General features: G+C 36.7%; 1 protein-coding gene, 1 long non-coding RNA gene and 2 other non-coding genes across 6 annotated transcripts; 1 reads left to right on the forward strand and 3 right to left on the reverse strand.

The window, feature by feature from the left end:
• Window positions 1-8,909: 8,909 nt before the first annotated feature.
• LOC133294263 (syntaxin-51-like) lies at window positions 8,910-12,403 on the reverse strand. 2 transcript variants are annotated; one of them, XM_061492916.1, is made up of 6 exons: window positions 12,147-12,403; window positions 10,759-10,971; window positions 10,239-10,441; window positions 10,050-10,150; window positions 9,907-9,951; window positions 8,910-9,236 (listed from the first exon to the last, which is right to left on the reverse strand). In XM_061492916.1, coding segments are annotated over exons 1-6 (696 nt in total). In that variant the 5' UTR covers window positions 12,149-12,403; the 3' UTR covers window positions 8,910-9,104. The 2 variants fall into 2 exon arrangements, with proteins under 2 accessions (XP_061348900.1, XP_061348901.1); XM_061492917.1 differs by lacking the exon at window positions 12,147-12,403 and having other exon boundaries at window positions 10,759-10,973.
• A 19,659-nt stretch (window positions 12,404-32,062) lies between these two features.
• Window positions 32,063-32,169, forward strand: LOC133294268 (small nucleolar RNA R71). Its single transcript, XR_009749175.1, has one exon. It is a non-coding gene; the product is annotated as a small nucleolar RNA R71 (small nucleolar RNA).
• A 12,430-nt stretch (window positions 32,170-44,599) lies between these two features.
• LOC133294267 (uncharacterized) lies at window positions 44,600-47,270 on the reverse strand. 2 transcript variants are annotated; one of them, XR_009749174.1, is made up of 4 exons: window positions 47,181-47,270; window positions 46,965-47,089; window positions 45,427-45,560; window positions 44,600-44,851 (listed from the first exon to the last, which is right to left on the reverse strand). It is a non-coding gene; the product is annotated as an uncharacterized LOC133294267 (long non-coding RNA). The 2 variants fall into 2 exon arrangements; XR_009749173.1 differs by having other exon boundaries at window positions 46,965-47,231.
• A 13,132-nt stretch (window positions 47,271-60,402) lies between these two features.
• On the reverse strand, window positions 60,403-60,508 carry LOC133294269 (small nucleolar RNA R71). Its single transcript, XR_009749176.1, has one exon. It is a non-coding gene; the product is annotated as a small nucleolar RNA R71 (small nucleolar RNA).
• Between the last annotated feature and the right edge of the window lie 11,581 nt (window positions 60,509-72,089).

Here is a 72,089-nt window from a genome sequence, read left to right on the forward strand (position 1 = left end):
TTCGAATACATTAGTGAAGGTATTTGGATACTTTCTGGAGACATGGAGTATTCGTATACTCATCGAGGAGTATTCGAATATCTCTTGCAGATTGAGTCAAAAATCACTTAAAACAAGTTGGAAAGCCTTAAACACTTCGAAAAACTTTGGGCTATGAATAATAATGATTATTTCTGTTATAAACAGACTGTGAGGGTGTTGTTTGGTGACCTTGGGCTAGTGTGAACTCTTGATTGGATTGTTACATTGCGAGGTAAGCTTTCGTGTCCTCGATTTTGCCCATTGTTGGTTCCACCATACCTCGTGGAGGGATGGTTATATGCATGTTGTGTTTTTGTGAAAATACGATATGATAATTAATATGCTATTGAGCTGTTATATTGAGTGCAAGTGCCATATGATATGTATGTGATGTTCCACCTAGATGGTAAACCTGAGTATATGGCGTCATACAAGATAGTGATTCTGTGGGTGAGGTACAAACGGTGTTCCTTGTACTGTGGGTTGTAGACGTATGTAATCCTTATATTTTTATTCTCTGGCCAGTGGATTATTACACACATGACATGGATATATGTTGCATTGGACATATTTTGGAAATGATATTATTATACTGTTTTGAAACTTATATTGCACATGTAAGTGAGCTTGGGGTGGAGAGATCCTTGAGGACCCCTTGTCATACTGAGATTTCTTTTTAGAGATCTCACCCCGTGTTGGGGCACATTTTCAGGTACAGGTACCTCGGGGTTTGATACCTCTAACGGCAGGAGGCCGTAGTTGAGTTGATATGCATGCTGTTGTGCTTCCATGTTGGATATTGTTATACTTTATTTTTAGTATATGTTTATATGATTCGAGATTTTGTTTGGCTTGCTGCCTGATTTGGTGAGCATGGGGATTGTCCATGCCACATTGACTATGTTATATTGTTTTGGTTTGGAGATGTATAATGTATCAGGATATTGTCAGGTCTACGTGTTGTAGTTCTGTAACTAGATACACATATATTATATGAGGTTATTCAGTTAGTTTTAAATTGCAATTTACATACAGGCAATGTTTTGAAAAGGAATTAAGTAATCAATTTGGTTAATATTAATGACGTCATAATTGAAAAGAAAAAGTTAGCTTCCACATTTATTTAGTTACGCTACTGTCATATGTATGTTTAATACACCGGGTGCACACGGGGTGTTACAGTCACACACACGTGACAAATGTTTTAAATTACATGGATACCCTCCTGGGTACAAACCCAGGGTTCCTAAGCCCAACCCCACTGCCAACCAGGCCCAAGCCCACTTTGCACACTCTCAGCCTCCCAAATTTTCACCTACCACATTCTCATCTAACCCTAATTCCCATTCCTCTGACGTGCCACTTTCCTTTACCCCATCCCAGTACAATCAATTGCTTGTGTTGCTACATCAGAATTCTGCATCACCTCCATTGGTTTCCACTTCTTCCATCGCCGATTCATCTCTACGATAACAAGTTTCAGTGGTAAGCCACCTCTTGTTCTTCCTCCTTCTTGCTAGATTTTAGACACAGGTGCTACGCACCATGTTTGTCTTTTGGTTAACTTTTTTTATCATCTTTCTCTTCTGAATCCTTGGTTTCTTTTCCCAATGGGTCCTCTGTGGTGGTCACCGTTGTTGGTTCGGTGTCCACTTGTGGTCTTTTCACCCTACAAAATGTCCTGTGTGTTCCATCATTTTTCTTCAATCTTTTATCTATCAGAGCGTTAACGCGTGATTCTCCTATTGTTGCTCATTTTTCTTACTCCCATTGTTCTCTTCAGGACTGTGCTTCGGCAAAGACGATTGAGATTGCTAGAAGACACGGAGACCTCTACATTCTCGACACCACAAATCTTTTCCCAACAATTAATGTCCCCCATCCGCTTTGTTTTTCATTTACTGTAAAAGACCCTTTTCTCTGGCATTCCAGATTAGGGCATCTCTCTATTTCAGTTTTAAATTCAATGAAATGTTTGCTGGGTTTTTCTGATGATTTGAGTACTGAGCATCATTGTTCTGTATGTCCCCTTTCCAAACAAAAATTCCTCCCTTTTATTTTAAACCCCAAATTATCTAAATCTCCTTTTGATCTTGTCCATTGTGATAACTGGGGCCTTTTTCATACAATTTATGTAGAGGGCTCTCTCTATTTTTTAACACTTGTAGATCATGCTACACGATTCACATGGACTTATTTTTTTAAATAAAAAATCTGATTTCTCTTCTGTTTTTCCTTACTTTTACAATTTTGTTCACACTCATTATTCCTTACCTATTAAGTCTATCCACTATGATAATGCACCTGAGTTCCACTTGCCTTCATTTTTCTCCTCTAAAGGCATTCAGCTTTTTCATTCCTGTGTTGATCGTCCTCAGCAGAATTCTGTTGTAGAACGCTAGCACCAACATATTCTTAATGTGGCACGTTCTCTCCAATTTCAATCCCATATTCCATTACCATACTGGCAGGATTGTATACTCACTGTTGTTTACCTCATTAACCGTACCCCTTCTCCCCTTCTTTCTTCCAAAACCCCCTTTGAACTCCTTTGCCATAAACCTCCAAGCGATGCTCACCTTCGCAACCAGCAGTACTTTGCTACAGCTCAACTCTCTCCAAAATTTGTCATAAATTTTTGCCTCGGGCTTTACCTACTGTGTTTATAGGATACCCACCTGGTTTCAAAGGATACAAACTTTTTGATTTGAAGTCTAACTGTACCTTCATCTCTCGAGATGTTGTATTTTTTGAACACATTTTTCCTTTCTCCATAAAGTCTTCCTCCTCTTCCCCACAGACAAAATTTTCTACTTTACCTACTTCACTTCCTACTCCTCATATTTCCCAGCCTGATACTTCTGATCCTTCCATCTCCTCTCGCACTTCACGGCCTCGTCATCCACTTTCCTATCTTGATGATTATATTTGTTCTTCTTCCACCCTTCACCCTCTATCTAATTACCTTTCATACCATCGTCTTTCCCCATCTTATGCAGCCTTTATTAGTTCTGTTTCATCACATTATGAACCCACCTCATTTTCTGCTGCATCACAAATACTGGAATGGCAAGCTGCAATGCAAGATGAACTTTCAGCTCTTGAGCTTAATAACACATGGTTAGTTGTTTCTCTTCCTCCAAGCAAGCAAGTTGTGGGTTGTAGATGGGTCTACAAGGTAAAATATAAATCAGACGGTTCCCTTGAGAGGTACAAGGCTCGCCTAGTTGCCAAAGGCTTTACTCAACAGGAGGGGATTGATTTTTCAGAGACCTTCTCTCCTGCCACGAAGCTTACCATTGTACGACTTCTTCTTTCCCTTGCTGCCAGCTTGACGTTAATAATGCTTTTCTTCACGGGGACCTTTTGGAGGAAGTCTATATGCAGTTGCCCCCTGGCTATTCTTCTACTCAACCTTCTCTTCCTCCTAATGTTGTTTGCTATAACACCTCGTATTTTTAAAATATATATTTAAATATTAAATGTGGATTAAAAGGTAGAATTAGTGAAAATCCTGAAATTATGGTTAAAATACAAAGGAAGGGTAAAATGGTAATTTTCCAAACACGTAACCCTAGGAAAGTAAAATTGAGTAGGAGGTCTCTAATGGGAAAACTAACCCTGGAAATGGATTCAGAACGAAAAATTAAGTGGTTAGGCAAGTTTCTGGAAATTTGGTGAATAGTGTTTTTACCGGATAAAAATACCGCAGTACAGTTGCACCGTAAATCATGCCGAATGAATTTTGAGCTCTAGGTTTGGATATAAGTTATAAATGGTACATAAGACTAGGAAATATGATTTCTAGTAAAAATTGATGAAAATTAGAGTGTTTGGGGAATCGTGCTCACAGCGCGCATAACAGCTTAAAACTGTGATTTCTCCGAACGACCGGAAAACTCCGGATTCATCTGATCAAGGACAAGTAAAGGACAATGGTTAATGTTAAAAATTAGAGTTTTTAAATATTTTATTAAATTATGGACGTTTAGCGAAATAGGAGGAAGATTTAAATTAATTTGAAATCGCGTGAGGTGGCGGTGGAGCCCACCTTACTTAAAGTGGACTTGCCACCTTGGACAACACAAAAGAAATAAGCTTTCTCTCTCCTTCCCCATCCAAGAACCCGCGCCCCCCACCATGGAAGACCAAGTTTTCTTCCAAAACCTCATTCTCTCATAACTCACTCAATAATCACTCAAATCCAACGAAGTTTGTCACCAAAGTTGAAGGAAATCATCATCCAAACATAACCATGGTAGTCTTTAGTCTTGAAACTCACTAAATGGGGAGAAAATAACCATATTCAGTCGCGACTTTGGTGGGAGATTTGGAGTTCTTGAGCTTTGTGTTCAAGCTTTTGATTTGGTATCATTTGGAGGAGTCTTAGGCCAAGCTTGTGGGTAAGTTTCAACACATTTGATTGGTTGAATTAATTGATTCAAATTCTTGAACCCTAGAGCTAAATTGTGTGATTGATGTAGTTAGAGAGCTCAAATTGAAAATGTGTATTAGACAAAAGTGGCTTAGAATGATTTTTTAGAGTGATAGAAACCATAAAAATTATTGAGGAAATTGGTTGATAACTTAGGCAATTTTGAGTTGGGATTTCATGACTTTGTGAAATTGTTATGTTTGATGATTGTGTAATTGAGTTGTGGAGTGTTTGTGTGACTTAATTATAGGATTGTAAGGTGTGTGGAAGTGTTGAATTGGATTGGAAACCCCTTGGTATGCTTGCCCCTAGAATTCAGCCATGATAGGGAATATTGGGTGTGATGATGCAAAATTTGTTTAATGGATGATGTGGGATTAAAAATGGTGTTTAAATGAGTTGTGTGTTGAGTTGATGCATTGGAATTTGAAGGAAAAATACTTGGAGTGTGTGAGTGTGTGCATTCAAACCTTTGAAGGAAATTGGGGAAGATCGGTGCTAGCATGGTTTTAAATTGAATTGAGGACTTGAATTAGTGTTTGGGTAAGCCTACGAAACCATGGGAGCTATGAAAAATATTTAAGAAAATTATTTCATAAATTACGCCTAAATGGGCGAACCTATGCATGTGGGGAGGTTGGAATTTGGTTCTTTGTTTTCTTGTTGGTTGCACCTTGTATTAATGATCCTTGCGAGATCATTGTAGGTTGCCTCCCACAGAAGTGAACTCAGAGCTTTAAGCTTGGTGGGTTGCTTTTGGTCCTTGACCAAAGGGATTTTGGTAAGTGGTCATGATTATATGCATGAATATTTAATGAGCATGTGTATGCTTTTGGTTGATTATAATTGTATTGGAAATGGACTATGTGTAGGCATTTCTTGAAGTACCAAACTTGGGAACATATTTAATTGGAGCTGTCAAGTGAAGGAGATTAATCAGGTAATCCCTTGGTACTGGGGTTTAATCCTCGTGTGTGCTCCACCATGCCTCTGGGAGGTAGTGGTTGGAGGTGTATGTTGGTAATATAATATAACATGATCATTCATATTTGTATGTTTAGTGTTTCATAGGATGTACCGTGTCTCTGGCCAGTAGACTGTTGCCTTCGGGCGTTACGGACTTCCACTGGATAGGTCTCCATGAGGGAGTTTCAGTTGACCTGGGGTCGTGGTGTGTCATCCGTAGAGGAGCTCACTAGGAAGTCTCCGGTGTTTATGGATAGAGGGTGCCTTGCTTGATGTTCTGGAAACATTTCCTTGGATGAGAACCCGTGGGCTATATGCCGAGGCCAATTGACCGGATGTTGCGTGGCTTTAGCATTGACCATTCCAGCTTCATCGTATTTTATTTCCTATGCTCCCCTACTCCACTAAATCCCTTGCTTTATCCCGTTTTGAATGTTGTGGTATGTTATTGGTATGCATCTAAGTGAACCATTGGGCGGAGTAATCTCCGGAACCTCTGTGTAGCAGCAGCGGCACTAGAGCTGCGGGTAAGAGGCCCGTAGGATGAGCTTATGAACATATTGTGTATTTTGTATTTTGGGGTCATTTGGCCTAGGCTAGACTTAAGGAATGAACGTTGTATGTGGGGTTAGGATTATGCATTTTTATCATCGATGTTCATGCCATATTTTGTCTAAGTTTAGTCTATGTTTTACCATGTTTTCATTTGGAGATTTATTTCTATTATGTCTCATTGGAAGAATGTAAATTGTAATTTGTAACATTGAGACCTTGTGTAATATTGATGCATGCAATATTATGAAAGGACAATAGGCCTATTCTAGGATTTGATTTATGTTTTATGTCAAAGAAATGCATGCAAAGGAATTAATGTGATTGAAATGGTTTAAGATTTAATAATGCAATTATTGAATTGTAAAGTAAGCTAAATGATATAAATTGTGAAGGGCTGTAAGAGCACCAAGGCATTGCTAGTCCTCGAGTGTTATCCATTTTTATGAGGTACCATTTGAGGATAGATAACACACTTGTAAAAGTGGGACATGTTGAAAAAACAAAGGAAACTCTGGTGAAATTTTTAGAAATTGACAGATTTTGAGCGAACTTTGGGAGAGCATATCTCCCTCCACAAAAGTCCAATTGGGACGTTCCATACACCATTGTAAATCTTGTGATGTCAAATACTTCGTGTCAAAATTTGAGAACCATAGGAGTAGCAAGCTGCCCTGTAGAAGCCGTGGAACACAGACTGCCCAAAATCTCCTGCACTTGGGGGGTGTCACTGTATGTTTTTCGAAAATTTATTCTCTCTTCGTTTCTTGGTCAAATTAGGTGTATGATATGTCAAATTTAATCTTGAGGTGTCTAGTTTGTTAAATAAAAATGTTAGAGAAATTGGTGGAATGTTTTGTCCGGAATCGTTCAAAGAGTGAGGGCTATTTGGAGCCCTGTTTGAGGTTGGCTGGCAGATTTGCTTGTCCAACTTCAAACGGTGATATCCGGAGCAAAAGAGAACTTTTTGGAGCTTGTGATAGCTTTTTGGAAAGATAATTAAGTGTAGATTAACATACTAAAAGATGAGAGGCGTGCAGCATGCGAATTTTCCACAGTATCCAGGATACCAAACCATGTTCGGATAGGTAGAAAATGTAAAAATGAGATTTAGACTAAGTAAGTTTATGGGAACCACTTAGTGACTCGAGAGAAGTATTATATGATATTTAGGCATTTTATATTATTATTCGTCAATTATTTTCAGTTACGGTCACAACCTTTATTTATTACGCTTTATTATTGTTTTAAATGCTCGCGTAATAAAAAGGAAAAAGTTTACTCGCATTTTTTTAAATGAATCGCTGTGATTGTAACTGCGCTTAATATCATAATCAATGTTAACAATACCGGTGCACAACGGGTTGTTACATTTGCCACCTCCATAAGTCATTGTATGGTCTTCGCCAGGCATCACGACAATGGTTTGCAAAGTTTTCTAACACATTGATCTCACTTGGTTTTGTTCAGTCACAGTCTGACCATTCTTTATTTGTGCGTTCTTCTGGATCACGTTTCATTGTTGTCTTAGTATATGTTGACGATATAATTGTTGCTTCTAACAATTCTCTTGAAGTACAACTTCTTATTGATGAGTTCACAGTAAATTCAAGCTCAAGAATCTTGGTCCTTTAAAATATTTCCTTGGACTTGAGGTAGCTCGTTCTGCCAAATGTATCTCTGTTTGCCAGCATCATTATGCCTTGGATATTCTTAAAGATTTTGGACTTTCTGGTTGTAAACCCCGTAGTATTCCTTTTGAAATTGGACTTAAGCTTTCTGCTTCCAAGGGAGATCTCCTCCCTGGTCCTTCTATGTACCGTCGCTTAATTGGCCGTTTAATATACTTGACATTACAAGACCAGATATCTACCACAGTGTTAATTTTCTCAGCCAATTCATGGCTGCTCCAAGGTTTCCTCATCTTGAAGCAGCCCATAAATTACTTGGTTATATTAAGCACACTGTTGGTCAAGGAATTTTTTATTCTTCCTCTTCTACTGTTCAGCTTAATGCTTTTTGTGACTCTGATTGGGCTTCTTGTGTTGATAGTCACGGGTCCATTTTCGGGTTCTGTGTGTTCATTGGGGATTCCATTATATCTTGGAAGTCCAAGAAACAGAACATTGTTTCCAGGTCAACCACTGAAGCTGAGTATAGGTCTATGGCTCTTGTGACATGCGAGTTACTGTGGTTGTTTTCTCTTTTAAAGGATCTCAAGGTTTTGCATTCTGGTCCTGCTCATCTTTTCTGTGACAATCAGTCTACTCTTCATCTGGCTGCTAACCCTGTTTTTCATGAGCACACTAAACATATAGAGATAGATTGCCATTTGTCCGTGAGCATATTCTCAACGGAAATTTGAAGACTTTTCGTGTTCCTTCATCAAAGCAACTATTAGATATTCTTACTAAGCCTCTGCTTCCTTCCAAGTTTTCAGTTCTGATATCCAAGATGGGAATTCTGAATTTATACTCTCCATCTTGAGGGGGCCTATTAGCATTTTATATTTTATATTTTTAGATTTTGTTATTTCTCCTTTTTGTTGTAACCGTTTCTAGAAGCTGGGTTGTATTTTTTGTGCTGATGATGCTGATCTGGCACTTTTCTGTTATGCCATCACTCATTGGCATTTTCCTTTATATAGTTTTTGTATTCTCTGCTTTTTGGCAAGTTAATGGAATATACAGTTTCACATTCTTCATGCTTTACTTTTCTGAGTTTCTTTTCTAATATATGTATCGATAAGTTGGAGTCAAGAGAGAAGTACGTCAGTTTATTTCGTAACAGTAAATTCATCAAGTTGAGTATGTAATTGATGAATGAGTATTGTGATGATGAAATACAATAGAGTTGTTATATGCATAATTAAGCGGTTCTGAATTATTGAATGGTATCGTAATTGTTCCCTGGATTGTGGGTTGAAATACCACGGTGATCGCACAGGTGCCATCATATATCAACAATTAAAATCTGACAATTACAAAGCAAAGCCTTTAAAGACCACAATAAACTCCATGCCATTGGCAAATATGATGAAAAATGAAAGAAACCCAGTTTTGGAATTTCAATGCACACATCCAGAAACAGAGACCAAAAGATAAACTTCATGAGCTGAGTATATTTTTCATTACAAATATTTGACCAACAGCCATATGACAACCACCAAAATCACTATACCAACCACTGATAAAAGCATGCACAAGCAGGAGCAACCACCCTTGGTTCGCTTGTTTAAAACTGCCAAGTTCTTCTGCACTCGCTGTTTTCACAACAGAAAAAGAAAAGGTTAAGTTGCAAGCAACGTCTACAACATTAACAATCTCAATTCAAGAGTTGAAATAAGGGAAAAAATTAACAACTTCATTGCCTCAAAAATTATGCTTCGGAAGGATTCGAAGCCAAATTGTTGGCATATTAATAAATGTTCTCTTGCAAGGTCAAGCACACACATTCAACAATTTATTTTCTTCTAGTTTTGCTTTATCTGTCAACCATAAAATTGAAACTATCCCATAGAATGTTTATCCTAGACAAAGGAAATGTATGATATGATAGCAGTAAATTTCCTTAAAGTTGTTATACAGAACATATATTATTTACTAATTAAAAAAAATGGTGTAACATCATGAACATAAATCCCCACAGGCCCATGTCAGATAAAACATAAAATAATGTAAGTACACTTTATCCCAAATAAATATATCTCTATTCCAAAATACAGTACCAAATCAAAGACTAGCTAAACCAAGAATTTATATATCTACTAGAGATGTTAAATTGGTGTACTTTCAACATCTTAATTTATGGATAATAAACCTATTAAAATTAAGGAATTTATCAACTGAAAAAATAAAAAATAAAATAACATTATGGGATTCAAAGAGGATATTGCATGACAACAGTCAAACACTAATTGAGCATATTGTTACCCTCAGCCGAGAATCTGTAACATCTACATGTTGGTCCAAGTCATCCTAGCAGAAAAAAAGAGAAAAGATTCAATTTTAAAAAGGAGAGAACAAAATGGAACATAAGAAATGAGAAGAGAAATTAACATAGGAGGGGAACATACAATGAGTCTAGTGTGTAGATCCAGCTCTTCATTCACTGCCAATGCAATATGTTTCGTACTTATTACGGTGTCCTCCAATTTCTCAAGGCCCTGGTCTTGCTCTGCTCAAATAGCACTCTCCCAAATCAAGATCCAAAGCATAGACTACAGTAATATTTTTCAATTTTCAAACAATTCCAATTAAGTTACCTTTCATAATTTGCCGTTGAAGACCGACAAGTCCATTGTTGTCCAGGCCAACAGTTCTGCTCATTGCATCTGGTTGTATTTCTGGCCCAAGCAAACTATCCCTATTTGCAAAATTTGACATGTTCAATGTTGAAGCCATTTGGTTAACTTTCGACCTCAAATTTGCAACCATGTCCTTTCGACGATTCATCTCCTTCTCAGTCCTGAGCATTATTGAAAAAGAAACTTCAGATAACCATAGTGCAACTTCATCATACCCTTGCACAGCTGAAAAGAAGACAATGACTCTTATATTGATAACATATATTTCCTTATCACTATTTCCAGATGTTTTATATTATGCTGCTAAGGAAATCCTGAGAAAGAGATAGTTAAGATCAGGAGAATTCTTCAAAACATTTATTTCAAGATAAAATAAAAGAATTAGATGAATACAGGACATAGTGTTCCAGCTCCTAGTTGCTCTGCTGTAATAGCATGACCTTTTCTTAATCAGCATAAACAAGAGCTTAACACTCACTTCGCAGGGAGTCTTGACGAAGTGGATTGCAAGCTATCAAGTCTGGTCCCTAATATTGTGATCTTTCTTCTTATAGCAGCTGTATGACGCTGGGTTTCTGGTCCAGATGCTGGCAATGAGCTCCGCTCAGAAATCATGCCACTGATATCATCAGTGAGTTTCACTGCTTCATTATATTCCTTTATCCATGAGTCTGAAGAAGATGCCATTGGCCTAAAAATATGAACAAAGAAAGACTAATCAGTGAGAGAGCCAAAGTATGGTGATTTTATAGAAGAATGATCAAATAGAAATTCTACTTATTACATTTCACATAAAATGATAACAAGAATAAAACAGGAAATAAAAGATTCCCTATAATCAATAATCTAGGAGGTCGAGAAATCTGCAAACAGTATCCAACATGATAGAACTTCTCTAGCCCTCGTGATTAACAAAAGATAAATTCTACAGGGTTAGAAAGACTCAAAAAACTAAGTTATTTTCATCAATGATAAAAGCATTACATTCTCCCACTTACGATAATTTAACATCCACAGCTTGCTACCTACTCAGCTGCCTGAGAACAAGCACTTACTGGCACATAATAATGCAATCAATGTTATGATGATAATAATACTAAAAAAATATGACACAGTGGTATTTTACATTATTAAAGCCATATGCTAGACTCTGACTCTGACTCTAACATACAGCATTGGCCACTGTGAAAGTAAATTTGCATAGTTTTAATATGCTCAACTTTATGAATTTACTCCATCCTCCCCTAATAAGAGTGAAACATCAGTTTACCAACAGAAAAAGAAAACTTAAAGAGTCTCATATTCAAATGCAGAAAACTTAATGCATCAACAATTATCAGCTTGACCTAATGTTCTCTTTGCTTTAGAGTCTTATACAGCATGCCAGAAACTATAAATTACAGCTTTGGGCCCAACTGAGTTCCATAACATATTTGAAAATTAAAAAGGTTTTCCCACTCAAACGAGAAAATCATATGGTCAGCTAATGTTTTGAAAAAAAATATCACAATCTATGCGTAGCAATATTGATCTATAAAGACTGAGAAGATCTATTTTTGATTTTAATTTTAATTTTAAAGAAACTTATTAAGAGAGAATAAAATTACACAGTCCTTTAAGCTTTTCATGATCACAGAGGGAAAACAATGTAAAATTACAAAATTCACACCCATCATGGGTTGCCCAGAAAATCAAACTCCTTTGACAAAAAAATCAGCCACAAAATTAACAATTCTCAGAAAACAATAACTACAACAACACAAAGTTCAAAATCAGGCGGAAAAAAAAAAGAAACACGTAATTCGGAGGAATTAAAGTTCACCCAGCAGCTCCAGAATTGCAATCCAGAAGAGAATTAAACCTTACATGCTAATTTGGAGAAACTAAAATTTTCTGAATTAGGGTTTCGGAATTGAGATGGTTGAGGGGGTTTCGATGAGGGCGATCTATACGATACGACGTCTGTGTGGAGCGTAGCGTAACGGCGGCAACACCAACCGGCACCGTTTGTTTGCGAAAGCTGAATGGCACGGAAAAGGTCGTTCAACGCAGCGTCGTTTTTGCTGTCCCTTGCGCTACGCGGGTTTCTGTTTATATCTCTGACTGTTGGAAGGTGTGAGACTTTGAACCGTGTTAATGGGCGAACTCGAGCGGGTTTTCGTCTTAAAAGATTAAATTTGTGTTTAGATTTATCACTTTGACTTATTTTTTATGAAATAATTATCGGTTCGTGCCTGATTTATTTATAAAACATAAAAATTTGATTTAGTCTAGTAGCCTGTTTAAAAAAAAAGACAATAAAAAATATATATAATCCAGATTCATAAATTCAATGTATATCAAAAAACATAATACATAACAAAATCATTCAAAAAATATGTTTAATCCATAAAATGGGGAGAAATGGGTTGAAGAGAAAGAGGGGGAGGGCTATTATGAAAAATATACAAATATATAAAATAAAAATAAAAGTTAATATATCAGGCCAGCCTAAGAGGCTCTAAGGTCTTTTGAATTGAAGCCTGAGACTTTTTTATTAAACGAGTTTTTATATAAGTTCAATCCTAGTTCTAACAATCAATTTTAGACATGTAAGTCTAGCCTTTACTAGCTGAGCCAAAAGCCCCTGGTTCGTTTAGTACCCCTACTTACAATCTATTTTCGTTTATAATCTCTTATAATCATATCTTAAATGTTGATTTCTGTCGATCAACCATTATTATTTTCACAAATCAAATTCATTAATTAATTATTAATTCACAATAAATAATAACTATTAATTGAAGGAAATTAATGCTTAAAATATAGTTGTAAGAGGTTGTAAATAAAATAGGTTGTCAGTATAATCTTCTACAAATTTTTTATTTTAGCAATTTCGACCATAACTTTTTTTTTTTTTTTTGCACGTGACATTCGTTGAAACACTTTCATCTATTAACCAATTGATATTTTGTTCAAATTCTTTTAGTTGTACAATATTAAGTGTATAACTAACTAGTAATTTAAATAAATTTTATACCTGTCGATACTCAAATGATCTAAAAACTTCTGAAATTGGTACTACATTTTTGGGCTGATCCATTATAAGTTTAAATCCAATAAGATAAATAATATATAAATAACAAAAGTAACGGTTAAAAATAAAAAATTTCACACTCCTTAACACACTTATCTTAATAGAATTATTTCACATTAATTGTGGGAATTGAAAAGAATCCTAAGACCATTTATTTTACTCCTATATTAAATAATAATAAATGTTAACAATTCAAATTCTAATATTTAGAAGAATATTAGGAAATTAATATAAATATTTACAAATAAAAAAAGGATAAAAGCAAAACTAAAAGAGATGCACAAGCAAAATGGAAGTTTGGACTAAAATATTTGTAAAACAAAAATAAAGGTAAAATTTGTAAAACATTACAATTTGGCTCAAACAAATATGAGGTCAAAGTCACGTAATATTTAAAAAAAATAAATAAATGAGTTATTGATTCTAGTTACAAAATAAGAGCAAAAAAATATGTTATTTTATCCATTTTAATTATTTTATATTCATTTTTTATACTATTATTGGTTCATCATTTGTTTAACTAATTCGATTTTAGTTGAATAGAATTACATGGACAAAAATTTCTTCACTACTTTATCGATTACTTAACTAATCCGATTAAGAGCATCAAGACCACGAAGGTGTGAAAACTTTTTCTATCAAACTTTTTATTAAACCATTGGTTAAGGTGGAATAATATCATACTAGATCCACGTGGTGGTATTATTTTTAAGAGTAAATATCATTTACGGTCCTCAACAACTTTTACGATGCCCGCTTTAGTCCCTAGCAAATAAAAAGGTTATTCGTGGTCCCTAAAAAATTCAAAATGGAATCAATTTAGTCCTTTTGGGGGACTAATATGGGTTTTTTTTGAATTTGTGACAGACAACGATTTCAACTAAATAGATCCATTTTGAATTTCTTAGGGACCACGAATAACCTTTTTATTTGCTAGGGGCTACCCCAATGCTTGACCCAAAGAAAGTATCCGAATACTATCACTACAGTATCTGAATATCACCAGTATCTGAATACTTACACTACAGTATCCGAATACCACCCGTATCCAAATACTTACACTAAGGTATCCGAATACTTTTCTTCCCATAAAAGTATCCCAATACTCCTTGATGAGTATTCGACTACCTGCTGATGAGTATTCGAATACTACTCGTGAAGTATTCGAATACTTATTAGACAGAATGCAGAAACTCGTGTAGTTTTCTGCATAATTCCCATTTTAAGGGTCCAAACATGTTTTGGAGTCCAATAACTCCACAAACAGAAGTTCATTACTATATTTTAATCACAGATTATCAACCTTTAACTTGAATGATCAAAGTTCCCTCTTTTAACGACACAAACAAGCTAAAACCATGAATTTTCAAAAGGGATGTTCCTGAGATACCTCAAGCTTTACAAACTCAGAAAAAGGGAGGTGGCTTGGAGCCTCCAACACAGCTCCACCACACTTACTTCACAAGGCCACAAATTAGACACACAAGTTTGGTCCTTTATACCAAAAGGTGGCTTCTTGGAGCCTCCAATGACATGAAAATGGCTCTCACCCTCACAACCAAAATGAACAACAACACCACACCACCAACAGAGGCTGACCCTCAGAAATGAAGCACCTAGCCCCCTCACAATGCTAATTACTCAGTGTTTATATGATCAAAGAGGAAGAATCAATGTAAAATGTGTGTTCTTGGTCCATTCCCATGCATAAAGGTCAAGACTTCAAGAGGAGAAGAAGGTTCAGAAACAAGGCAACAAGGAGCCTCTACGTAGAGAATGAAATCAGACCTAGGGCTTTGTGCCCATTAGTATTTATAGGTCCACTTAATTAATCTGTCGGTATTAGTTCTAATAGCTCCGCTAACCATTTTAATCTCAAACTTAATATTCTGAACCTAGCAATTTTTCTAGGATTTGTCATATTTTTATTATAATTTTTGCAACACTTTGCCGGTACGCGCTTTTACGTAACCGGTATCAGTCCTGACGCCAATTCTCATTATTTTGACTCCAAACTTGTTATACCAGTCCTACATATTATTCTAGGAATATTCACATACTTATTATAATTTTTCGGGATACTTCATTGGTACGCACTTATACTGCGAAGCAGAACCGATGTAACATCCCGCGAAATTAGGAAATTAATAACTTGCAATTAGGGGTGTGTAGCATGCTTGAAACTGGAATTAAATTTGTGTTTAGAGTGGAATTAATTTAATTAGGAAAATTATTCTAATGGGAATTATAAGTGAATACTTATGTATTTTAAGAATTCAAAACACTAGTTAAAAAGAGATAGAATTACAATTAATTATAATTTAGGTAGGAATCCTAATTCCTATCTAGTGGGAACATGAAATAATAATTAATATATATATATATATATATATATATATATAATTCATGTGCTAGGTGAACCATTAGGAAGTTAATTTTAAGTGCCACCTACAATGAAATCCTAGTTAATATTTGGTAAATTACATGAAACAATATGACCTAGTTGATTAGGGTCCAACTAGCCCAAGAGGGCGAGCCCAAGCCCTTGGAGAACTAAGTTCAGCCTAACTTTCATTAAACATCATCCCTAATTGCCCAAGTGTAATCTGCCTGCATGAAATCTTATTGGTCAAAGGCAAACCTCATCCATCTTATCCATTCCCTTGTGCGCATGGCCTTGAGGAAAACACAATTCCGTTTGTTGCACATCCCTGTTTCAGAACCAAATGCAGTCTCACTCCCTTCCTATGCATTGAATGGTTAAAACAAGACAGAATACGTATTACTTCCATTCCTTGAATAAACTCAGCCCCTAATTTCCCTTCACAAGTCGTGAATCACCAAGGGAAAACAACCAAAAAAGTTGCATGTTCCTTTCCTTCTTTGTCCCCTCAACACCGTGAGCTATGGGAGAAGAGAACCACCATTCAAGTTCCTTCCTTCTCTTCTTAATGGATTCGGCCAAGAGAACTGACCAAAGGGACTACAACATGAACTCATTTTTTTTCTTCTCCCTCTTTGTTCGGCAGTATACATCCTTCAAGGAGGTGAGATGTTTCTTTTTGTCGTTTTCTTGTTCCCTTCTCTTTGGACCGATTTCTGAATAAACTTCCCCTTTGTTGGAACATGACTCTGTTTTGATGGAGTCACACCACCCTTGCACGCAGCTGGTTTAGATTGGAGAGTGAGTGAGCTATTCCTTATTCTGTTCAGTTTTAATTCTTAGGCATGGGTAGAGGCGAAGGGATGCCCATGGATTTGATGGCTGTTTCTGAAATCAAATTGTGAGGATTGAGTTACATGCGAAAAGGTACAACCAAGCAATAAGTTATTTCTTTTCTTTCACTATAGGGGTGTCTTAAGGGAATAAGTTTCTTTGTTAATCATTTCTCATTGCTGTTTAGATGTAAGAACCTTGACTATTGATGTATGCATACTTACAGAATTTGACTTAGAGGCTTGGGAAATAACTGACCTTTATTTATAGTGCTACGCCTATATGAAAGGTTACATGTGTTTGATTTGTTGGAAGTAGCATGTTTTAATTATGTGTGAATAGTCTTGAAATTGGTATTTGTAAAACGGAATTAATATTTTATGCACTTGGAAAAATAATCCCTTACTGCTGTTAAACCGGTTCTTAGGTATAAAATTTGGTTAAGCTTTGCTTGTATTAAAAACTATATATATAGCTTGTTCATGACTTTGTTCACTAAATCGTAGGACTTATAGAAAGATGTAACTGTTGTCATTTCTTCTTCCTTGGGGCTGTTCAGCCATACAGCCATGCTTTTGGTGCATGTGAGTTGTGACAACTAATTTGTGAGCTTGTAGTGTGGTTCACATTGAAGTTGGAACTGCCTTTAAGTTAGAAAAATAAATATATAACAATGTATGTGCAAAAATAGAAGAGGGCAACATGTTAAAGGTTCTATTGATCATGCCTAGGTGATGTAGGTGATTTATGTTGAAGAAAAAGAAATAGAATTGCCATAGGGGGATAGCCTTAAAAACCGATTCTATTTGTATAACTGAAAACTTGGAAAACAACTCTCCTCAAGGGTAGTACTGTTTTGTTAGACTAGTGTTCTGTTCAGTTTTGCATGTGTTAAATAATCTATATAGGCAGCTTGTTGTATGCCCCTTAGCGCACCCTAAATATTGTGAACGAGGTTATGTAAATGTTAAAAGTTCTATTGACCATGTTATATGTCGTAGGAAGTACGATGTTAAAGTAGAATTTTTTTTTTTGTCATTCATGCCTCATTGTCTCGGTCTTACATGCATCAAAGGAGGGCACTTGTAGTTATCATTCCTTTCCTTTTCTGCCTAGCCGTAGGAACCATAAACCTTGGTGTATGCTTGTCTAAAAATTTGTGTTTGGGGCTTGGAACACGACCCTACTCATTGTGGGACTGTTGGGTTTGAATAGAATGATGTTTTTCTTTGGCTTGGCATACGTTAAACTTAAGGGGCAGCATGCTAAAAATTTGGTTTAGTCATGATTAAATGACATTGGTAGAGTTTTATTAAAATAAAGTATAAGCACCGAGTGATGAACCGAACCTTGGATAAGTAATAACTTAATTGGACAGCTTGCTTTAGCCCCACTAGTGCACCTTAAAATGTGTAGGGCATTATATGTAAAATGATATATCATAAGCACTTTGTAATGAGGAAGACCGAATCTGTATGTTTAGGAGACTTTGGATTGTGTCATTGGTTAATAATTAGGAAAGCTGAATCTAAGGCAGAAAATTAATTAACACTTGAAGCATGATAAGTCGATTGAAATCATAGGAGTTGAAAGCATGGGAAATTAGTTTAAAGTCTGGAAATAAATTTCTTGTTAGGAAAATTAAAGTAGTGTAAAAATCATGAAATACTATTTGAATCAAGTCCCGCATGTGATTAACCTTGTTGGCAACATACTTTATGTATCTTTAGTGCACTCCTAGCCTTGTAGGTATTGCCATGTAAGTGACTACTTGTGGAATCTGGTTGATGTCAAAACCGTGTGGCATGTGTTAGAAATCTGGATTTTTGTAAATGGTTAACGTTTGGTAACATTAACATTAAGTCAGAAAAAGATTAAAGAAATCTAGTTGGTGATTAAGTTAATAATGGAAATATGGGAAATCGACTAGAAACCTAGAATGGGAAGCTTGGAGAGTTCATGTATTTTATTGGAACAATAGATGTGAATTCTGATTTTTGGTACCTATTGCTCAGGTGTGCTAACCTCTAAAAGAGTGGACTGATTGTTGATGATTTAACTAAAAAGGTTAAAGCCTCGAGGTAACTGTTAGGTGGCATTACCTATTGTGATTATTAGCTAGAGTATAGAATTGTGAATTGTTGCTCACATGTGCCTTGGACTGTATTCTGTTAAATAATATATGTATTCTGCCCATGAATACGACAAGATGGAAATCCTGCTATGAGAAGTAATTGTTATGTGGCAGCTTGGTATTGAAAATACATGAAAGGCATGTTATTATGATGATGATCTAGTCATGCATATATACATCATAATTCATCTGTTTCTTTTGTGTGTGCGAAGCATATCATGGCATACAGCATTGTGCATCCAGTTGGAAATCAGAGTATATAATATAAGTAAGCATATGATTGAGCACGCATCATATAGGCATCCCTCCGGTACCAGGGTATGGGACACTTGGCTTCCGTCCGCATAGGTCACAGTTGGAATTCACCTTTGAGGGAGCCAATATGGAATCTCCACTGTGTATGTTAGTACGTGCACGATGGTGCTAGGAACGTACCTTATGGCGTTATATACGCATCATTATTAGTACTCTGGCGTTATATAGGCACTATGATTACATGTTAGCATCTGTCCGGAAAGATAATATGTTGATGCGACTGTTTTGGAATTTTGTACCTAGTCTAATATTGTTGCAATAATGGTTTTGCTATCACACTACTGGGATTTTTCTCACCCCTTCGGGGGCTCAATTTTTATAAATTGCAGGAGTACGAAAAAGCATTTGACGAAGTGTTGACTTGGATATGTTCTATTTTTTTGCTGCTTCTGTTTTGGGAATTTTGATGATGACATGTTGTTTCTGTTGATTGTTGGCTGATCATTCTAGTAGGCTGTAATATTTTGATATGCTTGGAGAAAATGTTAGAACACGTCTTAATTTGTGGTATTTGGATTTTTATTATATAAACTTTACAATGAAACTCTGAAAGCTCGATTTATTATGATTTTTTCAAGTCAGGTCATTTTGGAACATTGCACTGATTTGTCTTATACTTTGCGAGTTCAGTTTCGGGAGCTAGACACCTCCGAATGAAATAATTTTTATATGCACGTAAAGCCCCGAATGTCTAGCTTTCTTGTAACAAAGAATATTTTTTAAGCTGATGAACTCGATTTTACAAGATTTTTACAAGGCAGCAAGGCTTTTCAGGAAAACTATTATTTCAGCAAGTCATGTATTTTATAAAGATGCACTCTGATTTCAGTAAACCACCAGATTTCAATCATATAAGTGAATTAGTAACTTGAAAACGTAGTTATATATTTAATTAAAATTTGTTACGACTCTAATCCGCTTAGCAGACAACTCCCTGACGCGTACAGGGGAGGGTGTCACAACCGATATCTTCACTTTTCGTCAGAAAAGCGACTTTCATCATTATTAAACCCTTCTGATAATTAATTAAGTCTTTTTGTATTTATTCAAGGTCAATTATGGAATTATTTCTTCTAAATTCATATTTTATCATTTAATTCATGATTTAATGGTGCAGGTTCTTACAGTTCTCCTCATGAGGCTTCAACTGCCTCGAAGCATATGCAATCACTCTACCAGTCTGCATCAACACACAGCCCATCCCCTTCCTAGAGGCATCGCAATACAGCTCAATCTGCTCAGCAGGATCAGGAAAGACCAACACTGGTGCAGTTTTCAATCTCTCCTTCAACTCCTGAAAGCATTCCTCACACTCGTGGGTCCACACAAATGGAGTTTCCTTTCGGGTAAGACGATTCAATGGAAAAACCATCTCGGAGAATCCCTCAATGAATCTTCTATAGTAACCTGCCAAACCCAAGAAGCTCTTCACTTCAGTAACTGTTTTGGGTCTCTTCCAATTCAATACTGCCTCAATCTTGTTTGGGTCCACTGTAACTCCTTCTGCAGAAATCACATGCCCAAGAAATTTCACTGACTTGAGCCAAAACTCACACTTTGAAGGCTTAGCATAAAGCTTTTTCTCCTTAAGCACCTGTAACATAATCCTCAAGTGCTCTGCATGCTCTTCCTCATTCTTAGAGTAAATCAGAATATCATCAATGAAGACGATCACAAACCGATCTAAGTATGGCTGAAAAATACAGTTCATGTAATCCATGAACACTGCCGGTGCATTGGTGAGTCCAAACGGGATCACCAAGTACTCATAATGACCGTATCTCGAACGAAACGCGATCTTGGGGACATCCTCCGGCTTAACCTGAATCTGATGGTATCGGATCGGAGATCAATCTTCGAGTACACGCAAGCACCCCTAAGTTGATTTAACAGATCGTCAATACGAGGGAGGGGATACTTATTCTTGATTGTCACCTTGTTCAGCTGTAGTCGGTGCACAATCGCATGGTCTCATCTTTCTTCTTAACAAAGATGACTGGTGCCCCCCATGGAGATACACTCGGTCGGATGAAGTCTTTCGCCGAAAGATCATCAATGTGCTTCTTCAATTTCGCTAACTCTAGTGGAGACATCCAATATGGAGCTAATGAAATAGGCCCCACACCAGGTAAAAGGTCAATGGAGAACTCTATCTCCTTCTGTGGCGAAAACTCAGGAATCTCTTCCGAAAACACCTCGAGGAATTCCCTCACCACAGGAATGCCAGTAATGTCCTCCTGTGTCCCACTTACCAAACCTCCCAACATGACATAACCAAATGCCCTTGCTCTCAAGGCTCTTCTAGCCTGCAGTACTGAAATATAAGGAGAAGAAATGATCGTGGAATCGCGAGGAGACATCACCATTCGCTTGGCACAACAATCAATCATCACACAATTCTTGGACAACAAATCCATGCCAAAAAAGATCTCCAAATTAGCCATCGACAATCCTATCAGATCTACCGAATACTCACAGCCATCCCACTGAAATGCTACATCACGATGTACAGAGGAATTATCACACTTTTCTCTGGTGACGGTAGTAACCTCCAAGGGTGGAGAAAGCACAGAAATAGGCAACTCAAGCCCCACAGCAATCGGTGTCGCAATGAAAGAATGTGTAGCCCCAGAATCAAACAATACATCAACAGCAGAACCACCAATGGAAATAGTACCTCTCACAAGGTTCGGAGCTCTGTCCAACTGCTGCCGATCCAAGGTATAAACTCGACCCATGGCGGGTGGCATAACAGGTGCCGCTGTAGGTGGAGCAGAAATCATCTGAAGAGGGGCCGCCTGAATTGCTGCAGCCCTTGCAACTGATGTATAACAATCCTTGGCCACATGGCCACTCTTTCCACACTTGTAGCATAGCAACTCTCCAGTAGCACAACGTCCCAAATGCTCCTTTCCGCATCACGCACATCTAGAAGTGGAAGGAGGTCTAGCAAAACCTCACTGCGGTGTAGGGGTCCTCTTAAACTTGTTGAATGGCTGCCTGGCTTGCAACTATTTTCCCTTGCCCTTGCCATCATACCTCTTGTTCTTCCCTTGATAGGAACCACTGACTACTCTCTCATCATATATCTTGGCCTTACTGATCACACACACCTCTTCTATGTCACAGCACTGCTGAATCAATGTGCCAAAATCTCTGGATGCAGCTCCAGCAACCTTATCTGCGATCTTCTCATTAAGTCCCCTACGAAACTTAGAAGCCAAGAATGCCGGTGTAGGCATAGCGATCCTAAAGTGAACAAATTTGACCAGTTCATTGAACTTAGCCAAGTATTCATCAACAGTCATTGAGCCCTGCACCAGGCGCTCAAACTCCCCCTGCTTTCTCTCCAAATATTTCGCGACAGAATACAGTTTCTACATTTCGCGAAGATATCCCTTCAAGGTTCCATTTGTAATTCATTAACACGTCCAAGCATGCATTTTTATACACATTTAAGTCAGTGTTCAAATTGGCTACTTAATCCTATCATTTTTCATGCCAAGACTTGATCTTTAGTAAGGAAACTCATGAAAAAATTGAATAACATACCCCCAAGGCTCAAAACAGAGCAAAAGAAGGTGTTTTGAGCTTTCTACACAGCTCTAACGGTCTGACTTCACAAGACCACGAATTTGTCTTGCAAGCTTGGTCCTTTTACATAGAAAATAGCTCATTGAAGCTTCAAAGGTCAAGGAAATGGCTCCCACACCTCAACCCAAGAACTGAACCCACAAACCTCACCAACTCAGAAGCTCAAACTTAGAATGGAGCACCTCTCTCCCTCACAATGTTAACTCACACCAAGTTATGGTGTTTTGGTGAAGAAGGCATGAAGAAAGGTGACCACTTGGGCTTCTTCTTGAAGAAGAATGGTGGTGGCGCGGAGGAGAGCTCAACACTTCAGAAAACTCACGTAGAAGATAGGAAGGCTGACTTAGTTCTTTGTGCCAATCACTATTTATAGCCTCATTAAGTTTAATCACATTGTATTAGCACTAATAGCTACCTTAATCATTTTAAATTCAAACTTCAAATTCTTAACCTAGCCATTTTTCTAGGATTTTTCATATTTTTATTATAATTTTTGCAGCACTTTGCCTGTACGCATTTTTACGTAGCCGATATCAGTTCCGATGTCAGTTCTCATTATTTCGACTCCAAACTTGGTATACTTGACCTAAAAATTATTCTAGGAATATTCACATACTTATTATAATTTTTCAGAATACTTAATCGTTACGCACTTATACCATGAAGCAGAACCGGTATCTGCACTTTTCGTCAGAAAAATGACTTTCAGCATTATTAAACCCTTGTGATAATTATTCTAACTTTAACATATTTATTCAAGGTCAATTATGGAATTATTTTCTAAATTCATAATTAATCATTTAAATTCCTAATTTAACGGTGCGAGTTCTTACGATTAGGGTTGAGTTAACTCCAAAAATAAAATAAAATTCTAATATAGTATATATAATGAATTTGAACATAATTAATTTAAGAGTGTAAGTAGCTGATATTAAGAGAGAAAGAGGAAATTTTAATTTGGAAAGAATTGAAAGTAATTAACTTGATAGTATAAACAGCTGAAATTTAGAAAATAAGAAAACATCTTAACATAAAAAATTAAAAGAAGTTAATTTAAGTTGAGAACCTTTTTAAAAACGTAAAAATATAAAAAACATTCAATGGTATAATCACACATATTAGAAAGAGAGGATATTTTTTCAAATTCAAATATGAAAACTTCATTTTATTATATTTTAGTAAGTTATTGAATATGTAAAATCAGAATAGTTTTTTAAACTTATTTTTTTCTTAAACATCACTTGCAAAGTGATTCAGGATTGCAAGGCTTTTAAAATACATATATGTGAGTAACACATTGCAAGATGTGATAATTTCAAATATCCTTGTCGTCCTTGCACAAAAATATGATTTCGCCAATTTAATTAATCAGATAATTATATGTTAAATAACGCTATACTGCCAAAGAAGACAATAATAATAAAGATTTTGACGAAATTAAATCTGGTAAAATAAAATAGATAAGAAGATAGAAATTAGGAGAACGAGATTTTCTTTCAATATTATTTTTTTTTCCCTTTTTTTTTTTCAATTTCTCTCTTTTTCTTTTTCCCTTTTTTTTTTTTTTTCAATTTCTCTCTTTTTCTTTTTTCTTTCTCTACTCTATCTCTCTCTCTAAATGGTGTGACCAACTTAAGGAGAGCTTTTTATAGAACTTCGGGGGTGTTTTTAATATAATATTATTATTTTTTGAAGATGTCATTTTTGTCAAAAATGCTATTTTCTAAGGGTCCCGTTCTTTTGCAGCAAAAAGACAGTGTCTGCCTCCAACATAAAAAATGAGATTTATTGATTATATTTTAAAAAAAAAATTCAGGATTCGTCGTTGTATCTTGGTAAATATATGTGTGTGGCAGACAAAATATATATGCCGTAGCGGCAGAAATACTTTTGCCTTTTTTAAAGATATTTTCTTCAAAGATGCCTTTTTAAAAAATATATTTATTTATATATAAGATGCCTTTTTTATTATTGTTATTATTATTATTATTATTATTATTTGAATGTTACAAAATTACACTCTACAATTAAGAAAGTAGGAAATAACTAATCTGTATATTATTTAGATTCACTCAACAAATAAAAAAATAACAATAACAAAAATAAAGACTCCTAACACAAACCATATAACTATTTGTAAAATATGGGTTGTCTTTTTTAAGTGGTATGGATTTTGTCTCCTTCTGGTGGTAATGAATTCAGAACTAGCAGGAATGTCTAACCGAAAGTTAGTATTTGTATTTTGGATTAGTACATTCATAAGAGTCTATCGAAAAGATGTTGCAAGGGATAATAGATCACTATGCACAGTAATAATAGCATATAGTAGAAGGTGTAAGGTGGGTCCATAGTAACAGCTAAGAGAGTTGAAATTCAAATTTCAAAGTGTGTAATGAGAAATTTAACCTTTTATTTATAAACTTGTTCTGTCTTGAAGACAGAGATGTCTAGCACAATGGCAAGTATGTTGACTTTGGATCTAGTGCCCTCTCCAAGGTATCTATGAAGGAGATACCCTTGAGTCAAGCAGATCACTGTGCACAATAATACAATAACGGCTTTGCCAAAGAGAGTGTGTGTGTGTGCGCACAGTGATAGTATAACAGTAAGAGAGAGAGCGTGCGTACTTTTAGGTTTTATCTCATATTTATAGGATTTACCTATGGGTAGTAGGATATGGACCTTTAGTGCCTCTAATGAAGGCCCAGGCCTATCTGCCATGTTGTCGTATTAGGATTGGTATCCTTCATGGATATCTTTCCATAGTTATGTTTGATTTAAATCTTAGATTGCCCCTTGTTGGGTCTGTCAATCTATGGGTCCATAACAGTTGCCCCTCAGTCAGGCTACCTGGGTGTCTGGGTTGCCGGGGTAATTTCTTTTTGCCTTGATTCGAGTTTTTGTTTTTGTCGAAAATATCCTAGTTCTCGTAAACTCATGCGCTCTGGGTTTTGAACTTCCCAATCGGGGACTGCCTTGCCCCTTATCTCGGCGGGTTGAGCATGAACCCGGTGAGATATTGCATCCGTCATTTATTGTGATCCAATTGGCGAGTTGCCCCCAAGCGCATTATTGCCTGGGTGTCCATTTTTTGGTTTTGGGTTTTTCAATTCCATTTGCCGACTTTCATGTCAGCAATCATTTCATTTTGACATGTGGTGCTAGTTGCTTTTGATAGCGTGCTGCAGTCGTTTTTGCATTTTGTGCGCATTTATTGAATATGTCATTTCAGGCATCTAATCATTACTTTTGGGGTGTAATGACTTCAATGCCCCTAACCTTTGCCATTCATAACCGTTGCGGTTACCACTATGGGTATGTAAGCGTGTGTCATTTCCTCCTTTCCATTTTTACCTTAATTGTTCTACAACCATTTTTCTTCACGCAAGTTTTCTTGAGTGCTTCCATTTGCAAGCGCATTTTTTGCATCTTTACAAGTTTGCTTCCTCCATTCAGGTATTCTTGTTTACCTTTGAATTTCTCTTGTTTCCTTCTTCAATAGCTTGCACTTGGCTGTTTGTTTTCTGGATATTCATCGCTTCTGTTTTAAATTTGCTGTTTTTCATATGTCATTCTTGGTAAAACCTTTTGTTGATTTATTTTTTCTTCTTGGTATGTCAGTGTTTTATATTTCTACAATGATGCATGTTCTTTGAACTTTTGGCGTCCTTCATTGTCGTTTCTTCCCATATTATTTTGAATTTTGGTGTCGTTGAGCAAGATCATTCCTATGGTCAAAGTGCAATGGACAGGAAGAACTCCTGAGGAGTGTACTTAGGAGCGAGAGGACGAGCTTCTCCGGCAATACCCGAGTTTCGGGACAGGTATGTTTCTGATTTTGCGGACAAAATCCTTAAAAGGTGGGGTGAATGTAAGATCCCTGACACGAGCTGTCGAACTTGCACAAATGAATTAAATAAGGTTTATCAAAATTCTGTAGTAAAGCTTCAACCTGAGTCGTCTCTCAAGGAGTTTGCAATGAACTTAATCGCTCAGTTATAAAAAAAAATGGAAACTAAATGAAATAAGAACTAAATAAAAACGGGAATTAAATAAAAATGGAAACCAAATAAAAATGGGAACTAAATAAAAAGAGAAAATAAGGAGAAACGTAAATTAAAGAAAAATGGAAACTAGAATAGGGGGTTTTAATACGATTGTAAATTTAAACGGAAATGAAAAATAAAATAAAAAAAGAACAATCAAATTAAAAGCAACCAACCCAAGAATTAGGATTCCAAGGAGGATATCCATCATTGGACAAATAATTACCAAATCGTGATTGACCCTAATCGAATTGGAATCCCTGCATTCGCTTAGAAACCCCTCTCTAGATAATCACCTAGAGTTTGGTCAAATACGGCGCGTCTACTCGAGCAATCGCGGAGCATCAACCCGTTCGACTTGAGTTCATTGGGTTAATCAACCTAACCATTAAATCTAATGATTAATCTCTTTCCTAAGAACGCAATCGCGTATCTCAGATTGAACACCCACAATCGCGCGATGCCAAACCGAGTTGGAAAAAGAAACAAATTTGGTTCAAAATGAGGCGCAGGTCCTCAGGATTCAACCATTGAATCCGCAACCCGTGGGTTGATTAAAGAAAAGAGGAGAGAGAAAAGACAAAAATTTTATTTATTTCAAGACTGTAAAATTCAAATTCAAACGAAAAGGATGATCCACAAGGTCCCTCCTCTCGCCCTTTTAACCCCTAATCAAGCTTGGCTTCGGGCTCTACAAATCAAACCCAAAATAAATGAAACAAAATAGAAATAATGGCTCTGGGCCTCATATACATTGGGTTCAAAATTATAACTTAGGTCCAAACGTCAAAATAAATTTTTGGCAAAACATGGCCATCTTGAGCTCAGGTTTCGACCATCTTTCCGTCCGAATTGGGCATCAGTGGATGAAATAACGATTGTAGCCCTTTCTGTTAGCTGCAAAACTCAACAAGAACCGAGTCTATTGGACATCTGTATAGTGAGATATGGCCAAAATACGAAAGTAATGTAAAATGGAAAATTCTGACGAAAATCCATTAAACCCAATTAAAATCTAGAATTTTAATTTGACCCAAAATATCTTTATTTAACTTAAATAAATTCCAAAAATACTAACCAAGAGTAATAAATAAGTGTAACCAAATATGCGTTATCAAACCCGCACCGTTAATTGAGGAATTTAATTAGAGTAAATATGAATATATGAAATAATTCCATAATTGATGTAGAATAATTATGGTAAGGTAAGAATAATTAATATAAGGGCTTAATAACGCTGAAAGTCGCTTTTCTGACAAAAAGTGCAGATACCGGTTCTGCTTCACGGTATAAGTGCGTACCAATGAAGTATCCCGAAAAATTATAATAAGTATGATAATATTCCTAGAATAATATTTAGGACTAGTATGTCAAGTTTAGAGTCGAAATAATGAGAACGGGCGTCAGAACTGATACCGGCTACGTAAAAGCGCGTACCGGCAAAGTGCTGCGAAAAATATAATAAAAATATGAAAAATCTTAGAAAAATGGCTAGGTTCAGAATCCAAAGTTTAGGATTAAAAAGATAAGTGTAGCTATTAGTGCTAATACAGTGTGATTAAACTTAAACCACCTATATATAGTAAATGGCCCAAAACCCTAGGCCATATTCTATTGCTATGTGAAACCTTGGTGGCTGATCAGCTTGTGCACTATTCCATTGCCTTCCTCCCTTCCTCTTGAGAGCCAAAGTGAGCACCTTTGGTCATTGCTTCTTCACTAAATCACCATAACTTGGTGTGAACAACCTTGTGAGGGTGAGGGTCAGCCATTTCTCTGAGTGTGACCTCTGTTTAGTGGTGGTTTAGGGTTGAGTTGATAAGTTTCTTGAGAAAAAGCCATTGTCTTGGCTTTTGGAGATCCGAGTAGAGAGCTTGGCGAAGCAAGTACCCATCTGTGAACCATTTTCGTGGGCTGATCATTCCAGCACTATTGAGAAGAGAGGAGAGCTCCAAGAGCAATTGTGGTTCTGTTTTGAAGCCTTCGGGTAAGCACCATCACCTTTGATCATGATTTTCCTTGTTAAAAGAGGAGTCTTGGCATATAAAATGAGTTGAATAGGTAACCAACATAAACACTGACCTTAAGGTGTCTAAAAATGCATTCTTGGACGTGTCTTGATGTTAAAAATGATGTCTTGGATGGATATCTTCGCGAAAATGCAGAACTGCATTCTATCGCGAAATATCCGGATATGATATCCGGATATTGATATCCGGATATGGGGTTGGAGATATCCGGAGATGGATATCCGGATATGGCCCCGACATATATCCGTATATTCTGAGAATTTCGTGATGGTCACTGTTCTGTTCATACAGAATGGGATTTTGGGTTGTGAACCCATGATTGATTAAGTTGAACCTCTGTAATAATTAATCTAAGTCAGAATCAATTGAATTAAGGGCTTATGGCTTTGGGAGAAGCCTAACGGCGTGAAACGTAAAAAAGAAACGTTGTCGTTATGTCATAAACTATTAGAATATGAATACTGATATGATTGTTGCTATAAACAGACTGTGAGAGTGCTGCTTGTCGACTTTGGACTGGGTTGAACTCTTGAGTTGGATAGTTAGCTTGCGAGGTAAGCTTTTGTGTCCTCGGTTTTGTCCATGTTTGGTTCCACCATACCTCATAGAGGGATGGTTTATATGCATGTTGTGTTTTATGAAATGTTGATTTATTGAAATGCTATTGAGCTGTTAAGTGTAAATGCCTTATGATATGTATGTGTTGTTCTACGTAGACGGTAAGCCTGAGTATGTAGCGTCATACAAGATGGTGATTCAGTGGGTGGGTGCAAGTAGCGTCTTGCACTACTGTAGGTTGTAGATGTATGTAATTCCTACATGTTCTCTGGCCAGTAGGATTCTGACACACATGACATGATTATATGTTGCATTGCACAGATTTTGAAAGTTATATTATTATACTGCTTTTGAACTTATATTGCACATGTAAGTGAGCTTGGGGTGGAGATATCCTTCAGGACCCCTTGTCTTACTGAGATTTCTTTTTAGAGATCTCACCCCACGTTTGGGGCACATTTTCAGGTTCAGGTACCTCAGGGGTTGAGACGTCGGGCGACAGGAGGCCGGAGCTTAGTTGACTGATGTATGCATGTTGATTATGCTTATATGCTTGGATGCTGTTTATGTTTACTGTCATTATACTGTTATTTGAGCTGAGACTATGTTGGGCTTTGTTGCCTTATTTGGTGAGCATGGGGTTGTCCATGCCATATTGACCATGTTATGATGTTTTAGACTTGAGTTGTATAATGTATCAAGATATTATCTGGACTGCGTGTTGTAGTTTCGTGATTAGCTACACACTTAATTATTAAACGAGGTATTTCAGTTAGCTTTTATTGCAATTAAATACAGGCAATATTTCGAAAAAGGATTAAGTAATCAACTTGGTTAATAATAATGACGTCATAATTGAAATGAAAAAGTTAGCTTCCGCATTTAATTGAGCTGCGCTTAATACTACAATATGATAACAAACCGGGTATACACGGGATGTTACATTTTAGCGCACTCCAGAGCGCTAAAACACTCTAATTGCAACAAATCACCCTTCGAAGAGGGCGTTTTAGCGCCCATCAGCGCGCTAAAATACCCTGAGGCAGACAAGAATGCACTGGGAGTACGTTTTAGCGTCCAAACAGCACACTAAAACGTCCATATGCAATCAAATCTAGGCTTATGAAAGATTTCAAATCTGAATCAAGATGTGAACAAGATCTTACGAAGATTCGAAGAGAAATTAAAAGATACATTCTCATCTATAAATGGAGGACCTTGGGGACTCATTAGGGGATTCACAGACACAAAATCAGATAATTACACAGAGACCTGAAGGAGGAATCCTGTTGTGGAGCGTTGGAGCACTGAGGAACCAAGTCAACATCACACCAATAGAGACTTGGGGTTCTCTTTTCTTTATTATTACTTTTGAATTCAGTATGCTAGGCTAGATTTTTATGTAGTTAAGGGTAGATGGAACCCAATTGAATCGTATGTCTTGAATTAAATTGTCTCTGAATTCTTTTCTTTTTATAATTGAATAAATTTATCTGTCTTTAATGCTTTCTATGAGTTTGCTCCTTATAGAATAATTTAGGGGAATTGTATGACAATAGGGATGTTGGTGCATGAACCATGACTTGGTAAATTTATCATAATCCTTGTGATCTAGGGATAGACATAGCGCAATTGTGCAATCTTTAAATTCTTGATCTTAATGCATGTTTTATTGGGGAATAATCGGGGAACTAGAGTTCTTTCAAGATCGCATAGATTTAGGGTAACAAGGAATTGAGCCTTAATTAACTTAGAAAGAATTGATTGACATTATATTAAGAAAAGATTCTTGACAGTTTAATTCATTGCATATAGAGGAGATTGGGGAAAGTCGAAATCTTAACTACGCTTGTTGTAAATCTTTAATCAATCATCTTTTCAATTGCTTTCTAATTTTGAATTTTAATTTGCATGTTATTGATTGTTTTTAAATTCAAATCCCTTCATCTCAATCTTGGTTGTCCAACTAAATTGTTGTTAGTGAACTAGTGTTTGAAAATCCGATCCTCGTGGGAACGTTCTCGTACTCCGGTACACTTTTATTATTTAACGACCAGTGCACTTGCCGAGTCGCAACAACTGCCATTACAACTGGGCAATCTGAGTTTCAAGATTCCGGATAGAAGCTTCTTGGTTCCGAAATGAAGCTCTTGTTTCATCTCTGAAGGCATTTGCATTTAGAATATAGTCTGAGGTGGTCTTGCACAACTGTGCAAAGGCTTTCTCCCACTCTAAAGTGTTACCTTGTGGTGGAGGTTTTTGTTGCACTGGTGGGAGAAGATTCAGCTGATAATTTGATTTATAACTAAACCCTGGGTGTTGGTTTTGATTTTTCCATCCTGGATTGTAGTTATTTCCATATTGGTTCCTCCCCGGATTGTTCTGGTTCTTTTGATCGTACCAGATTCCGTTGACTTCAGCATTCCCAGGTGCCTTCATAAAATCACAGTCTTCAGTAGCATGGGCACCTGCACATATCCCACAAGTGACTTGAGGAGTGTTAACAGAAGAGACTTGAGAACTGACAAATTGCTTAGTGAGAGCATCTAGTTGTGCTTGTTGTTTCTTATTTATGTGCAATATTTGTTCATTCTGGGCTAATATCGCATCATAGCTGTCAAGCTTCATGATCCCCGCTCTCCTTTGTGAGACTAGAGCATTATTGAACTCATGAAAGGGTAAAGATTCCAGCAATTCCAGCACTTCCTCTGAAGTTTTTGTTTTCAATTATCCTTCTGCTGCAGCATTCACCAAGGTTCTTGTGCTCGACGTCATTCCTTGAAATAAAATTCATCCTTTCTCCCAAGCTTCAATGCCATGTTGGGGACACTTTCGGAGTAGTCCTTTAAACCTTTCCCATGCCTCGTACAAGGATTCACTTTCTTTTTGTTCAAAAGCAGTGATCTCTGCTTTGAGCCTTGCCATCTTTGAAGCTGAGAAGAATCTGGCCAAGAACTTGGTCGCTAAGTCATCCCAGTAGGTGATGCTTCGTTCAGGCATTGACTGCAGCCACCCTCTTGCTTCTTCCTTGAGTGAACATGGGAAGAGTTTGAGCAAGATGGCATCACGTGGGACTCCATTCATCTTCAATGTGTCACAATGGAGCAGAAAATTCTCGAGATGAATGTAGGGGTCCTCCGTGGTTTCTCCAGCGAACTGATCTTTTTGAATCAGTTGGAGTAGTGCCGGCTTGAGCTCAAAGTTGTTAGCATCCACGTTTGGTCTAACAATGCTTACCGTCTGCGGAACTCGGGCTGGCGTCATGTAATCTCCCAACGTCCTCTGAACGGGTGGAAGTCGATCGTTATCTGCTATTGTTTCTTCCTTCGGATCTGTCGAGCTTGATGCTTCTTTTGCTTTTCTTTCTTTTGCGCATTTTCAGAGTTTTCTAGTTGTCTTTTCTATCTCAGGATCAAACTGCAAGGATCGTGGGTTAACAGTACCTCGCATAAACTAAGAGTAGAAGATTATGCAGAAAAACAGAAAATTCAAAACAGAAAATAATGAATGCAGAATATGCAGAAAAATTAATGCAGAAAAATTTATGTGGAATTTAAATTGCAGAAAATTAAAAACGTCCAATCTAAACAGTTTTTACTTACTTCTAATGTTGAAGGATCTGATCCCCGGCAACGGCGCCAAAAACTTGTTGCGACTCGGCAAGTGCACCGATCGTTAAGTAATAAAGTTGTACCGGAGTACGAGATCGTTCCCACGAGGTTCGAATTTCAAACACTAATTCGCTAATCGCGGTTTAGTTGGACAATCAAGATTAAGATGAAGGAAATTGAAATTGAAAACAATTAATAACATGCAAATTAAAATTCAGAAAAAAAACAATTGGAAAGATGATTGATTTAAGATTTAAAACAAGCGTAGTTAGGGTTTCGACTTCCCCGATCTCCTCTATATGCTATGAATTAAATTGTCAAGAATCTGTTCTTAAAATAATGCCAATCAATTATTTCTTATTTAATTAGGGCTCAATTCCTTGTTACCCTAAATCTATGTGATCAAGAATTCAAAGATTGCACAATTATCCTTTGTCTATCCCTAGATCACAAGGATTGTGATAAATTTACCAAGTCAGGGTTCATGCACCAACATCCTTATTGTCATACAATTCCCCTAAATCATTCTATAAAGAGCAAACTCATAGAAAGCATTAAAGACAGATAAATTTATTCAAATATAAAAAGAAAAGAATTCAGAGACAATTAAATTCAAAGCATACGATTCAATTGGGTTCCATCTACCCCTAACTACATAAAAGTCTAGCCTAGCATACTGAATTAAAAAGCAATAAAGAAGAAAAGAGTTCCCCAAGCCTCTATTGGTGTGATGTTGACTTTGTTCCTCAGTGCTCCTGTAACACCCCGTATATATCCGGTAATGTTATCATAATATCGTATTAAGCTGCGCTTAATTAAAAATTGCGGAATGTCTTTTTCTTTTCAATTATGATGTCATTATTCATTACCAGCTTGATTACTTAACCATTTTCAAAATATCGCCTGTATGTAATTGCAATAAAACAGCTAACTGAAATACCTCATAATATAGATAATAAAAGTGTGGCTCTAGTCACGGAACTACAACAACGTAGACTGGACCATCTAACAATTTATACAACTCCAATCTAAAAGTACTAACATAAAGTGTCATGGACAATCCCCATGCTCACTCAAATAAGGCAACACGCCCAACATCAGTCTCAACAACAACATAAACATAAATAGTGGAAAACATAAACAGCATCCAAATCCAGTCATGGCAGCAATACAATATAATATCATAATCAGCTAAGCTCTGGCCTCCTGCCGCCAGAGGCATCAGTCACCATACAACCTGAACCTGAAATAAGCATTTCCCAAACGTGGGGTGAGATCTCTAAACAAGAAATCTCAGTAAGACAAGGGGTCCTCAAGGATCTTCCACCCCAAGCTCACTTACATGTGCAATATAAGTTTAAAAGCAGTTCATCAATATCATTTCTAAAATAGTGCAATGCAGCAGATAATCATGTCATGTGTGTCAATTCTATTCTACTGGCCAGAGAAATGCAGAATTTATATACGTCAAATACCCACACATAGTGCAAGACACCACTTGCATTCATCCCGGATCACCATATCGTATGGCGCCACATACTCAGGCTTACGGGTCAAGATGAAACAACACATGCATATTAAAAGCCATTACACATAAAGCTCAACAGCATTTCAAATATCCAAAGCATGTAACACAGCATGCATATAACCATACCCCCATGGGACATGGTGGAACCACAACATGGCTAAACCGATGACACAAAAGCTTACCTTGCAAGCTAACACCCAAAGCCAAGAGTCCTCAGCTCAACGTCCAAACACAACAGATTCACAATCTGTTATGGACCAATACTATATCAATAATAATGCACCACAAGCATATAACTTAAAGACAACGCCTTTCCATTACGTTTTACGTCTTAAGGCTCCATACCAAGCCATAAGCCCTTAATCCCTCGATTCTGACTTAGTTCATTAATTACAGAAGTTCAACTTCATCAATCTATGGTCCACAAACCCCAATAGCCTACTGTACACACAGCACAGCTACTGTTCTACGAAATTCCAGAATATCCGGATATTCCACGGGGCATATCCGGATATGCAATATCCAGATATCTCACTGACCATATCCAGATATTCAATGTCCGGATATTCAGATTCCCATATCCGGATATCTAAATCCCATATCCGGATATCACATATCCGGATATTTCTCGGGCACATATCCGGATATTTCACGACAGAATGCAGAAACTGCATTTCGTGAAGATATCCGTCCAAGGTTCCATATTTAACATTTCCAGAAGCTTAAACATGCATCTTTAGGTCCACTTAGGTTAATATGACAATTGGTTACTTGTTTAACTCATTAAACATGCAAAGACACCTCTTTTACTCATCAAAACTCAAGACCAAGGTAAGGTAACTCACCCCAAAGCTCAACCAGCCAACAAAAGGTGCTCTTGGAGCTCACATGGCAACTCCAAGGTTCTGACTCCTTCAAGAACGAAAATGTAAGTTGAAGGTTGGTCCTTTCTCCACAAAGAACACACCTTGAAGCTTAACAAGCCAACTCCAAGGTTCCCACAACTCAACTCTCTAACTTAGCCCTCAAAGCTGACTTCCAACAGCCTCTCAACTTAGAACAAAAGCTCTCTACACACTCACAAGGCCACTCACACAAGGCTCAAGTGTTTGGAGGTGAAGAAACCAAGCAAAAGGTGATTACTTGGCCAAGAAATGGAGAATAAGCCCTTTGGACACTATTCTGGTCAGCCACCCTCTCCCAAGCCACGTACATGCAGAAGTTATTTAGGGTTTTGTGCCCAAGTGTGCCTATTTATAGTGATTTAGCATTTAAACACACAGTATTAACTTTAATTGCTATGCTTAGCATTTTAATCCCAAACTTTGGATTCTTAACCTGCTCAATTTTACGAGAATTATCATATTTTTCTTATAATTTTCGGAGCACCTTTCTGGTACGCGCTTTTCAAAGCCAGTACCGGTTTCTAGCACCAGTTCTCATTATTTGGACTTGAAACTCGTTTTACAAGTCCTACATATTATTCAAGTAATTATCATGCACTTATAATAATTTTCGGGATACTTTTTCGGTACACATTTATACCGACTAGCAGAACCAGTATCTGCACTTTTCTTCCGAAAAGCGACTTTCAGCATTCTTAATCACTTACTATAATTATTAAAGCATCATAATAATTATTAGGTTCAATTATGAAATAATTTCCTATTTTCTCCTAATGTATTAATTAAATTCCTTAATTAACGGTGCGGGTTCTTACAGCTCCAACGCCTCGTAACAGAATTCCTCCTTCGGATCTCTGTGTAATTCCTTGGTGTCTGTGAATTGGTGTGTTTCCTTGACCCTCAGCTCCCTATTTATAACCATTGAAGCCGTATCTTTTAATTCTCCATCCAATCTCCTCATGAATCTCTATCAATTCCCAATCAAATCTTATTTGTTTCCGTTTTTATTCAAGATACTACAGATTGGGCTGACTGGGCTCGTATTGGGCGCTCAAGCGTGCTACAGGGCGCTTGAGCGCGCTCCTATGCAAAAAATTCTCATTCTTGCCTACCCTTTAGTGCTCGAGCGGCCAGTTGGGCGCTCGAGTGTAACACCCCGTGTATACCCGGTTTGTTATCATGTCATTGTATTAAGCTTTGCTTAATTAAAAATGCGGAATAAACTTTTTACTTTCAATTATGACGTCATTATCGTTACCAAGTTGAATTACTTAATTTATTTTCAAAACATTGCCTGTATGTAAATTGCAATTCAACAACTAACTGAAATACCTGATTACATAAATAGGTGAGTATCTAAGTCACAGAACTACCTCAAGTAGTCCGGACCATAATCCTGATACAATTATACAACTCAATACTAAAACAACAAAGTCAATTCAACGTGGCATGGACGATCCCCATGCTCACCAAATAAGGCAACAAAGCCCAACATAGTCTCAGCTCAGTAAATCATAAAATGTAACTAAAACATAAGCATCATCCAATCATGTCAGCATATACATGAATCAATCAACTAAGCTCCGGCCTCCTGCCGCCCGAGGTCTCAACCCCCGAGTTACCTGAACCTGAAAATGTGCCCCAAATGTGGGGTGAGATCTCTAAATAGAAATCTCAGTAAGACAAGGGGTCCTCAAGGATTTCTCCACCCCAAGCTCACTTACATGTGCAATATAAGTTCAAAAGCAGTAATACAATATAAGTTCCAAAATCAGTGCAATGCAGCAGAATAGTCATGTCATGTGTGTCAACTATTCCACTGGCCAGAGAAATGTAGGATTTATATACGTCTATTACCTACATTTAGTGCAAGTCACTACTTACACCCACTCACAGAATCACCCTATGGTATATCTCCTACATACACAGGCTTACTGTCTAGGTGGAACAACACATGCATATTATAAGCACTTGCACATAACAACTCAACAGCTTTTCAAAATCAATACATTAAAACACATCATGCATATAAACCATCCCCCCATGGGGTATGGTGGAACCAACAATGGCTAAACCGAGGACACGAAAGTTTACCTCGCAAGCTAACTATCCAATTAAGACTCCAACCAAGCTCAAAGTCCACAAACAGCAGAATCACTATTTGTTTTAGACCAGCAATCATATCAACAATCATAATCTACAAGCATATGACATAAAGACAACGCTTTCCTTTTACGTTTCACGTCCTTAGGCTTCTCACAAAGCCATAAGCTCTTAATCACTTAGATTCTGAGTTAGTTAATTATTACAGAGATTCAACTTAACCAATCTAGGGTCCACAAACCCTAAATACAGTTCTGTATGGACAGAACAGTCACTGTCTCGAAATTCCCAGAATATCCGGATATTTGTCGGGGGGCATATCCGGATATTCGCGACAGAATGCAGTTTCTGCATTTCGCGAGATATCATTCCCAAGGTTCAACTTTTAACCCATAAGGACGTCCAAGCATGCATTTTTATATACTTTTAGGTTCATGATCATGTTAGTTACTTGAACAACTCATTAAAATGTCAAGACTCAACTTTTAAGCAAGGAAAACTCATAATCAAAGTAAGAGACATACCCAAGGCTCTCAAAACAGAACAAGGGAGGCTCTTAGAGCTCTCACTTCAGCTCCCAAGATTCTGACTTCAATATGCACGAAAATGGCACACCAAGAAAGGTATTTTCTCTTCAACGATCACTCCTTCAAGCATAAAATGCCATGACAATGGCCTTCACAAAGGGAACCCACAACTCAGCCCAACTACCTCACAAAACAGAACCTAAACTCAGAAAACAAGAGCTTTTCTCTCACCCAAGTCTCACCCACACTTAACCAAGGTGATTTGATGAAGACACAATGGAGAAATGTGGTTACTTTGAGGTTTTCTTTGGAGGAATGAAGGCGGAAAGGTGGCTGATAGGAGCTTCAGCAAATGGAGGCATGTAAAGTGTATGAACATGCCCTAAAAATGTGTGCCATTAAGTATATATAGGCGGTTTAAGTTAAAACACACTGTGTAAGCATTAATAGCTACGCTTAGCATTTTAACCCCAAACTAAGGATTCTGAACCTAGCCATTTTTCTAAGATTTGTCATATTTTTATTTTATTTTTCGCAGTACTTTTTCGATACGCGCTTTTTCTTAGCTAGTATCAGTTCTGGCACCAGTTCTCATTATTTTGACCTAAAACTTGTGATGCTAGCCCTATATATTATTCTAGTGACATATACACACTTTTCATAATTTTTCGGGATACTTCATCGGTACACATTTATACCGTGAGGTGGAACCAGTATCTGCACTTTTCGTCAAAAAAGCGACTTTCAGTATTATTAATCACTTACCATACTTATATAAGCCTTCTCATAATTATTAGGGTCAATTATGAAATTATTTCCTAATTTCACATATTTATTTAATTAATTTTCTGAATTAATGGTGCGGGTTCTTACATCGAGCGTGCTCATCGATGGAGATTTTTGGTTGTCTTGGGCGCTTGAGCGTGCTGTTGGGCGCTTGAGCGCCCTGAATTGCTCACTTTAGCTGATTTCCCTGTCCGGACGCGCTCGAGCGTCCATTCTGTGTGCTTGAGCGTGCTCTTTTGACCCTTGACTTGTACTATTTTGGCTTCCTTTGGTTCATATTGAGCTTCAAATCTTCGTTGTGATTCCCTTAGCTGCAAAATGAGTAAGATATCAAAACATTAGCTCAATTCTCAAATCTTATGATTTTTTAATGTAAAACCTTGGATTCCATGCAATCTACCATATAATTCTTATATAATTTAGCCTAAAAAATGGTAACCCAAAGGTTTATCACCCATTGTAACTCGAAAAAAATGAGTCGGGTTAGGGTTGGCTTGAAAAGAAATGATCCAAAAAATCCAACCTAACCTGACCCGAGTCGGGTTAGGGTTGGCTCAATTATTTTTTTGTATTTTTAATTACAAAAAAAAAACCGCAAGCTGACCAGTTTGACCCGTAGGTTGGCTCGATTTTTTTCGAACTAGCTTGGATTGTCGGCTCATTTTTACCAACCCAACCCGACTCATTTTTTGCGTCTTACGAGCCAACCCATTTTTGCCATCTTTAACTTCCATGATAAATTGTAAGAAAGTTTCAACTTAATAAAGGTGTATAATAAAAACAAAAATTACTAAAGCTAATATCATATTTATCAGTTTTATTACTGTATTAATTAAAAACCAAAATTCGTTTTGTTATCTCTCCTCTAAATTCAGATACAAGCGTATAATTATGATGGGCCCTCGTGTGCTGGATGACATTCTTGATGCTGTGGCTAGTTCTGGCTCTACGCTCAATTACTTGAGAAGAAGGTTTAGAGACTGACCCAACAAATAGTCAGTTCTCGAGCAACCGCAATAATATATTTGAGTTGCTTAATTTTTGAGTGAACTCAAGCAATAAAATTGTTTGATAAAGTTACATGGGGAATTGAAACCAAACTGTTCTTTATACCATAGTTAGTGCTCTGAGAGGGACACAGAATGAAACTGTGCAAATTTGGAAAAATACGTAGAGGTCAAAGGTCGTGTAATTAGGAGTAGAGAACCCAGCAATTACATGAGTGTTAACTCTTTATGAGTGAGATTAACTTAAACCAAAGATATATTAAAGATTAAAAAAAGTGTATTTTTATTCATGCATAATGATTTACTACTGAATTTTCAATTTTGATAACAAAAGGAAATGTTACGTTAGATATGATAAATTAAGGTGCAATGTCCTCAATAGGATAAGTTAGGATAAAAGTATACAATAAAACTACAAATTATATATGATGGTAAAACAATATTATATTTACAAATTTTTTATTTATAAACTAAATTATGTATTCTGGAGAGTACACTGATTTACGAGTGTATTTCCCAGAGTACATAATATGATTTATAAACAAAAAAGAAAATTGTAAATATAACATTCTCCATAATAATATAATGCAATTTACTATTAAAAATATACATTGACATTCGTCGGGAATTAACTCAACATCAAATTTTTCTTATATTAAAACTAACGTCACTTTTTTTTTTTTTTTTTTATAACAAAACTAACGTCACTTTACTATTATGATATTTTGAGTCTCATTATTACCCTTTACTTACATAGTTTTATTTTACGTGGTAAAATTAGCAAAATGTTATATATACGTAGCTAGTCTTAGGGGTGCTAAACAAATCAGAGGCCTTTCAGGGGTCTTTGGCTCGGCTCGTGAAGACCTAAGCTTACATGTCTAAAATTGTCTTTGGCTCGGCTCGTGAAGGCCTGAGCTTACATGTCTAAAATTGGTTATTGACACCAAGCTTGGATATGTATAAAAGCTCGTTTAATAAAAAGGCCTCAGGCTCCAATTTAAAAAGCCTCTCAGGCTGGCCTAGTATATTATTTTTTATTTATATTTTATATTTTTTATACTACTTGTAATAGTCCTCTCTTTTTCCTCAATCCATTTCACTTCATTTTATTAGTTAAACAGACTTTTTGAATGATTTTGTTTTATATTATGTTTGGATATAAATTGAATTTATGAATATTCATAGAATTACTAGTTTTGTTGATTGTATATTCTGTTTGGATAAATTTTTGTTGTCTTATTTTTTAAACAGACTAAACAAAGCTTTTATTTTTTGTAAATAAGTCAGGCTACAGGCCAATAGTTATATTTATGATAGGTAACAGGGGGTTTGATCAGGCTGACACATTTAAACATAGACTTAGTATTTTAAGACACATTTAAACATAGACTTAACCTTTTAAGACCAAAGCTCAGCTCGACTCGACCCGTTAACACCCCTAGCTAGCCTTATCAGTCATTGTACTAAAGAGCACGGAAACAACATGTCGTACATTTTGATAGGGAGTGAGACGTTGTGAGTCGGTGTGTGGGGCATATTCTCATACACAAGCCCCAGTAGCAAACACAAGCCCCACAACAAACACCACGGAGAAAAATACTCCTATGCTCTTGCTAATTTGTGCCATTTTTCTCAGACACAAAGAGATGTAAAGAAAGACAATAGATACTTAGAGAGGGTGGTGGATGAGTGTGTAAATTGCTTTGCTATCTTGTGTTGTGTTATTGGAGAGAGCCAAGACTCGTTGATTTATAGGCTCCACTTCATATTATTGTGAGGGTAATAATTCTTATAAAATGAATTAATATTTTAAGTTAATCATATTAATTTGAGTTTAATATGCGTTTAGACGGCAACGTCTCTCTGCTTTAAATACTTTGACGGTTGGTGTAGGACCCGCGCACGCACCAGACAGGTCATCTCATCCTCCTTTTGTTTCCTGTAGTGGTCCCTTCATGCAGGCTCCAAACTATGTTTTTCTTTTCATTTTGAAACAGCTGTGCAGACAAGGGTCGGAGGATATTTTTTATGCTACCAGAATAGATATTCCTTTATTAAAAAAGAGAGAGGAGGATATGATAGAAAATAATTATAAAGACAGAAGTAGTGTAAATTTTTTATTTATTTTTTTCATATTTGAAAAAGAATACACTAAATGTTCGGTACTCTTTTAACCCTAAGAGCCTATTTGGATCCTCTTATTTTTAAGCTAAAAGCTACTTATAAGCTAAAATTAAAAAAAAGAGCTTAAAAAAATAAGCTAAAAGCTGTTTGGAAATTACATAAAAGTTTTAGTTTAAAAATTATTTAAAAGCACATATTTCAAGAAAATTATCTCTTATTATCTTTATCACTCTTCATTTTAAAAAAAACACACAATTCAAGAAAAACAGATAAGAGCTTAAAAAAAAGCTCCTCCTACAATCTTTTAGTTTTCAGCTTTTTTCTTCATTATAAAAAAAAGAGTTTTTCGTTATAAGAGCTTTTCCCAAAACCTGTTTGACCTAGCTTATGCTTATAAGTAGCTTGTAGCTTAAAAAAGAGAGAGATCAAACGGGCACTAAATGTTCCTTTCTTTGTGCTAATTAAGCTTGAAAAAACAGATTGAAAAACCGTAGCAGATATGTTCCGCATATTTAGATCTTGAAACGGGCCACAGCCGACCGTTGCATATTATATTGATTTTTCTTATGATATAGTTGACCCACAAAAGTTTATGTATTATCATTACCATTCTACGTACAACTTTCAAAGCTTCAGGCATGATAAGTTCCTAGCAAAAAGGTGTTGCATGCAGTTTTCATTCTTTCACCGGCTAGGATGTTTATTTAAATATTAAACATTGATTACCGAATCGTTAGCTGTTTATTTTGGTATATAACTTTCAATCAATTTTTTTATATATAAATTTGTCCAAACATGAATGCAAATGATGCATTGTAGTTTTTTTTCTTCTTGGTTGGTCAATAATATTTTATCTGTTAAAATAGGGTTCGAAAGTTTCATTCAATAATTACAACATATAGAGCCATGGATATGCTTATTTATTATTGTAAAAAAGTCCACGGGCTATGCTACTATATAACCCACCTAAACCAACTATATTCAAGCCAGAAGCAGTTTGAAGAAATCTATACATTCAAAACAGTTATATTCAGGTCGTTTCAAGTATGGCTTCACCAATCAAATTCACATTGTTCACAGCTTTTTTAATTGTTTTAGTTGCGGGTGTTGCTGCTCAAAAAGGATCGTTAATCATTGACTACGTTCCGGTTGAGATCATTAAAAATCATGCAGTGATGGGTGGACTCACTAGTAATCATGCAGTGATGGGTGGACTCCTTGCCTTTCTGCTTACAATTCTCATTGCGAGAGATTTGCTTTAAGAACTCTTTCAGTTTGTTTCAACAGCTCCCCATTTTTCTTCGTGCTTGTTTTAGTCTTGAAATGTCATATACATTTTGGACTTCTCTATGTTGTTTGGAATTGTGTAGTAATAAGCTGTGATTATCTATAGTATATATGCAGCGTTGTCAAGAGTGTGAGCCGGTGATATATATGCTTCTTTGTAATGTAAGAGTGAAATTTGATGGGGAGTGATTTTTATATATATATGCAGTATTTTCATTGTTCATCCTAAACATATTAATTGGAATTTTTTTTTTTTTTTGGTAAATAGTTGGAATTTTATATTAATAAGATGTGATTTATATATATAGTATGTAACAGCTCCTTACGTACCGGTATTGCTAACATTGATTATGATATTAAGCGCAGTTACAATCACAGCAATTCATTTATAAAAAATGCGAGTAAACTTTTGCCTTTTTATTACGCGAGCATTTAAAACAATAATAAAGCGTGATGAATAAAATCTGTGATCGTAACTGAAAATTAATTGCGAAATAATAATATAAATTTCCTAAATATCATATAATACTTCTCTCAAGTCACTAAGGGGTTCCCATACACCCACTTAGCCTAAATTTCCCTTTTACGGTTTTTAACTATCCAAACATGGTTCTGTATTTTGGTTACTACGGAAAATCCACTTGTCGCGCACCTCTCATCTTTTAGTATGTTATTCTAGACTTAATTATCTTTCCAACAAGCTATTACATGCTCCAAAAAGTTCTCGTTTGTTCCGGATATCACCGTTTGAAGTTGGACAAGCAAATATGCCAGCCAACCTCAAACTGCTCTCCAAACAGCCCTCACTCTTTGAGCGATTCCGGACAAACCACTCCATCAATTGCTCTCAAATTTTATACAGAAAACTAGACATCTCAAGCTTCAATTTGACATATCATGAACCTAATTTGACCAAGAATTGAAGTAGGAATAATTTTTCCAAAAACAGACAGTGACAATCCCAAGTGCAGGGGATTTTTGGGCAGTCTGTGTTCACTGGCTTCTACAAGGCAGCGTGCTACTCCTATGGCTCAAAAGTGTTGACACAAGGTATTTGACATCTCAATCTTCAAAACGGTGTATGGCACGTCCCTATTGGACTTTTGTGGAGGGAGATATGCTCTCCCAAAAATCACTCAAAATCTGTCATTTTATAGAAATTTCGCCAGTCTCCTGTATTTTTCCAACATATCCCACTTTTAAAAGTGTGTTATCTATCCTCAAATGGTACCTAATAAACATGGGTGGCACTCAAGGACCAGCAATGTCTTGGTGCTCTTACAACCCTTAACATTTAGTATCAATTTATTCAATATACATAATCCACACTTACTTTCTCAAGTTAACTTGTTTCAATCACATTAATTCCTTTGCCTGCATTCTTTTGACATAAAACATAAATCATTTCCCAGAATAGGCCTATTGTCCTTTCATCATATAACATGCTTCAATATTACACAAAGTCTAAATATTACAATTTACAACAATCCTTCAAATATAATATAATGAATCCTCAAAATAAATCATGAGAAATAATGACTAAACTTAGACAAAATATGACATGAACAAAGATGACAATATGAATAATCCTAGCTCACATACAATGTTCATGTCCTAAGTCTAGTCTAGGCCCAATGGCCACAAAAATGCAACATAGACTCAAGCCCTCGTGCTCATCCTACGGGCCTCTTGCCCGCTGCTCCAGTGCCACTGCCACTACCTGTAAAGTCCCCAAAACGGGGTGAGATATACAAATATATCTCAGTAACCCAGAGGTTCTGGAGATTACTCCGCCTAATGGCTCACTCAGATGCATACCAATAATATATTACAACATTCAAAAAGGGATAAAGCAAGGGATTTAGTGAAATAGGGAAGCATAGGGAGTCAAAATACGATGAAGCTGGATGTTCAATGCCAAAGCCACGCAACATTCGGCCTATTGGCCTCGGCATATAGCCTACGGGTTCTCATCCAAGGAAGTGTTCCCAAAACATCAACCAAGGCAACCTTCATCCATATACATCCAAGACTTCCTAGTGTGCTCCTTTACGGATGACACACCACGACCCTAGGTCAACTGGAACTCCCTCATGGAGACCTATCCAGTGGAAGTCCGTAACGCCCGAAGGCAACAGTCTACTGGCCAGAGACATGGTACATCCTATGTACCACTATACATACAAATATGCATGATCATGTTATACTATACTACCGACATACACCTCCAACCACTAACTTCAAGAGGCATGGTGGAGCACACACGGGGACTAAACCCCAGTACCAAGGGATTACCTTATTGAAGCTTCTAAGCTAGGTAGCTCCAATGCAAGTTTTGCTGTAACTTTGTCCACTCAGAAATGTCTAAATCCTTTTGGTCAAGGACCAAAGGCAATCCACCAAGCAGGATCACGTCCGTGGGAGGCAACCTACAACGATCACATATAGGATCATCAATCCACTTGTAAACCAAGTTAAAACACAACACCAATTCATGCTCATCCAACCAAAATTTTCCTAATATTCTTATACTTAACCATCATAATCTAAGTGTCACAAGCTTTCCAATGATATATCATAAGCCTTATTCTCATAAGTACAGCCCAAGATACGTCCGCCGTAAGTAGTGAACTGAAAACCCAACGTCACTAGAATAGGGTCGCGGACTATTTATTTATTCTGAAATGATATACTGCCCAGTTTATTCTTTAATTTTTATGACAAATACTATACATCTTAATCTTTAATTTGACACAAGAATTGTCCCGTTTCGTTAAGTAACGAAGGAGATATGAATTTCGCAAACTCACTATTGCTTGCTGCAAAACTGAAACGGGAACGAACAAGACCCACTAATTTTTTTTTGAAAACTGTAACGTGAGTTCATAAAATTCTCATATTTTAGGACAAGAAACTAGACATCCTAGGCTTCAATTTGGTACCTGACACAAGCCATTTGGTTAAGAATTGATTGAGATATGATTTTTCTAAAACTGAGCTCATTACTACATAAAATTCTGACAACACTTAAAACCTTTACATCCATACGTTTCTTTTACACCATAAAATGTCAAAGTAATTTAAACTTTGTTCTCTCATCACCATAGCACATAACATACCTTAATCTTTCATGAGAAACTCTAAAACAATCTCATAGCCTAATTTAAAGCTCAATGGCCGAAGCTTACATAACAAAAGGAATTTCACGAATTTCATTCATTAATGCAACTTCTAATGAATGAACCATAATCTTACCACTAAAAACATATTCTTAACTTAACATAATATCATTAAACTCATCTCTGTGTATCTTATTCATGCTAGGCTGAATTTTCCTTTTAAAGTTCATCAATTTTCTTATAAACTAATTACCATTTTCTTCACTTAAATCCTAATAAAATCATTCCAATTTCATGATTCCACTTAGGCAATACATCAAACACTTGATATACATAATTAAACACATAATTTACCTATTTTATCACATGATGACCGCTTTGTCTAGTTTAAGGTTTAATGAATTCTCTTTCAATTTTTCTATCACTTGATATACTATCTTTTATTTCATTTAGCCATGTTATCAAACACTTGGTGTGCACATTTTTACATACAAAATCTGAACCATATAGGATCAATTAAACTCATCCCTTTTGAGATTTCAATCATTCAACCAAAGCTTCATCAATTAATCCCACTTAAGGACTTGAAAACAATCAAGATTTCATCATACTATAACATAAATAACATGATATTAACTTCACAACTCAGCCCCCAATTTCATAAACCTAATAATAAATCCATGTAATTTAACTAAGGAAAGGTAGTTTAGTTACCTTAAACACCACTAGAAGACTACTACTTCAATTTTACTTCAAAAAGGCATGAAAATCCATCATCACACCAAGAGGACAGCTTGATATGCGCATGGAGAAGAGAAGAAAGCATCTTCCTATGATCTCTTCAAGAAGGAAAAAACACAAGATTTTACTCTTCATTCACTAAGGAATATTTTTTCTCAAAGGAGCTAGATGATTTAAACACTAGAATACCATGTTCTCTCATCACCCTTCCTTCCAAGCATGCCACGGTTTTGAAGAAGACAAGTGCAGATTTTTTTTTTGTTCCTTTTCTCTTTTGATGACCGTCCAAGTGATGCACTAAAAGATCAATCCTCTTTATTGACTTACAAGGCTATTTTCCTAAGGTGGTGGTTTCTTATTGGCTAACATAATAGCTCTCTAAATCCTCCCCACCTTGTGCGCTGATGAGGGAACATAAAAGGGTCAGATTTTTATTTTATTTAATTACTATACCAACAAGTATTAATAACTTAAAAGTAGTAAAATTTTCAAGACTAACACATTAATTTCTTCTGCTAATTAATTTAATCTACACTTTATCCTATTTTTAAGAATTAATCTGGACTTATTTAAACAAAACTAAAACCCCTTAAAGTTCTTAAAATTCTCCAAGGAATTTAATTACATCATCTAATTAAAATTTAGACTAGTTTATGTTTAATTAAAATTAAACCCCTAAACTTTCTTATAATTACATTTTGACCCTAAAGCTTATTAGTTATTAATATTAAGGTTTTATTAGACTTGCTTGGCATGAATTGTATCCTTGCATATCTTGTCATGATAATTTCATGATCAATGAACCATTACTTGACATAATTTGTCATAATTTCCTTAAACACAACTTAATCTACTAAACTCATGCTTGATTTCCTTAATTAACCTGACTTGATAATGAGAGTTGTTATATAGTATATATGCAACATTTTCATTTTTCGTCTACCGTATTAACTAAGGAAACGGTAAATAAGCATCTACCCCTGATTATGAATTTTCATATATATACTTAATAATTGGAATTTTGCGAACAATGTTATTATTAATTGTGAAAGGATAGAATTATATTTAAGCATGCATATTTGCAAAGTGAAATTCCATCTTAAATGGAGCCTCTCAGATTAAATTATTTTTCCTCCAATTTGTATTCCTTGTAGACTTTATGCAAAAGGGGCATGCTAAAATGCCATACAACTTTGTCACATGCATAATGAGAATTGATCTCGTAATATCACCGCTAAAATTCATCCTCATAACATAACATGTAAAAAACTAATTCACCTAAAAAAGTCAAACCATTGGTGGAGGGTACTTTATTATTTTATATTATTCCTTGACATAATTTAGAGCCTTTTGAAAATTCCTTTATAACTTTGCTTAAGCCAATTATGTATTGGAGGAGGAGCAGCTTCGAATTTCAAAGATAAAGTCCTAGACATCTAAGACGCCACTAATGACAGTGAGAATTAGTTGTTGAATATTAATGTTAAGAATGACTGATTGTAGCATATAACTGTAGGAACTATTGAATTTATGTCACTCATGCATTATTATTTTATGTTTAACGACTCTCCTATTTATGGACTAACTCATGCATTATTATTTTATGTCACTCTCTAATCATTTACTAAAGGTTTAATTCATGGAGCTAAAATCAATTACATACTTATAAACAATATTCGAATTCAGAAAATATCCCTTCTTAATTCCTAATAGCATGCATGCACACAATTAAATTTCCAACTTGAATTTATTCCACCCTGAACATAAATATATATTTCGAGTTCAAACATGTATTATCTTACTAATGGTAGTTTGTATACATTCCTAATTTTTTTTCGGGGTGTTACACTCTCCCTACCAAATTTTGAAGTTTATCCCAAAACTTCGTCTTACCATCCCAAAAGCTGCTGATTTAAAATGTCTATACGATTTCATTCATACACTACATTAGGCTACTTCCAAGTAGGCCTCTATAAAGTCATTGTACATTGACCCGGTAACTACAAACAGATAGCACCTTACCTATTCATCAGGGGTATATATATACACGCTTTACTCACCGGAAGGAGATAAAACTTTTCTAAACTTATTCGTAACAAAACAAATCCCTGGTTATCCTTTTATCAACATAAAAAATCTTGCTCCCACAAAATGACGTAAAACTGACGTATAAGCTTACCAACCAATAACTCCAGCTTTCAACATTTATCATGAAGCTCATAGCTCTAGCACATATTTGGTTGGCGAACTGAATAAATCCATTCACAAAACACTATTCATTAAGTAACTTAAATAACATTATTAGTGGGGCATAAGTGAATAGAATTTTATTCACCCGATTCAGGATTGCAACACAGGAAATAGAACATAACAATAAACAGGTGGCTCCTCAAAATTCCTATATCAACACTCACCCTAGATGTCACACCCTACTACTAATCAACCGATCATAAATTTAAATGTTTCCATATGAAAATGCAATCAACAAGTCAGTGGCCTAAATCAAAAGGTTCCTAAGGATGAAGAGTTCCATTAACAATGAAATACATTACCTCCTATTACCAGTGCCAATATAAGGGCTAATTAACTAAGATCTCCAATTTTAAATGTTTCGTCTTTGTAATATGCATGTTACAACTTCTTAGAAGTGCCATCACCTCCTATTTGATTCTTATCAATAATAACGGTCCAGTTCACTCGCTAAACACATAACACATATGCATTATATTCAGGTTTCTACATTAGTCACCTTACCTAAAAATATCACAGACAAAATTCTATTTTCATTATCCTTCAGGAAATCAAGCAAGTAAAACATAGCACATTACATTCTACATTTCAAATGAGAAGAATTTTCGTAAAATCACAAAACTTCTATCCTACCTTTTATACATATCATGTGAAGTGGTACCCCCTCATACAGTTCATCAAAACACCCATATGAGGAAACTTCCTCGAGCTTTCCGCTGTCCTAGGTACCTCGGATGTAATTGACTCCACTGATCAGAGGATCCATTATTCATGATATGAACTTTCCAATCATTAACACATATCACAATCTTGAAACAGCTATCAGACGTAACCCATCAAAACAGACCAAGCATTTCATAAATCAAGTTCACAATAATCGCATTCAAAGTTCCTAGCTGTAGTTAAATTTGCATTCAAGGGACAAATAAAATTTACGGTACGAGGCCTCATGCACGAAAACACCAAATTAAAGTCCTTTAAACAATTGGCTAATCTCATCCATACAAGCAGTATTACATCTATTCGATAAGAACGTCTCAATAATAATAATAATAATAATAATAATAATAATAATAATAATATATCATGATGTACACACAAAACAAATGTCAACTTTCAAGCGTGGAATTCACGGCAACGAATTTAAGTCACAGATTAAATATTATATTGATTAGACAGCAATTAAACAACATCAGGGTGTTCACGTTAAGTTCAACTCTTTAAATCACATAATCAGCTTTTAGGTTAAACATCCAAAGAACTATAAAGTATAACAGGAGAATTTAATTAGTACTAGCTCTAGTGGCATAAAAAAATAACTAACAGTTCCCAACAAACGCGGACAGAAGGTAAGAAAATTCATATTAATCTTTATCTAGAATTTGAGCACTCATGCAATTACATCAAGAGAATGGTTTATCCCAAAATTTAACCTAAAACCAGAAAATTATAGCCCCACTGTTTTTCCGTGAATAGTTTAATCAAATCAGATAGTGGATATGTGCAATTTCAAGGCTTGGTATTTATAGCAAAATATAGTTTTCTTTTGGATTCAGATACGGTGCAGCACAATGAGGAAATGATGAACATTACTGAATAAATTTGGGAGTATGGCATAAACAAAATGTACGAATCAAAAGGTTTAAACAACCTATACGTCAAGTGCAGGGTATTTAATAAAAACATAATTTTCTTTCAGTTCACTTTAACCAACCAATGAAAATCAAATGTATTTCAGACACTACTTTAACAGTGTACACTCAAAACAGATTAAGTCAATGACCAAACACAATGCACTGCTCAACAATTTCAGTGGTAATTCACTCAGCAATAAAATCGAATCATGCAGCTAAAAATTTACATGTGGCCAAGTGTTCGACGATTTAAGCAAAAGTACTTATCAGGAGTAGTGAAACTGAATTGACCAATTTAATGTGATAGTGTTCATAATTTAAATCAAACCGAAAGTTCTAAGTATATCCAGACATCAAATTTCCGAACCCACAATTTTTTATCAAATAAATAAATCAAGTACAGCAAGTAAAAATGCAAGACCTGTAAACTACTACAGCATGTAAATCATAACATTTGTGACCCAAAGAAGTTTGACATTCACATACCGCGACTATCCAAAGTTTTCATTTATCGTCAGATTGTTGGAGGATTCAGAAAATTTATTGAAAAAGTATCTGAATACTATCACTACAGTATTAAGATCCTATTGGTAATGAGAGAAAAATCAGGAAAACAAGTCAGTTTTCTGAATTAAATCAAATCAAGACATCTATGTTATTGAATTTCTTAAGAATTTTGGGACTAATTTTTTTTTGTAAGGGACTAAAGTAGGATCATATTTTTTTGTTAGGGATTCAAAATGGACTTTACTCTTAATTATATTAGAATCATCTTGGTTTGTTACTTCTGGATTGTTTTGTGATGAAAATCGATCAAAAATTTGCTTTTTGTGATGTTTGATGAAGCTCCGATGACGAAACCCGATTTCGAGCATCTATTTTTTTTTTTCTAAACAATTTCATTTCTCTTTAATCCTTGCATGTTAGCTATAATATATATTTGTTATAAATATAATTAATTAAATCATTTATATACCTTCAATTATATTTTTGGGAGAGTTGATACATGATATTTTCCGTAATATAACCTTTAACTAGCTTTCACCTTTTTGTATTTGATTCAAAGAGTTGACCGAGCAAAAGAAGGGACAGATTATGTATATAACATGCTGATTATCTTTTTATTTTTTTTATTCTATTCCTTTTTCATAATATATATAATAAATAGTAAAATGAGCCGGTTAAAATTAAGTGTTCACAACAAATGAAAATTAAAAAGATTATCCTATTTTTTTCACAAAAAGAAAGCGAAAAGGCAAAATTTAAGTAATTTTATCTAAATCACAACCAATTGAAAATATAAAACGATGTTATCAAAAAAAAAAAAAAAAAAATATAAAACGACACAGAAGTGATAGAAAATATGGATAGTTATCATGATTATGATCAGCTGACAAAGCTTAGCTATTAAGCGGACCAATTTGACTCGTCAACTGACAAGTTATTGGTTGATATATATATATATATATATATATATATATATATATATATGGGTTCCTCATTTCTGCTGTCACTGCTTATGGAAAAACTTGAAGCAAATATATTTACATAAGATACGGAGCCGGATCCTAAAATTAAAAAAAAAAATATTCCAAGATACGGAACCGGATCCTGGTGGAAGTAAGTGTTGCTGCAAATTTTCTTATCTGCAACAACATGAGAGCTATTAAAGCCTATATATATGTGTGTGTGTGTGTGTGTGTGTGTTATGGAATATTTCCATATCCTAACCACCTACCCAATGATCTCTTAAAAGATAATTACCCAATTATCCTAAGAATATAAAACAGTAAGGCTGCTAAGGATAGAGTCCCTATTCCAACAGAAAGAAAGTTGAATCTTACTACAACTGGGAGATCTAAACAAGCTCAAGAGGTAACCGTTATAAATAAGAGGTTAAAGACCACAGGTACACACCTTTAACTCATTTACTACTTCTGCCCACACTGTGCACACACCCACGTCTCGGTTATAAGCTTATTGCTTGTGCGCAGTGATGAGGATATTGGCTATAAGCCAACGAAGATACCTATTCAGGATATCTCTGAGCGCATACCATACGGTATAGCAATACGGTCTTTCTCAGACCAAACTTTGGCGCCGTCTGTGGGGATCGGCAAATTTCGACTCCCATCCATGGTGAACACGCGCGGCATAGCACGAAGCCACAGATTGTGGGCTACCTCGCGGGCCCTGAAATTGCTGAAACCACATATATATGAGGAGAAAAACCTACCGCAAAAGGGCTTTTAATCCTCCGAGAGACTCTAAAATAGAGCTCTAGCCAAAAGAGGGCTTAAAATTTAAAAACAGATGACGATTTGACAAAGATCATTGTCATCGCAATTCTTGATGGATAAAGTAAAAACCTGGAGGTCATTAAATCATAAGGAAAAGCTTTAATCCAAAAGAGGGCTTAAAATTTAAAAGCTCAGCCTCAGCCTTGAGCTCAGTCCAACGAAGGGCTTCAAATTTAATAGCTCGGCCTCGGCCTTGAGCTCCAACTCAGCCCAGTGAAGGGCTTCAAGATTAAAGCTTGGCCTCGGCCTTGAGCTCAGCCCATCAAAGGGCTTCAAGTTTAATAGCTCGGCCTCGGCCTTGAGCTCCAACTCAGCCCAACGAAGGGCTTCAAGATTAAAGCTCGGCCTCAGCCTTGAGCTCAGCACAACAAAAGGCTTCAAGTTTAATAGCTTGGCCTCGAACTTGAGCTCCAACTCAGCCCAGTGAAGGGCTTCAAGATTAAAGCTCGGCCTCGGCCTTGAGCTAAGCCCAACAAAGGGCTTTAAGTTTAAAAGCTCGGCATGAGCCTTGAGCTCAGCCCAACAAAGGGCTTCAAGTTTAAAAGCTCGGCATCAGGCTCTAGCTCAGCCTAGTGAAGGGCTTCAACTTTAATAGCTTGGCCTCGACCTTGAGCTCCAACTCAGCCCGCTTCAACTTTAATAGCTCGGCCTTGAGCTCCAACTCAGCCCAACGAAGGGCTTTAAATTTATTAGCTCGGCCTCGACCTTGAGCTCAGCCCAACGAATGGCTTCAAGTTTAATAGCTTGGCCTCAGCCTTGAGCTCTAACTCAGCCCAGTGAAGGGCTTCAAGTTTAAAAGCTCGGCATCAGCCTTGAGCTTCAACTCAGCCCAACTAATGGCTTCAAGTTTAATAGCTCGGCCTCAGCCTTGAGCTCCAACTCAGACCAGTGAAGGGCTTCAAGATTAAAGCTTGACCTCGGCCTTGAGCTTCAACTCAGCCTTAGCCTTATCTTCAGGCACCGAGATCAAAATGAAGACAGAAAATGAGAGATGTGATCCTAATAAAAGGATCACTCCCCAATCCGAGAAGAGGAATTTGGAGAGATCGTGATCCTGGAAAAAGATCACACCCCAATTTGAGATGAAAGAAAAATTGAGGTGGTATATGATGTTGGGCTCCTATTCAAGATTTTGGCAACAAAGCCAAATGACAAAGTTTGCGGCCCAATAGGCCAACCTCAAATTAAAGATCCACCGTAAATGAAGCGGGGTTCAAAATAAGAAAACCACGGCGTAAGAAGCCGGGTTCAGATAAAAAGTCCACCGCTAATGAAGCGTGGCTCAAAGTAGAAAGCCACGGTGTGCGAAGCCGGGCTCAAACAAGACTGCCAAAAAGTCTAGTCCAACAGTAAAGCCACAGTACGTTAAGCCAGGCTAAAATCAGAAAGGCAATGATACTGCCCTAGTAACTTAAGACTACAACAGCAAAGTCAAGTCGTTAAGGTTTTGGCCACAAAGGCCTAACAGACTGACCTCAAATTAAAAAGTCATCGCAAATGAAGCGGGGCTTAAAATAAAAGCCACGGTATACGTATTCGGGCTTAAAATCGAGGAGGCAAACTCCTCCTTCAAGAATCCAAGACTATGGCAAAAGAAGCCAAGTCCGTAAAAAACATGAGAAGTCATGGTATTCGAAGCAGGACCAATTGTTCAAGAAGGCACAAAAGACCTTCCCAAAAATAAGATATAGGCAACAAGTCAAATCCAAAAGGGGGAAATCGTACTAAGAAAATTCGTGCTCCCTAAAGTACAATATACCTTTGCAAAAGGTCAAATCCATGCTAATAGAGATCTCGGTATGCGAAACCGAGCCAAATCTGGAACCACAACACTTAAAACCAGGAAGTGCAAAGTCGGGTTAATTATTAAGGAGGCGTGAAATGTCGTCCTAAAACTTAGGCGAACGCCTATATAAAAGATTGACAATAAGCCTAGTCAAAACTAGAGAGCCTCGGCAAGAGAAGCCGAGCTCAAAGTCAAAAAAAGGCAAATACCGCCTCACCACTCAGAGACTTCAAGAGAAAAGAAGCCAATATAAAGAGCTAAACAAAGAAGAGGTAGTCGCACCAGACCCAAGGCAGGATCATAGTACTAGGCTTGCCAAAAATGAGAAAATGAGCTGGGTTGGGTTAGGGAAAACGAGCTAGTAACTCGAGTCAGTCCGACTCGTTTCAGCTCGAAAAAAATCGAGTCAACCCACGGGTCAAACGGGTTGGCTCGCGGGTTATGTTTTTTTTAATATAATAGAATAAAAAATAATGAAACAAAGAAAGTAAAATAAAAAATTGAACCCTAAAATCCCAAACACCCAAACCAAAATACGCTGCAGCATCCACCACTCCACTTGATGTAAAAATGGCTTTTGATGTAAAACAAGGGGAAATTGCAAACATACCTCCAAAAGATGGCTTTAGTATCCCCAAAGCAGGTTGGGTAAATAGGAGATTTTTCTCTTTGAAGAATAACGGTCGCGATGGTGAATGGATACAGGCAGCTCTGTGATAGTTATTGATAACTACGCTTAGTGCTTTCTTCTAAATGTGCAACTGTTGGTGCTTTTCTTATTATAGTTACAAACTATGCTTACTCCTCATTTCATTTGCAGTATGTTGCGATACTTATTAGGTATCAATGAGGAAGAAAGGCGACGAAGAGGCCAACCCGCGAGCCAATGGAATTTTATTTTTTCTCCATTTTTTTTAGCCAACCCGCGAGCCAACCCTAACCCGGCTCGGGTTGGGTTGGGTTGGGTTGGATTTTCTGGATCATTTATTTTTCGAGCCAACCCTAACCCAGCTCATTTTTTTCGGGTTGAACACGGGTTGGGTCGAGTTGAGCCGGGTTGGCCCATTTTGCCAACCCTACATAGTACCCCAGTAGGGTCGACCTACCAATCAGACTTAGGCACCCCAGCTGTCCAAGCTTCCGAACTGCCGAGCTGGGGGGCAACTGTTATGGAATATTTCCATATCCTAACCACCTACCCAAGGATCCCTTAAAGGATAATTACCCAATTATCCTAACCATATAAAACAGTAAGGCTGCTAAGGATAAAGTCTCTATCCCAACAGAAAGGAAGTTGAATCTTACTACAACTGGGAGATCTACACAAGCTCAAGAGGTAACCGTTATAAATAAGAGGTTAAAGACCCCAGGTACACACGTTTAACTCATTTACTACTTCTGCCCACACTGTGCACACACCTACGTCTCGGCTATAAGCCTATTGCTTGTGCGCAGTGATGGGGATATTGGCTATAAGCCAACGAGGATAACGAAGATACCTATCCATAGGATATCTCTGAGCGCATACCATACGGTATAGCAATACAGTCTTTCCCGGACCGAACAATATATATATGGGGTAAATATTTCTACAACCACTTTAGATAAAGTTATTTACAACTACTCTTTTTAACAAAGTCTGACCGGTCATACGTAAAAAATACATTTTTTCTTGTTATAAAAAAAAATAAAATACATTTTCTCTCTCCGCCACATCAGCCGACAATGTCTTAGGAGAGAAAAAAAGAATAGCTTTATTGTTATAACTATGTATGATCGGTCAGACTTAGTAAAAAGGGGTAGCTGTAGATAACCTTATCTAAAGTGGCTGTAGAAATAATTTTCCCTACATATAGTCAATGGAGATAAGTTATCTCTGGTGAGCCCAAAACGACGTCATTTAGGGGCAAAAATCAAGATGTTTTTGTAATTCTAAGATGTCGTAGGGTTATATTAGTTTTTATTATTATAATTTTTTAATCTTATAACCCTAAAACGACGTCATTTTGAGCTCACTGGATATAACTTTATATCCAATGACTGGTATTACAGCTCTATGGATATCAGATAGAATTATTTATCAGTTATTTTATCTGTTATTGAGTTAGTTTTTAGCTGTTAGTTACTTTCCTTATTTTGCAGAGTAGAGCTCATGTATATAAGAGCTGTTATAGTTCAATTTTAGACAGAACTCATTATTCATTTTTCTCAATGAACTTTCAGTTGATTTTCTCTAATTCAATGGGGTTTGATATGGTAGCAGAGCTCTGAAGAGAGCTCTGGTATCACACCTTCATCTTGATTTCTTCCTTTTCTTGATTTCTTCATTTTTTCTAATGGAAGCTCCTCTTACTGTGCCAATGGTGAACCAAGCGAACTAGACCTCTCTTCCTGACTATTTGTCAAACCCTTCAAATCCTTTATATCTTCATCCGAGTGAAAATCCCTCACTTATTATTATGAGTTTTGATAAACCCTTGGTTTACCATGGTTTTAGATCTATATATATATATATATATATATATATATATATATATATATATATATATATATACACATACATATACATATACATATAGTCAATGGAGATAAGTTATCTCTGGTGAGCCCAAAACGACGTCATTTAGGGGCAAAAATCAAGATGTTTTTGTAATTCTAAGATGTCGTAGGGTTATATTAGTTTTTATTATTATAAATTTTTAATCTTATAACCCTAAAACGACGTCATTTTGAGCTCACTGGATATAACTTTATATCCAATGACTGGTATTACAGCTCTATGGATATCAGACAGAATTATTTATCAGTTATTTTATCTGTTATTGAGTTAGTTTTTAGCTGTTAGTTAGTTTCCTTATTTTGCAGAGTAGAGCTCATGTATATAAGAGCTGCTATAGTTCAATTTTAGACAGAACTCATTATTCATTTTTCTCAATGAACTTTCAGTTGATTTTCTCTAATTCAATGGGGTTTGATATGGTAGCAGAGCTCTTAAGAGAGCTCTGGTATCACACCTTCATCTTGATTTCTTCCTTTTCTTGATTTCTTCATTTTTTCTAATGGAAGCTCCTCTTACTGTGCCAATGGTGAACCAAGCGAACTAGACCTCTCTTCCTGACTATTTGTCAAACCCTTCAAATCCTTTATATCTTCATCCGAGTGAAAATCCCTCACTTATTATTATGAGTTCTGATAAACCCTTGGTTTACCATGGTTTTAGGTCTATTTATAAAAGAAATATATCATGAATTGCATGGAAATTAGGGTTTTATACTATAAAGTCACAAAGATTGAATATTTTGCTAACATCTTGTAATATTCTTATTTCAAGGGATTTTATCAATCCATCAAGGCTTTTTAGAGCTAAAGGAATGCAACAAGAAAAGTTCAAGCCTCAAAGAAGCAAGATTGCAAGCATTTACAAGCTGAAGGAGGACGTTTTAGCGTCCAAGAGAGCATTAAAATGATCTAATGAAGGAAAACAACATGAAATCCACTTGAAGAGGACGTTTTAGCGCACTCTAGAGCGCCAAAACGTCCAAAAGCAACCAACTACCCTTCGAAGAGGGCGTTTTAGTGCCCAACAGCGCGCTAAAATACCCAGAGGCAGATAGGAATGCACGAGGAGAACGTTTTAGTGTCCAAACAGCACACTAAAACGTCCATACACGGCAAAATCCAAGCCCAGAGAAGATTTTATATCTTAATCAAGATTTGAACCTGATTTTAGAAAGATTAGAAGAGAAATTAGAAAGATATATTCTTATCTACAAATAGAAGGCTTAGGGACCAATTGAGGATTCATTCATTCAACACCAATCCAGAGAATTACACATAGACTTGAAGGAGGAATCCTGTTGTGGAGCGTTGGAACACTGAAGAACCAAGTCAACATCACACCAATGGAGGCTTGGGGTTCTCTTTTCTTTACTATTGTTTTTGAATTCAGTATGCTAGGCTAAACTTTTATGTAGTTAGGGGTAGAAGGAACCCAATTGAATCTTTATGTTTATGAATTAAATTGTCTCCAAATTCTTTTCTTTTTATATTGAATAAATTTATATGTCTTTAATGCTTTCTATGAGTTTGCTCCTTATAGAATGATTTTGGGGAATTGTATGACAATAGGGATGTTGGTGCATGAACCTTGACTTGATAAATTTATCACAATCCTTGTGATCTAGGGATAGACAGAGGGCAATTGTGCAATCTTGAAATTCTTGATCTTAATGCATGTTTTCTTGGAGAATAATCAGGGAACTAGGGTTCTTCTGAGATCACGTAGATTTAGGGTAACAAGGAATTGAGCCCTAATTAACTTAGAAAGAATTGATTGGCAATATATTAAGAATAGATTCTTGACTGTTTAACTCATAACATATTGAGGAGATTGGGGGAAGTCGAAACCCTAACTACGCTTGTTTTTAATTTTTAATTAATCATCATTTTTTTCAATTATTCTTTTTAATTCTAAATTTTAATTGGATGTTCTTGTTCGTTCAAAATTTTAATTCTCTCAAATCCAATTCTTGATTGTCCAACTAAATCGCGATTAGCGAACTAGTGCTTGAAAATCTGATCCTCGTAGGAACGATCTCGTACTCCGGTACACTTTATTACTTTAACGATCGGTGCACTTGCCGAATCACAACAAGTTTTTGGCGTCGTTGTCGTGGATTAGATCCTTCAACATTAGAAGTAACTAATTACCGTTTAGATTGGATGTTTTAATTTTCTGCACTTTAAACATACTGCAAAAAACATTTTCTGCATTAAAATTCTGCATCAATTTTCTACATATTTTACATTCATTAATTTTTTGCATTCTTTTCTATTTTTATTTTTCTGTTTTATGTTTCTGCATTTTTTATTTTTTATGCACATCTTTTCAATCTTGATTTATGCGAGGTAATCTTAACCCGCGAATCTTGCAGTTTGATCTTGAGATAGAAAAGACAGAAAGAAAACTTAGGAAAAGCGTAAAAGAAAGAAAGGCAAAGGAAGCAAGGGAAGCCTCAACTTCGACGGAACCAAAGGAAGAACCGATGGCTGACAATAATGAACTTCAGAACCCTCCGAGGACGTTGGGAGATTACATGACTCCAACTCGAGTTGCACAGACGGTAAGCATTGTTAGACTAACCGTGGATGCTAACAACTTCGAACTCAAGCCGGCGCTGCTACAATTGATTCAAAAAGAGCAGTTTGCTGGAGGAAGCACAAAGGACCCTTATATTCATCTTGATAACTTCTTGCTTTACTGTGATACATTAAAGATGAATGGAGTCTTTCGTGACGCCATCTTGCTCAGACTATTTCCATGTTCACTAAAGGATGACGCAAGAGTTTGGCTGCAGTCGCTACCTGAAGGAAGCATAACCAGTTGGGATGACCTAGCAAGGAAATTCTTGGCCAAAATTTTCTCCGCTTCAAAGATGGCAAGGCTTAAAGCGGAGATCACTGCTTTTGAAAAAAAAAAAGCGAATCTTTGTACGAGGCTTGGGAAAGATTTAAAGGATTACTCCGGAAGTGTCCTCAACATAGCATTGAAGCGTGGGAGAAAGGAAGAATTTTTTTCCAAGGGATGACGCCAAGCACAAGAACACTGGTGAATGCTGCAGCAGGAGGCTCCTTGAAAACAAAAACTCCAGAGGAAGTGCTAGAATTGTTGGAATCCTTAGCTTCTAAAGAGTTTGACAATGCCCCAGTCACACAAAGGAGAACAGGAATTATGAAGCTCGACGGCTATGATGCAATCTTAGCCCAAAATGAACAAATACTGCAATTTCACAAGAAACAACAAGCACAATTAGATGCTCTTACAAAGCAAATTGTTAATTCTCAAGTTTATTCTATTAATAGTACTCAAATAACTTGTGGTATTTGTGTAGATGCTCATGCAACTGAAGATTGCGACTACATGAGAGCACCTGGAAACGCTGAAGTCAACGGAGTCTAGTATGATCAAAAGAACCAGAACAATCCGGGGAGGAACCAATATGGTAATAACTATAATCAAGGGTGGAAAAATCCTAACCATCACCCTGAGTTTAGTTACAAATCAAACCATCAGCTGAACCCTCCTCTGCCATTGCAACAACAACCCCCACCACAAGGGAACCCTTCAGAGTGGGAGAAAGCTTTTGCGCAACTGTCCAAAACTACCTCGGACTATATTCAGAACCGGGATCAAGAAGCTTCTATCCGGAACCTGAAGACTCAAATAGGCCAGCTGTCAAGAGAGTTCGCTGAAAGAACCCATGGCACCTTCCCAAGTAACACAGATACAAACCCAAATGCACGATGTAATTCAATTGTTACCAGATGCGGGATTGTGATCAAACCGGTGGAAAAGCTGCCAGTTGTAAAGTTCTCTTCTTGATGGAAAGAACTATCATTCCTGGCTCCATGCAATGAAAATGGCACTGAGATCCAAAAATAAATTGAGCTTCATTGATGGAACCTTCTCCATACTAGCAGTTGATGATCCAACCTCTCAAGCTTGGGATCGCTGCAATACAATGGTCGTATCATGGATACACCACTCCATTCAACCGTCCATTGCTAAATCGATTCTTTGGATAGAAAAGGCTCATGAAGTTTGGAAAGATCTTGAAGAGCGTTTTTTCTCAATCTGACATTTTCAGAATAGTAGACTTGCAAGATGACATACAACGTCTTCATCAAGGAGATTCTTCGGTGAATGATTTTTTTACTGATTTGAAAACACTTTGGGATGAACTGGAAAATCTCCATCGATTGCCAAACTGTGTTTATGGTGCATCCGATAAGCTGAAGAAATGCAGAGAACAAGATCAGGTGATAAGGTTTCTAAAATGCCTAAATGATCAATTTTCCCACGTTCGATCTCAATTAATGATGATAGAACCTTTGCCTAACATGAATAAGGCATTCTCCTTACTAACTCAACAAGAACGTCAGAAGAACCTGGAGGTCTCAGGAGAAAACATGGGATCTAAGGCATATATAGTTGCTGAACAACGAAATTATGGATCTGGAAATCGTACAACATCGTTTAGCAGAAGCAGATATGAATCTGCAAGAGGACGAGGCACAAAACTTTGCACTCACTGTGGCACACTAATCATACAATGGAAACTTGCTATGCTAAGCACGAGTATCCACCAGGCTTCAAAAATAGAGGACACACTTCTGCCAATACAGTTGCCACAGACACATATGAAGCAAGCAATGAGATGAAAGAAAACAACAAGGAATGAATAAGTCAGCAAGAGTATCATAATTTTCTTGATCTGATGACTCAATCCAAGATCGATGCTGTAGAGGAGGACAAAATTCACACTGCACACTTTGCGTAAGTGAAGCATGGTGCAACTACCTTTAACACCAATTCTGGTAAAACTTTTAGTCATTGGATAATCGACACAGGGGCTACTGATCACATAAGTTGCTTTGCTTCTTGCTTCTATTCACTTAATAAAATTGATCCAGTTGCTATCACACTTCCAAACAATCATAGAGTCACTACCATTTACTCAGGAACAGTGATCTTGTCTGCACATTTAACTTTCAATGATGTGTTATACATTCCTAATTTTCATGTGAATCTAATCTCAGTTACAAAAATGTTGACATCATTGCCATGTGAGCTCATATTTCGTGATTACACTTGTTGCATAAAGCAGATATCAACGGGGCAAGTGATTGGTTTAGCTAAATTGCACAAGGGACTCTTTATGATGATGCATGATGGGATGGCAGGAATCAAAGGAGAAAATATCCATACTGGTGTAGCTAATGTGCCAGAAAATAAACATGTTTTTAACACTACAGTAGATGATTCAGTATTATTGCATTTTCGCCCAGGTCATATTTCAAATTCGTTTACGGTAGATATGTGTAAGAAATTCCTCTTTATGATTTGTAATAAATCAGGTGTGCCATGTGACATATGCCACCTTGCTAAGCAATGCAATCTTCCTTTCAATAGGAGCACAAGTGTAAAGCAAAAGCCCTTTGATCTGGTAGAAGCAGACATATGGGGGCCTTTCTCAACTTCTTCTATTAACGGTGATAGATACTTTCTGACTATTGTTGATGATTTTACTAAATTTACTTGGATAGATGTCTAATAAGGGAAAAACACGACTTCATCTACGAAACTGTATTAATATGGTTTAAAATCAATTCACCTCTTGTCAAAGTTATCCATAGTGATAATGGAGCTGAATTCATGCTGACACAATTTTACTTAAGCAAAAGGATTATTCATCAAACTTCATGTGTCCAAACACCAGAGCAAAATGGTGTAGTAGAGAGGAAGCATCAACACATCCTCAATGTGGCAAGGGCATTGATATTCCAAGCAAAACTTCCTCTTAAGTTCTGGTCTCAATGTGTATTACATGCTATCCATTTGATAAATAGGATTAGCACCCTTATCCTTCGTGGAAACACTCCTTTTGAAATGCTTCATGGAGTTCTACCAACATTTGCTCATCTAAAGGTGTTTGGGTGTCTGTGTTATGTTAGCACACCCCTAGCCATGCGCACAAAGTTCTCACCACGTGCCAGAAAATGTGTCTTCTTAAGATATAAGAGTGGAACCAAAGGGTATGTCTTACTTGACCTTCAATCTTATCAAATCTTTCTCTCACGCATTGTTCTTTTTTATGAAACCAATTTTCCATACAATAGAGATCAGCTTACTTTTCCTTCCGAAAACACTATCCAACATGTCACATCACCAATGATTTTTGATGACTTTTGTAAGAACCTGCACCATTAAAATGGAAATTTAAATAATTTAATTATGAGTTTAGAAAATAATTCCATAATTGACTTTGGATAAATATAGAAAGATCAGAATAATTATCTAGAAGGTTGATAATACCTAAGTCGCTTATTTGATGAAAAGTGCAAATACCAGTTCTACTTCGCGGTATAAAAATGCGTACCGGTGAAGTATTCCAAAAAATTATAATAAAAATATGAATATTCGTAGAAAAATATCTAGATCAAGGATATCAAGTTTAGAGTAAGAATAATGAGTTTTGATGTCAGAACTAATACCGACTACGTATAAAACGCGTACCAGCAAAGTGCTTCAAAAATTATAACAAGTTTGGAACTAATATGATAATTCCTAGAAAAATGGCTAGGTTTAGAATATTAAGTTTGGGAGTAAAATAATTAGTGGAGCTATTAGAACTAATATCGATGGATTAATTTAATGCACCTATAAATATAAAATGTGCCATGAGATAAGGATGTTGGTCATAACTACGCGATGTAGCTTCATGACTTAGTATTTATTTATGATATTAGAGGCATTTCAGGATTTTATTTATGGTTTTGCAATTACATAAGGATATAGATGGATTTTATATTGTTATGTTAATAAGGAAATAAAAGTAATCTGGCATGTCTTATAACATAAATTATTTTAGCTTCCGCATTTAATTGAGCTGCGCTTAATACCATAATATGGTAACAATCTGGGTATACACAGGGTGTTACATTTTATGGTATCAGAGTAAAATTTCTAGGAAAATATCCTTATGTATTGCAATAACCTAAGATGCCTTGTTAGTCTAGGTTGTCTTATTAGTTTCTTTTAGGTCTTGCTATGATAATGCTTGTGTGACCACATTGTATCAGCTTGATCAACTTATCCCTTGTGTAACATGTGCAGACGCCTTCTAGGAGAACTCGAGAGATGAATGAGGGTCAGCCTAATCCTATCCTGATTGTATTAGCTGAGATGCAGGCAGCTAGACAAGCCGATCAGGAGGCCACTAGAGCGGCCAACCAGGCTATGATGGATGCCATTAGAGAGGCAAACCAGAAAGTCACTGAGGATGTACTTGAGGCGAACCGATTGGCGATCATGACTATGATGAGAGTCATGTTGGAGGAGATGAGGACTGGTCACAATGATGGACAGCATCCTCAACCACCGCCTCCACCGCTGCCACCACCACCACCTCCACCTCGTCGCCAAGATGGGAATGAGAGTGGAGGAAATCTTTTTCAGGAAAGCATGAGTCAGAGTAACTTGGAAGGTGTTAGTCATCGTACTAGTATGATGCAGCCATACTATGAACCTACCGAGGACCAGGAGACGAGAGACCGCCGGCTGAATGCTTTTCGCAAGCATAAGCCACCATTTTTTGACGGATCGTATGACCCGATTGTCGCAGCCAAATAGTTGCAGGCCCTGAATAAGATTTTTAGGGTGATGTAGTGCACTGATCCACATATGTTATTGTTCGCTACCTACATGCTCGAGGGAGACGTACATGAGTGATGAATGAACACCTCTTAAGCATACGAGATGTAGGGCCAGATCATGACATGGCCATTCTTCGAGGAGCTATTTTGGGGAAGTATTTCCCATATGGCGCAATGGAGTGCAAGCAGGGAAAGTTCGAGCGTCTGGTCATGATAGAGATGGGAGATTTGATGGCAGGAGCAAAGGCAAAGGTCTTCATGTAAAGAAATCATATCAGCAGTTCAAGAGGACTACTACTCAAGCAGGCAACTTTGTTAGACCTTTGACTATTCTGAAGTGTGCTGGTTGCGAGAAGACACATATGGGACTCTGTGCTACAGGGAAGATTATTTGTTTCAAGTGTGGCAAGGAGGGCCACTTTGCCAGAGATTTCTTTACACATGTTGTTAGTGCCGCGGTTGCTCATGTGGCACCACTCCAGATGATTCCTACACTATCAGCGACTGATCGAGTTTATACCCCTGACCTTCAGCAGTCGGACCGAGCTCTGAACCTTGCGAGACGTATAATTCACGTTGGAGATACTTTGGTGATGTATTGTTTGAATTAGGGACGACACACTTATTTATTGCGAGTCCGATTGTTGTGGGGCGAAACTTGCCCATAGCTGAACTTTCTCCATCTCTGAGGGTTACTACCACTACGGGGGAGAAATGCAATGCTTCATCTATTTATTTGGGTGTGGACAGGATGTTGAGAAATTGTGTGTTGGATTATTGTGATTGCATAATATGATGTATGAATTATGTTTGTACATTGAATGTTGTATTGAAGTGTTTGATAATATAACATGAGAAACTAGGTTGATTGAGTGGGTTATTGGCCATCAGCGTATTATGGACTATCCCTGGAGGGGATGCATCCGAAGAGGTTGCCTCTGAGGATTTTTTTGGACGCTCAGTTGATGTGTGATTCATTGAATGGTCCTTGTGTACGAGGTACACAAGAGGCTGGTATGCTTAATTGTTCTTTGGCTGATAATCTATGTCATGGGCTTTCCTTTGGGGATTTGATCCTAATAGTGTTGACTCTTGGAAGTCCCATGAGGGCATTGATTTGAGTGTGACTCATCGGGAATCCTAGTGCACGAAGTGCACAGGTCAATCAATTTTAGTTTGCCTCATGTTATAATAATGCATTAAGAGACTTGACATGTGAGTTTATACTCTACAACCACCAAGTGGTGAGATGAGTAAAATATACGAAGACTGATATTCAAAAGTTTGGCATGGAGGTAAGATGCCTTACGCCATTACATAATTATAATGGTGCTTTATTTTAAAAACGTAAAAGATGATATCCTATTGCGTGTGAGTGAGAAACACTCTCTAGTCAGGTTTGTTTGAGAATGTGAAATTCTCTTTAAGGAATTAAGTGTGTAACACTTGGACTTTGTGGCAAGGCCACATCCGATCTTGTATATGCGAGACAGGTGCATGTACAATTAGTTTTGTGTGTTGAGTGGTCTCCAAGACTCTAGGTTAATATGTAAATTATTGATCTGTTTCATATGTCGATTGCATGTGTGATAACTCATATTTTGTTACACTTATTTATTACTCTTGGTTGGTATTTTTATGATTTATTTGAATTAAATAAAGGTCTTTTGGGTCAATTCACTATTCTAGATTTTAGTTGGGTTTAATTGATTTTCGTCATAATTTTCCAGATTTACACTACTTTTGTATTTTGACCATATCTCACTCTACAGATGTCAGATTGACCCCGTTCTTGTTGCTATTTTCAGCTAACAGATAGGGCTACAATCGCTATTTCAGCTACTGAAGCCCAATTCGGACGGGAAGATGGTCGAAACGTGATCTCAAGATGACGTGTTTTGCTGGAATTTTATTTTGACGTTTGGACTTGTAATTCACATTAGGACCCAATGTGTTTAGGGCCCAAGGCCATGTTTTATTTTATTGTTTTATTTTTTATTTAGCTTTTATTTTATCTTTGGGCTGAAGTGATGAAACCCTAGCCGTCCTGCGTGACGGCTATTTAAAGGGGACTCTAGGAAACCCTTGGGAGTCAGGTTTACAACAGAAAAGTATTTTCTCTGAAGCGTTCTTCGTGTTCTTCATCTTTTTCTTCTTCTTCTTATTTCAATTATGCTTACCTTAGCCATGCGAGGCTAAGAACATTTTAATCAACCTAAGGGTAATGGTTTCCATGGATTAGCCTTGAGGGTCTGCGTTTATTTCAAATCAGTTTTCGTTTCCCCTCCCAACTCAGATTGATATCGTGCGATCGCGGATATTTAATCTGAGGTTCGCGATTGCGATTATGGAAAGGGATTAATCATCAGATTTGATGATTAGGTTGATTGACCCTATGACCTTAAATCAAGCGAGCTGATACTCTACGATTGTATGAGTAGAAGCATTGTCTTTGATCAAATGCTAAGCGATCGCTTAGAGAGGGTTGTCAATTGGAAATAAGGATTCTGATCCGATTGACAAATCAATCACGATTATGATATTTTCTTATCCGAGGAAAGACGTCCATGGATCCCAAACCTTAGGTTGGTTAATTTTTAATTACGAATTTTTATTCCAAATTTATATTCTGCCTTTTTAATTATTGAATCAAAATCCAAAACCCCCTTTTAATTTTTTGTTCTCACAAGCGATTTTAACCAAAACAATTTCCTTGAGAGACGACTTAGGGTTTCCACTTTACTGCAAATTTTCTGAACCCTAATTAAAAAATAATTTTTAATTTGCGCGAGTTCGACAGCTCGTGTCAAATTTGGCGCCGTTGCCGGGGAAATTGCATCGGTCTAAATCGTTTTCTGATTCTTGATATCTTCTTTTTCATCTTCATCTTCTTTTTCTTTAATTTTCATTTTTGGAAAAAAAATCAATCAAAAAAAAAAAAATCAATCAAAAAAAAAAATTGGGGAAATCGGTAAAACTTCAGTTTGAGCGATTGGTTCCAGGACGTATCGGGTATTTCCGAACTTGTTCAACTTGCTCTGATCGCTCTGAAAATTTGAGCTGAAGGAAACGATCATCCCTGTCAAAAATCATGAGGCTTTGCCTCATGAATCAGGCCCTGGTTTTGCCAAATTCCTTTGTTTACTATTTTATTTTATTTTTTCGAAAATTTTTTATTTGATTTTTGAGTCCGTAGGGTCATTTAGAGTTTAGGAGAGTTGGTCTCATATCATTCTGAGTTCATTTAGTATTTTTAGTAGGTTTATTTTTGCTTCTGTTTGCTATGTATCCAATTTTTCACCCTACAGATGCTTGTCCTTCCTTTCCAGACAGCGGTTTCCAAGTTGATCAGTCTGTTGCTGCAGTTTTTCCTGGAAAGCCACAGTACCAGCAGCAAAATAATCCCTTCTACAATTTATATAATGCTGGCTGGAAAAATCATCCCAATCTCAAATGGAGCCAGAATCAGCAAAGTGCACCATTCCAGCAGAGGCAGCAGTTTGTACCTTCACAACAGAGGCAAAATTTTCACCAATTTGCACCTCCACAGCCAATGCAGCAGCAGCAAATGCAACAACCACTAGTGCAGCAGCAAGCTAGTAGCAATGGCCCTTCTTTGGAGGATTTAGTGAAGCAGATGGCAACTAACAATCTGCAGTTCCAGCAGATTACTGATTTTTCCCTCCAGAATCTGCAAACACAGATTGACCAACTTGCAACATCAATGAGTCAAAATCAACAAGCAAGTGGCAGCTCCCTTCCATCCCAAACAGTTCCAAATCCAAAAGGAAGCGGAAATGTGAGTGCTATTACTATGCGATCTGGCAAGCATATGGAGGAGCCAAACCCCACTGCTGCTGAGTCATCTAAGGGAAATGACACTAGCTCCAAGAAGCAGAGCACTAATACATCTGAGCATTCTGTTTTCTGCATTGATGTGATAGACAAAGTTGTTGAGGATGTTTCTGCTGAATTCCTTGCTGATTTTTCTGATTTTTCATCTACTGATTCTGATTTCTGTGGTTGTGGTGATAGTCAAGAGTGCATTGTGTGTGCTGAAATAGCATCTCATCTTTCTGGTTTCAATGATGCACTGATTGATGATTCTGATTCTGAGTGTGAATCTGCATTTTCTGAATTGCATGCTGATATTATTGATGATCATAATTCTGTTTCTGAGAATTTGTTTACAGGAATTGCTGCTGACTTGTTTTCTGCAGAATTTGCACCACCAACTACACCTCTTCCATCCATTGAGCAGCCTCCGAAATTGGAGTTGAAGGTTCTGCCCGACCACTTGAAATACGCATTTCTTGAAGAGAATGAGCAACTACCAGTCATTGTGGCAAAGAACCTTCTACCTGAGCAGGAAGATAAACTGTTAACCCTGCTGAAAGCAAATAAGAAGGCAATTGGATGGACTTTAGCAGATAATGTAGAAATTAGTCCTTCCACGTGCATGCATCGTATTCTACTTGAAGAAAGTGTTAAACCAGTGAGGAAGAAATCAAGCCACTTGATGCTGTTTATTCTCCTTAGGGAGTCCAGGGAGTTCTCTTCCCTCTTTTTCTTTTCTTTCTGTTATTTGCATTTTTATTTTTCTTTTCCTTTCTTTCTTTTAGTTTTTGACTTTTTCTTTTCTTTCTGTTATTTGCATTTTTATTTTTCTTTTCCTTTCTTTCTTTTAGTTTATGATTTTTTTCATAGGTAGATTTTCCTTTTCTTTCTGGTAATTATTGAGTGGTACATAGAGTAGACATAGATCACAGTGTTTGATAGCATAAATCTGTTGGGCTTTGATCTCGATTCTTGGATTACAACTACCTGTTGATTGATTCTGTGCTGTTGATTGCATGACTTGGTTTACCCTTGTGAGGTTTTGAGCCCGCATACATGGCATATCTTCTGGCCATGCTTTCTTTCTTGTGTGATTCTGCTCTTGATTGTTGTCCTTTAGAACTTGCTCTTATTATTTTTGAAACTGCATTTTTCACTTGCATGCATGAATATGATCGAGGCATTCATTTCTTTCTTTACCCACTTTAGCCAGATAGCCATCCCTTACATTATTATCCCTTGATGAGCCCCTTTGAGCCTTTATAGCCTTTACTTCTTGAGCCACATTACAAGCCTAAGTGAAAAACCAATTAATTCCACACCCTGGAGATTTACTGAGCAATGGTTTTCACTGTGATGTTGTGTTTAAGTGTGGGGGTTTGCCCGAGGCGTGCAAAAGTTTAAGTGTGGGGGGTGACAATCTGATTCTTTTCTCTGCTATGTGGTTCTTCTGTGTTATATATATAAAAAAAAAGAAACAAAACAAAAACAAAAAGAAAAAAAAAGAAAAAAAAAGAAAAAAAAAAGAGAAAAAAAGAAAAAGAAAAAAGAAAAAAAATGTGTGTTTATTTTTATCTTTTCATTATCTTTGTGTTGTTCTTAACCCTTGCTCTTGTGAATTTCTGGGGTGTTTAGCTTTCTCTTCCATATTCATTCATACCTTTACCTCAGCCCCATTACAACCCTGCATAAAGCCCTCTTGATTTGTGCATGCATGTGTTATGAGCAGTGGAGAAGTAGAACTTGAGCAAGCCTATGGTAGGATGATTTTCTTGAGTTGATTTGAGTGATATACTGAATTAACTGATACACTTGAGAGAAAAATTGAGAGCATCTTGTGAGGAACCATTTTTGTGCAGTTAGCAGTTGCAGTTGAAGTTAGCAGGTCTTGTGATTTGAGATTAGGGAATTTCTGTCCTGATTGATTTACCTGTGGAAGACTTGTGATCTTTGTATATTTTCTGTATGCTTCATAGTTGTTAGAAAGGATTGGTTGATCTTAGTCTTTGCTTTCAATTTTAGTTTGTTTTTGCCCAGGAGTGCAAAAAGATAAGTGTGGGGGAATTTGATAACTCATATTTTGTTACACTTATTTATTACTCTTGGTTGGTATTTTTATGATTTATTTGAATTAAATAAAGGTCTTTTGGGTCAATTCACTATTCTAGATTTTAGTTGGGTTTAATTGATTTTCGTCATAATTTTCCAGATTTACACTACTTTTGTATTTTGACCATATCTCACTCTACAGATGTCAGATTGACCCCGTTCTTGTTGCTATTTTCAGCTAACAGATAGGGCTACAATCGCTATTTCAGCTACTGAAGCCCAATTCGGACGGGAAGATGGTCGAAACGTGATCTCAAGATGACGTGTTTTGCTGGAATTTTATTTTGACGTTTGGACTTGTAATTCACATTAGGACCCAATGTGTTTAGGGCCCAAGGCCATGTTTTATTTTATTGTTTTATTTTTTATTTAGCTTTTATTTTATCTTTGGGCTGAAGTGATGAAACCCTAGCCGTCCTGCGTGACGGCTATTTAAAGGGGACTCTAGGAAACCCTTGGGAGTCAGTGTTTACAACAGAAAAGTATTTTCTCTGAAGCGTTCTTCGTGTTCTTCATCTTTTTCTTCTTCTTTTTATTTCAATTATGTTTACCTTAGCCATGCGAGGCTAAGAACATTTTAATCAACCTAAGGGTAATGGTTTCCATGGATTAGCCTTGAGGGTCTGCGTTTATTTCAAATCAGTTTTCGTTTCCCCTCCCAACTCAGATTGATATCGTGCGATCGCGGATATTTAATCTGAGGTTCGCGATTGCGATTATGGAAAGGGATTAATCATCAGATTTGATGATTAGGTTGATTGACCCTATGACCTTAAATCAAGCGAGCTGATACTCTGCGATTGTATGAGTAGAAGCATTGTCTTTGATCAAATGTTAAGCGATCGCTTAGAGAGGGTTGTCAATTGGAAATAAGGATTCTGATCCGATTGACAAATCAATCACGATTATGATATTTTCTTATCCGAGAAAAGACGTCCATGGATCCCAAACCTTAGGTTGGTTAATT

This window comes from Gastrolobium bilobum, unplaced genomic scaffold, assembly GCF_033153095.1.
Source record: "Gastrolobium bilobum isolate Gb01-03AN ecotype WA unplaced genomic scaffold, APGP_CSIRO_Gbil_v1 utg78492, whole genome shotgun sequence".
In the NCBI taxonomy this organism is placed as follows: domain Eukaryota; kingdom Viridiplantae; phylum Streptophyta; class Magnoliopsida; order Fabales; family Fabaceae; genus Gastrolobium; species Gastrolobium bilobum.

Bases quoted from the DNA above. Each gene is read 5' to 3' on its own strand.
- LOC133294263 (XM_061492916.1), bottom strand. The intron at 10,442-10,758 runs GTGAGTGTTAAG...AATAATGCTCAG, and splicing joins TCGTCAAGACTCCCTGCGAA to GACTGAGAAGGAGATGAATC. The intron at 10,151-10,238 runs GTAACTTAATTG...CTATTTGAGCAG, and splicing joins TCAACGGCAAATTATGAAAG to AGCAAGACCAGGGCCTTGAG.